At 43.4% G+C, this 63,221-nt stretch overlaps 2 protein-coding genes across 2 annotated transcripts; one reads left to right on the top strand and one right to left on the bottom strand.

The window, feature by feature from the left end:
• The first annotated feature begins 3,547 nt into the window (after window positions 1-3,547).
• NRDE2 (NRDE-2, necessary for RNA interference, domain containing) lies at window positions 3,548-46,954 on the top strand. Its single transcript, XM_039884008.1, has 14 exons — window positions 3,548-3,707; window positions 12,945-13,053; window positions 15,197-15,427; window positions 18,446-18,595; window positions 23,960-24,413; window positions 25,238-25,643; window positions 27,051-27,184; window positions 29,100-29,220; window positions 33,371-33,546; window positions 35,511-35,897; window positions 36,677-37,605; window positions 38,288-38,426; window positions 43,333-43,404; window positions 43,952-46,954. Exons 1-14 carry the CDS (start codon window positions 3,614-3,616, stop codon window positions 44,075-44,077), a joined length of 3,528 nt encoding a protein of 1,175 aa, XP_039739942.1. The 5' UTR covers window positions 3,548-3,613; the 3' UTR covers window positions 44,078-46,954.
• On the bottom strand, window positions 45,088-56,486 carry PSMC1 (proteasome 26S subunit, ATPase 1). Its single transcript, XM_039884009.1, has 11 exons — window positions 56,390-56,486; window positions 53,105-53,158; window positions 52,415-52,511; window positions 50,731-50,855; window positions 50,321-50,506; window positions 50,051-50,179; window positions 49,065-49,161; window positions 47,846-48,035; window positions 47,141-47,292; window positions 46,412-46,566; window positions 45,088-45,386 (listed from the first exon to the last, which is right to left on the bottom strand). The coding sequence occupies exons 1-11, from the start codon at window positions 56,390-56,392 to the stop codon at window positions 45,252-45,254; spliced, it is 1,323 nt and encodes a 440-aa protein (XP_039739943.1). The 5' UTR covers window positions 56,393-56,486; the 3' UTR covers window positions 45,088-45,251.
• Between the last annotated feature and the right edge of the window lie 6,735 nt (window positions 56,487-63,221).

Raw genomic sequence — 63,221 nt, 5'->3', positions numbered from 1 at the left:
CATAATTTATTCTAAGAAATCCCTGCCACAGGCACTGGAAATACCCAAAGTATCTGTATGGTGAAATAATTAATTATAGTTAAAATGAGTTGTTTTCATGCTCTCTGGGGTGGTTTTTCCTATACAGAAAAGATTATTCAAAAGTCTACTTTTAGTTTTGTCTAACAGTAAAAAGTTTGCAGGGGTCCAGCAAACTATGGCCCTGGGTCAAATCGGCCCGCTTCAATTTGTGTGGCCCATGAGTTAAAAATGCTTTTTACATTTATAAATGTTGGAAAAAATAGAGAATAATATTTTGTGACATGTGAAAACTGTATGAAATTCAAATTCCAGTGTAGTTGCCATAGAGACCATATGTCCTACTAAGTCTAAACTCTTTGGTATGTGACCTCAGAAAAAGTTTGCTGACCCCTGGTTTAAAAGATTAGTGTTCAATTTATTAAAACAACAAATTCAAAATCTCAGTGTATTTGTAAGCTTAAAAAGAAACAGGTGGTTACACATCCATGAAACCACCAAAATCAAGATACACATTTATATCACTCCCGAGAGATTCTCCATGCTTCCTGTAGAACATCAACTCTCTGTCCCCAGAGCCAGTAAACCACTGATCTGCTGTCTGTCACTATATATTAATTTGTATTTTCTAGAATTTTATATAAATAGAATCATATAGTAAGTTCTCTGTTGTGTATTTGTTTTTGCCCAGCATAGAGATTTTGTGACTTATTCATGTTCTTATGTGTATCAGTAGTTTGTCTCATTTCAATCATGCCTTTGAAACTGAGGGTCCTTATGGCTTTGATTAAATTTAGTTTTAAACCCTAGCTCTAGAACTCATATCCCTCTCTCTCTCTATATACACCTGTCAGAGACTTGCACTTTGCCCTGGATAATCAGCAACTCCACAATCAGCAGAAGGCAGTAGCCCAGACCTGTTAATGGTCACAGGGTCCAGTGGGCTACAGATAACATCTTGATTTAAGTTATGTTTCAGCTCTTGAGCTGTAAGGTGGAATGGCCCCCTGGCTACTTTCCTGTGAAACAAGACAGAGGGACCCGGAAGACCTCAGAATTTTCCTCAAGACCTGAAGAAATGATTCATGACCCTTACCTCACCTCCAACCAGTCAGCTTCCAGCATGAGTGCTTTGTGGGTTATAATCCGTAACCTACACACTCTCAGGGAATTTGGGATTTTGAGCATTAGCTTCCTCTTCTCCTGGACGGCACCATTCATCAATCTTTTTCTACTGCAATTCTCGGTGTTTAGTGTTGGCTCTGCTAGCACTGGGTGGACAAACTCTGTTCCATAACTCCTTCACCCATTAACTGCCCTCCTGTACTTAAACAAGTCCTGGGCATCACACCAGTGTTAAAGTATGTACTTCTAAAAGATATGGACTCTTTAAAAAACATATAACCACACCACCATTATAATGCCTATAAAAGTTCAACAATAAAAATAAAATTTTAGCAATAAAACTAGTTGTTGAATATAAAAGAAGAAATGTTTTAATTGAAGAACAATGTTCTTAAATGTTCGAGTTCAGTTTACAAATTTTATTTATAAGTCTAGTACATTTTAGCAATAATTTAATGGGGTCTTGAGTACTGTTTGTTTCAATTTATAAAGGTAGCTAATTAAACACCACCCCATGTAATATAGGACCTTTTGGGGCTGGCCATCTATGGCCAGGGGCTTGCCATTTTTTTTTTGGCAAATAAAGTTTTATTAGAATACAGCCATGCCCATTCATTTATAAATTATCTATGGCTGTTTTCCCAACACAATGGCAGAATTGAGTAGTTGTGACAGAGACCCTCCGGCCCTTTATGAAAAAGTTTGGTGACCTCTCCTAGTATTTACACATTTCATATAAATTTATAAATTTAATACATTTTATTTCCTTTTCAGGTACTTCAGTAACCTGACAATATATTAATTTTTTCAAGTGTTATTTTTTATGAAGTTTATTATACTTACAAACATGGTAAACTTTACATTCTCTTACATGTTCTGAAACTCTCCCTAAACTTCGTAAGATTTCAACTCAATCAGGAGTCTATATCAGCTACTTGATTACTTTATTCTTAAAAGGGGGGTCTCTTAAACCAAATTGTTACACATTTGGAGCACAGAAAAATCTAATATGCCCATATTTTTTCATAAACTTTCCATATGAATTATTTTTCTGGAGTGGAAAGATGAAGCACTGGGGAAGACAGTCACCATCCCAGTTACCTGAGGTGATCTGCAAAGGGAGGCAGATGCTGCCCCCATAAATTGAGGTAACTTAGAGCAGAGATTGTGGTAGGATCCGAGTTTTACAGCTGCAGACATGCAGGGATTTACCTCCCCTACTGTCATACTATGTCCCTTTTTTGTAATTTCTACGTAGAGAACCTCAAGCTTGAAGGGGACTCATTCTGGACTCACACAGGACTGTAGCTTTCATAAGAGTCCACCCATCCCCTGATTAGATTTTGCATCTTTTTAGTTCCTAGAGATCTCTGAAATCCCTAGGATCCAAATAAATATATTTTCATTTATTTTCACCTTCAAATACTAGAGTATGCATCTCTAATATACAGCGTGTATCTCTAAAATATAAGAAATTTATAAAGTAAACTTAGTGCCTTTAGTTCATCCAACAGAATTAAGAATTGCTTGATGTCATCTAATACTCTGTTCACTTCTTATTCCTCCATCTGTCCCAAAAAGGTCTTTTTACAACGTATTCAATCAGAATCATGAGGCCATGTACTAAATTTGGTCTCTAAAGTCTTTTCATCTATTGCAATCTTCCATTCCCTTAAAGCCATTGATTTGTTGAAGAAACTTTTTTAAAAAATAATTTCCCATACTCTGGATTTGGCTGATTGCTTCTAGGTCCTATGAATTCTTTAAATTGTTCCTTTATCCCCTATGTTTCTGGTAGGAGGTTCGATTTTATACATACATACATACATACATACATACATACATACACACACACATACATACATACATACATAATTTTTTTTGATCAAGAAGTCAAGAATACTTGATAGGTTGTAAATGTATTTTCTGACTAGCAAAGACCTTTGAACTTGATAAGACCTTGCACTTTGTTATTCCTAAAATATTCAAAGTGGCAAACGAAACTTTAGATATCCCACAGAGCTTTGAGTTCGACCTGCAGTTACAACTCACACAACGTATAACTTTAAGAGCTTTCCACAGACCAGACACAATGTTAACTAAGCACCTACCTATCTGCTCATTTAATTTTTAAACATTTGTAGATGCGAAACTAAAGCTTAGAGAGTTTGATTAATTTGACCCATTTAGTAAGTGATGGTGTGAGTTCAGGAGTGGAAGTGGAATCTCAACTTTCTAGGACTTTCTGTTCTGAACAACTCTACCTCTCAACCTTCGCGTTTCCGGCTTCTCGCAGAAGCCCGCAGGTATCTATTACTGGAAAGTGCTCCTGTCCCGCCCCGCTCCTTTTCGCCCCGCCCCGCCCCGCCGGGTCCTGGGTCAAGCTCGACTGAGCGCCAGAAAAACCACATTTCCCAGAGTGCACCGAGACCACGAAGGCCTCACTACCGGCCGAACGCTGACGCCATTTATGTGTCGGGGAACGGCGGTGCGGCCTGTCATCATGGCCCTGTTCCCGGCCTTTGCGGGCGTTAGCGAGCCTCCCGATAGCGGTTCCCGGAAAGGTAAGCACGCAAAAGGGATGAAGAAGGCACTCGGAGGGTTTAATTCGTAGTTTCTCGGTCCCAGGCCTCGGCCCTTGCCTTGGATTTGTTGATCCACCTGTGTCCCAGAGTTCTCCGCGGCGCTGCAAAGACTTCTGGGAAGGGCTCCTGTCTTAGTCCTGGCTTCTGGTCCCGGCGGCTTCGGGGCTAGAATTTTAGAGTATGGAAGGAGAAAGGCATAGGAGAGACCCTAGAGCTGGGAGTTACATAATATCACTGTCTCTGACCCCATTTTTTCTCTGAACCTCAGTTACTTCACCTATAAAACGAGAATGATGATACTCTATATCTCAAGGAGACTCCTGTTGCAAATGCTGCATATTCTTTTCTCTCTTATTTCTGAAATGCTTATTGGGTTCATATCCTTTGGCAGGCCTAGAGCTAGGGGGTTGGGATCAGAGCCTAGTGAAACAGTTGCTTTCCAGACAGGCACAGCTGCTGGGAATGAGAACTAACATTTATTTATTAAGGGCTTACTGTGCACCAGACATCATATATTTTATTTAAGCCTTAAACATTCTCAGGAGATCTGCGTTGTTAAAAATTGAGGCACATACAGGCATACCTTGTAGACACTGCTGGTCTGGTTCCAGACCACTGCAGTAAAGTGAGATGTCATCTTTTTGCTAGTGGAGGGGCTTCTTTTTGCAAAATCCTCAACCCGCCGTGAAGTGCAGTAAAGTGAAGCTCAGTATGCCTGTAGCGAATTGTAATTTAATTAATCCTAAATCATGCACTTATGTGGCAGGGTCAAGTTGTGTCTGACACCTCTTTTATATCCACTCATGGCTACTATACCTATGTTTTGGTAACATAATTGTGAGTAATTTCACATATAGTGTAATTTTGGTTATCCTTTTACTGTCTAATCTCTGTGGTCAGGGAAAGTGTTTGTCTATTCATCGTAGCATACTTAGCCCTTAGCACAGCCCCCAAATATAGTAGGTGCTCAATAAATATTTGCTGGATGTATATAGACCACTAGTAGGTACTTGGCAAAAAATAGCAGTACGAGGTAGGATGTTATAAATGTCAGGTGAGCTACAGAAACAATGACTTCTGACGAGAGATTCAAATAAGGCTTTATATAGGAGCTAACTTCTGGAGTGGGTCTTCAAGAGGGTAGGATTGGACAAATAGAGTTAGTGGAAAGTCATTCCAGGGCCTGCAAAGGCATGCAAGAAAGGAAGCGTGAGACCTTTGCAGAGAACTACAAATAGTCTAGTTTGGAAATATAGGGTGTAAAGAGCAGCGCTGGGAAATATGATTAGGACTGGTGGTGAGGGAGAATAGTGACTTGAATAACAGGCCAAGGGTTTATCCTTTTATTTTGGGAGGCGACATGGAGAGTTTACAGGGAAGTGTTGCTCTTGTCATTTACCTTAACTAGTGTTTGTCGGATATCTCTGGGTATCCAGGATAATGTTTGTAAAGGGCTTTTTATAAAGTACTTAAGTTTGAAAATTTAAACACATTGTCACTCTCAGTGAAATTAACTATCATTCTTTAATATCACCTAATTGCCAGTTGATGTTCCAATTTCCAAACTTGTCTCAAAAATGGCCTTTTACAGTTGGTTTGTTCAAGTCGGGATCCAAAAAAGATCCAAGGTTGTATGTTGTGGATATGTCCCTCAGGTCTCTTTTTAATATAAAAGTTTCTCTGTCTCCTCCATTTTCCCTTGTGATTTATTTGTTGTGGAAACTGGGTCATTTGTCCTATACACATTTCCCACCAAATTCTCATGATGTCATTTAATGAGCTTCTCTATCCCTGTAAACTGGTAATCAAGAGAGTTAGATTCAGGTATAATTTTTTTTTTAATTGAAAATACCTCACTGGGGGTTCTCTGCACTTGTTATTGAATCAAATCAGGAAGATCTTCCTTCTAGTTTTCTCTTTTATAATATAGTGATATTAATATTGATCAGTGGATTCATGGACAGCCTGATTCATCCATTATGAAGCTGCTTGTCAGCCTTTCATCTAATGATGTTTGCAGCCATTTATGATTATTGCTTAAATCCATTATTTCTGTGGGGTTACAAAATGGTTATTTTCTAATTTTAACATTCCTCCTATATTTATTAGCTTCAGTTATTCTATAAAGAACTTTTTCTCATACCCCGAAATACAATTTAGGCAGAAAAGACATGATGAATGCTTGCTTTGTTCTGTCAGTTTTCAGAATAATGAGTGAGGGTCTCTTTTGGAGGTGACCAATGAAGTGTTTCTTTTTTTTCCCCTTTTCATTATGAACTCATGAATTTTTGACATATTTATACTTCAACCCATTGTAGATATAATTTTTCTAGTGCTCAAATTGTCACATCTTCGGCTAATGGGAGCCTAATAAAGTTGATGCCTATGTCTTTTTGACATGGCCCAGTTGTGTCTAATCACTTCTTTGCTTTCTGGCCTAAAAGAGGCCCAGAGCTTGTTGCTTACGTGTTCTGGAATTGGCTAATCCTCCAAGGAACCTTTTTTTTTTTTTAAGTTGAAAATGGTATGAGTATGTTAAAACCACAATTGGATGTTATAAGTACTCATTGCACTGGGTTGTCATTGCTTCCAGACATTTTTAGTGGTTCTAACCAGGAAGAGAAAACTACATCATGAGTTCATATTGATATTTCCAGTCCAAATTTAAGGTTGTGAGATTTTTACTTAATTTATTTGATTTAATATTTGTATTTCTTTCCTCTTATGCCAAAAATTTTAGTTCCTGGTGCCATTAGTACAATTATGTATGTGTTCAAAATAGCAATAGTAATATGACTGATACTAAATAGTTTAATATTTGTTTATGGCGCCATTTGTCTTTAGGACATATCCCACAATGGTTATGCAGTCAAATTACTGTGTTATAAAATCTCTTGAAATAATTCTCTGTGTGGTTTTGTCACCAATTGATATCTAATTAGGTACATTTGTTTTCAATTTTTAGGAATTGCTTTTATTTTTTTATTTAATCCCTTTCATAATGTGAAAGTTTACATGGTTTCAAAGTTGAAAATATAAACCAGGTATATTCAGAGGAAAAAAGCTTTCTTTTCCGTTCCTCCAACCTGTTAGTTTCCTTCCCAAACAGGTTAGAATTTTTATTAGTGAATGATATCCTTTCATTTTTTTCCCCTTGATATGAGACACCTACATTTCCCTTCTTTTTTTAGATGCGTAGTATTCTGCATTTTGCCTTAAATTCCAGAGATCATTGTACAGTGCGTAGTCTCCTTCTGTCACTACCTAATTTTGCCACCATCATCCCCTGGATTATTACAACCACCTCCTAGTCTCCCCATCTTTAGCCCTCCCTTCACTCCCTGAATCACTCTCCACACCATAGGCAGAATTTTAAAATGTATTTATTTTAAAACACTATGTGCCATTCACTGGTCTAAATACTTTACAAATATGAACTCACTGAATCATAACAACCCTATGAAGTCTATACTAGTATCTGTATTTTTAAGGAGGAGGGAATGGAGGCCCAGAGCCAGCAAGTACCTTGCATAAGGTCACATGGCTAATATGACTCAGAGCCAGGATTTGAGCTCAGAAAACCTAGCTTCAAAACGCCTGCTCTTAAACACTGCTCTTCGCTGCTGATCTTCTGAACACGATGTGATTTTGTCACCCTTGCTCAAAGCTCATACTTAGGGTAAACCCAAACTCGAATGCGTTTTTTAAGGCACCTAACTTCTCCAGATTCATTTCACCTCCCCCCACCCCCACCTGCCTTGCTTCTCACTCACTCCCAGGGGTCTAGGCCTAACAGCTTCCTGTTTCCCAGAGAGTTGTGGCTTTCTCACTTCAGGCCTTTGTATCAGCCATTTCTTCTGCCTAGATGCTTCTAAGGGGCGTATTTAGATCTGAACTGAGCTGTTCTCCCTGGCAGCTTTCTCTGATAGACCTAGTTAGGATTAGGGAACCTATCATGTGCTCTCATTATACCCTGTATATTTTCTTTGTCTTGGCATTTGTCACATTGCATGTGACTGGCAGTATGTCAGCTCCCCGAGGATCATGTTGGGTTTGTCTTGTTCATTGTGTATTCCTAGCACCTAGAACAGTGCCTGGCTTTCAGCAAAGTGCTGAATGAGAGATTATTTTGCTCAAAGTTGCACAACTAATAAACGTTAAAGCCAGTATTTGAACACAGGTTCTTCTGATTCCAGAACTTGTGTTATAAACCACTCTATATTAGAATGGTGGGGTTCTGGTTGTTTATACATTACCTTTGGGACCCCTGAGTCTTTTCAAATTGTGGGTTAACTCTGTGCAAGAGCTGACTTTGCTTAGGTTCTCTATAATCACCATCTTATATGCAGTTCTTAGCCATGTTTGCTGGCACTTTTAGTACGAATGTTTGTGCTCTAAGAGTCTTTGTCAGAAAATAAGGGTTTTGGTCAAAATGAAGAGCTTGGCTTATTCTTTTTAAAAGAACAATGCCTCTCCTAGTACATATGCTCATTCGTTTATACAATCCGCCCTGGAGATGTCCCTGGGGGTGTGGCACTTACTTGAGTTCACTTAAAAAAAACTAGCAATCAGTGCTGTTTTGTTATACTAGAATGGGGAATGGGTGTGATGAAACTTGGCTGTTTTTTCCAATTGTCATTCAAAATATGTTTTTAAAGCTTAAATCTATTCATTGCAATTCCTCCCTCCCTCTAGCTATAGCAGAATTGAATTAAAGCATTTTCACTAGTGATGGAGAAATAGTTACATAATAAATTTATCACAAAAAAACATTTCAGCTTAAAGTATTCATTATATTATTTTCTGTAAAATACGCATGCTGTGGTTCTTCCAGATACCTGCCTGGTTTTTGTTAGGCAGTAGTTCTAAAGTGTCCTTTCTGCCTGATACTTCCACCCTTCTTTCTTTCATAGGTGTGTGTATGTGTATAGCAGAGTGCTAATTTCCAGGTGAGTTTCAACCTGAGATTGATTTACTAACCTGCAGGGACAGATGGTTTGTCAGCCAGTCGGCTTCTCTATCTTAACCCCTAGGTGTGTGGTCTCCTGCCAGTCTTCCCTGTAATGTGTTACATCCTGCCTTGTATTGACATAGTTATCTAAATAAACATTTGATTTCTATCAAGGGCACTTGTATATCATGTAAGGATGTAGGTAAACATAGAAAAGGACTTTGCAATCGGATTACTAAAGCATCTTTTAATTTCAAAGAACTTTCTTGAAGATTCTGTGTAACTAAAACTTAATCGAAATGTTTTATGTGAACAGTTAATGTTATTGAGTATAAGCACTATATGAGCAAGGCCCTGGCCTATCTCGTTTACCACTGGACCCCCCAAAGACTACAGCTGTGCCTAGGCACACAGCAGGTATTCAGTACTCTAGTCTTTAATGATTAAATCTGTATTTACAATGAAGACTAAAAGAATTATAATACCTAGACGATGGCATGCTTTTGACAATCTCAAATTCCTTCATTTTGTTCAGTAAATCAAGCGCTGAGGATACAAAGATGCAAAGATGTTGTTCATATCCTTATTCATTTTATTTATTTGAGAAGTACTTATTTAGCCCCAGTTGCTCTGTCCCAAGGCATTGTGCCAGGAGTTGGGAATACAGGAGTGAGTAGTCATGGCTTCTGCCCTCATGTTGCTTTTAGTTTGGGAAGAAAGGAGTGGAAGGAGGGAGGCGAGCTGGAAACTTGGATGCAAGAGTTGTAAACCAGTTGGCGTCTTTGTTTGGCTGGCAAGATATTTTTGTTTGTCTTTTTTTCTGTTGTCACTCTATAGTGTCACTGTAATCGTTACGAACCAGGTCCCTATGAGGATCTCAATCTCAGTTGTTGACTTTTGGCGTAGAATGTAATGGGAAGACTGACAAGTGTGTAATGAGATTACAGTGTGAAAATTGGCATAGTTGCCCATGTCCTAATTGCGAGTAGATTAAGGAAAACCGACTCCTTAGTCGAGGAAGTGAAGAGCATCGCCATGGTATGGTGGAGGGCTGGGTGGAGAACCGCAGATCCGGGTTCCGACGTGTGCCTTTGGCCACGTGACCCGACTTCTTCGGGCCTCCAACTATTGATCCGTGAATGAGGGAGTGGTGTCCGGGCTGTGCTCCAGAGAACCTTCTCAGAACCTTCTTCCTCTGAACCCCCAGCAGAAGCAGTCTTGCTTTCTCCTTCCTGCATTTTGAATTTCTCTGAAAGGTTTTGGACAGTGTGCTCCTGGATTAAAAGAAAAGTTTTGAAATCTCTGGATTAGATCTCCAAAATTCCTCCAGGACTAACATCCAATGATGAGTACTTCTAATATTCCATGCATGTTCTCTGCTAATCTGCTACCCCCCATCCCCCTCCCCCCAAAAAAACAAGCAGCTTTTTGTCAGCTGAAAATACCTTTTGCCCGGACAGAAGGTCATTAGATTGAGGTGAAGGTCATACAGAGAGTCAGTGATGATTGGAGTTCAAAACCCAAGAGTTTTTAGTTCTTTATAAACCACTTTTTTTTTTTTCACAGTGATCCCATTTGGCAAAGCCTTAATTGCAACCTTAAAAACTCTTTCTTGCACCTTCTAAAGGACTTTGGAGAATCACACGCTTTATGATTTTTTTACATATGTATTTCTTTACTTTTCCTCCAAGCTGTCATCACTATCTAGAATATGTAAAAATATGCCAGAAGTATTTAACAGCATCTCTCCTGGCATATTGTTTATTCTATCTTTTCCCACTTTTCCTTTGTTTATTATGGAATACAATTATTGTGGAAATAATTGTGATCTAGGCAACAGGAAGTATTTTTACTTGCCTCTTGCCAGGAATTAGGCCCAAGGGAAGGTAACCAACCTCAGAAGGAAAAAGGAGACAGTAGAAGAAAGACTGTGTGAACAGTTGCTCAGGGCCCGCTGGGCCTCCCCTTCCCAATTACTTAATCCCGTTGAGCCTTAGTTTCCTCCTCTATAGGGTGGAGATCATAATACCTCCCGCGGAGGGTTTTGAGGAGTAAAAGATAAAAGGTGCTAATCTGGTGCTTGGCCTATAGCAAGCACTTAATAAATTAGAGTCCCTCTCTCTTTTTCTCCTTTTCCTGTGCTTTTTGTTGTACTTTGCCTCCTTAGGAATTGTCCTTCCTCCCACCCCTCTTTTCCACACATGTTTATTAAACTCCTGCCGATGTATACCAGGCATTGATATCAGTGCTGGGGACATAGCGATGGATAAAACAAAGTCCCTGTCATCATATAGCATGCATGCTGAAGTCTCTTCCTCACTAAAATGCATTTATCATTAGGGACTAGAATACAGACTATAGAAAGAACTCTTATGACTCAATAAAAAATCCAATCAAGAAATGAGCAAAGGATTTGAATAGCTATTTCTTTTCAAATATGAATGATCAATAAAATCATGATGCTCTATATCAATAGTCACCAGTGAGACAGAAATCAAAACCGCGATGAGAAAACACATCCCACCCACTAGGATGAGTATAATCTAAAAGACAAGCGGTCACAGTTGGCAAGGGTATGGGGAAATGGGAGTCCTCCTACGTCGTTAATGGGGATGCAGAAATGTGAGATGGTGCAGCCACTGTGAACAGTCTGGCAGATCCTGAAATTGCTAAACATGAGTATCTGTATGACCCAGCAGTTCTCGGTATCTTCCCAAGAGAAATGAAAACATGAGTTCATATAAAGACTTGCACGTGACTATTCATAGCAGCGTTATTCACGGTAGCCCCAAAGTGGAAACAACCCAAGTTTCCATTAACTGATGAACAGATAAAAGGTGGTGTAATGCATAAAATATTATTGGGCAATAAAAAGGATTAAAGGAGTGATACATGCTACAGCATGGATGAACCTTGAAAGCCTTATGCCAAGGGAAAGAAGCCAGTTAGAGAAGACCATAAAATATACTGGCGTTATTTGACATATAAAAATATACAGGAAGTATTTGAATCATCTCTCCTTGCATAGTGTCTGTTCCGTCTTTTCCCATTTTTCTTTTGTTCGTCATAGAATCCAGTTATTGTGGGAATAATTGTGATCTCAGCAGCAGGAACTATTTTCCAGTTGTATGATCTTCTTTATATTAAATGTCAAACATAGGCAGATCTTTAGAGAAAACGATAGATTAGTGGTTGCCTAGGGCTGGGGGTCAGGGTGGGAGAGGGGGCGGCTGAATGGAGAGTGACTGCTAATATGTATGGGGCTTCTTTTTGGGATAATGAAAATGTTCTAAAATTATTTTATGGTAATAGTTGCACAGTTCTAAATATTCTCAAAACCACTGAATTGTACACTTCATGTGGGTGAACCTTATGGTATTATAAATTATATTCCAGTACAGCTGTTGAAAAATGTAATTACCTGTCTTTCTTACAACTCCAACCATGTCATGGGTTTTTTCTCCTTGGCATATGAATGTGCCCTGCCTCTCATCCTGAAACAAAACGGGACCAAATATAAACCCCTCCTTGGGCCCCCTTGCTACTGCTTTCTTTCCTTCATAGCTGAGATTCCTAAAAGTTAGAAAATAAGTAATTTAGAAAGAGTTCATTGTAGAAGAGTTAGAAATTAATGGATAAGCAGAAAAAAAATTTTTAGACATTTAATCTCACCACTCAGATGTAATCATTGTTAACATATAATTTTAGCATTAATTAGAAAAGTTGACACCGTGTATTTTTATTTTCAAAAAGGAGTACTGTTTGTTATAAGGAAAGGCTTATGTTGAGTTACTGTGCTAAGACAGAACATGAGAATATTCTTTTAAAGAAAAATATCTTAATCTTCTGTAATAATATTAAGTATGGTGGGCTTTTAGGCCTGATTTGATTTTTTAACTTTTTGGAATTGTCTAAATCAAATTTGAGGTCATTAAAACCTAATGCTTAGGAATCCTTCATGCTCATTAAGTGTGGATGGAATGCATAAAGCCTTGTTGCCTTTTAGGCCACACTTATTACATGGCTTTTGCTTAAGCCACAGCTTGATATCACAAGAGGATTTCAGTCTTAAATATTTTAGAGTGTATTAAAGCCCCATGCCCTGTGAAATAAAAATTTCATGGATTCCCTTTGGCTTCTGTAGATTGTTCTAAATGCCTGACTGACATTGGCTGTGAATTTGGATGTCAGCTGGTAAGATGGATTTCCTGCTTTAGAAGTGTATTGAGCTAATTTCATTGATTTCTTTTCTTTTGCATGTGCAGAATTAGACTGGCTGAGCAACCCAAGCTTTTGTGTTGGAACCGTAACATCTCTGAGCCAACAAACCGAAGAGACCACAGCTCTTGTTTCTGAAGGTTCACCACCGACAAGGTAGTGTTTGTGGTAGATGTATTTTCAGTCTTTGTCAGTGTGCTGTCTACAGCTTAGCTTGGATGATGCTCCTTAGGAAACTCTGTGATAAAAGAGCTAATAAGTAAAACTCTTAAAGTAATGAGGTGATCTTTGGCTGTTTTCCCTTGCCTCACTCTTACAGATTTTTCCCCTTTGCATTGCAGTGGCCACTATGTGACACCAGTAATTAAGCCATGAGGGAAATGGCATATTGTGATCTGAAGTAACTTTACTAACCTCATTAGTAACCTTGAGAATGTTGATAAATATAGAATTCAGATATTTCTTTAGTTACATTTTCAACACTCTCATAAAATTAGAAGGAGCTCGTATAAGATAATGTGGGGAAGGGGAAGAATTCTTCTTTACCTCCTCTGGTTCTTTTTGGCTGGCAAAATAATCAGTCAACAGGAGGTAGATTGACAAGAGAAAATCAAATTTAATGTCGTGTGCATGGGAACCCCACGAGAGAATCAGAGACCCTGTACACGCGAGCGGTTCAGAGGTAGAAAGGGGGCTCGAGGTATATTAACACCCTGAGCTAGGGCTGAGGTCAGGTGCTTGGGGAACTTCAAATATCAGTGCAAGGTGATAAGAAGAGCAGACCTTTAGGAAATAGAAGTTTGCCCTGCCCTACAGATAGGTCAGAAGAAGTTATCTCTGCTAGGATTTCATTTTTTTTTTTAATGGCTGAGTAATATTCCATTGTATATATGAACCATAATTTCTTATCTAGTCATCTGTTATAGGCATTTAGGTTGCTTTCATATCTTGGCTATTGTAAATTGTGCTGCCATGAATATTGGGGTGCATAGATCTTTACGAATTATTGTTTGCAATGACATGGATGGACCTAGAGGTTATTATGCTGAGTGAAATAAGTCAGACAGAGAAAGATAAACACTATATGACTTCACTTATACGTGGAATATAAGGAACAAAAAGAACAAACTAATCAAAAACAGACTCACAAATATAGTGGACAATTTGGTGATGGACAGAGGGGTGGGGAGTTGGGCTGAGAGAATGGGGTGAAAGGTTAAAGAAGTACAAATTAGTAGTTGATAGATGGTCTCGGGGATGGGGAGCACAGCATAGGGAATGCAGTTAGCATTAATGTTGGCCAGGTGGAGGGTCAGGGGAGGGAGGGAGCACATGGGGGGATCGTTTTATGAATTATATAGATGTCTAACCAATGTACTGTATACTTGAAACTAATTTAAATAAATGAATTTATTAAAAAAAGAAAAAAATGTTATCTCTGATAATCTCTTACAGGCAAGGCCTCTAATTAAAATTCTGGGTGGTTAAAGGGTCAGGGGGAGGGGAAAGAAGTTTCTTTTCTGCCTGAAGCTGAAATGGCCTTTAGCTCAAAGCAATCTGCATACTACTGAGGCACATCTTGGAGTAGCTCATTCTGGACCCCCACGGTAACATAGGCTAAAACTTCATGATAACTTTGGGGAAAACAAAATGGCTACCTAGCCTTGAAGGAACTTTGCTGTGGGTCATTGAACTGAGAAATGAACTCTCTCGCAAATCTAGACTAGATGGTCTTGTTAACATGGTGAACCCTGGGTGCCATGTGCTCGAAAAGTGTAAGAAGCTTTTGGAAATTGGGTACAGCTGATTCATGAGAGGGAGTTGTTTGTAGATATTTCGGTAATGAGTAAGAGCCCATTATAACCTTTAAAAACAAGGGCCAGAATTAAAGTTTGGGTTTTGTTTTGTTTTGTTTTGTTTTGTTTTGTTTTGGCATTAAGGACATGTTGGTATGATATGTAGGACTGCAAATAAACTTTTTATAATGATGCTTTTAAAAATACTATATTCGATAAAATAACTGATAGATTACTTTCATTTTAAGGTGTATGGATATGAAAGTATAGGTTTAGAAGCTATTAAAATTGGAATTTCCTTACCTGGTTTTATCTTAGATCTAACTCATGTCTTGAAGGTGAGTTGTAATCCAGGAAGATACCGTATAATATATGGGCAAATAGTAAGTCTGTGTGAGCATATTTAGAATTTCTCTATACATATTTGTTTATTTGATTACTTATTTACCTATTGCTTGCCCTAATTATCTTCTGAAAGTTCTCATGGTGATTTTCCCAAACAGGAGTCCTCTGAAATCAGAGCCTTCAGATGAAAGTGATGCTAACAAAAAGCTGAAACAAACAAGCAGAAAAAAGAAGAAAGAGAAGAAGAAGAAAAGGAAGCATCAGCACCACAAGAAAACCAGGGGCAAACACGGGCAGTCAGACAGCAGCGGATCTGGGCCAGACACCGATGCCGAAAGGGACGCATCTTCCAGAAGCAGAGACAGTAAAAAAGAATCAGAGAGGCTTAAGTAGGTTTTCTATTCTCCAATACCTATGATGTTTTACATTTTTAATTTTTTTCCCTGGATTACTGCTACAAGTTAGACATTTAAATGATGATTTAACTCATTATTTACTTCTACTCAATCAAAATGAAGTCAATAAATATCTCAAGCTCAGAAAAAATAGAGCTCTACCATTAGGTCAACATAAAAAAAAAAACCCCAAATCGGAAAACTTCCATTAAAAAAATTAGGGCCATGATTTTATTTGAGAAATGTTAATTAGGCACAATAATGATTGAGTCAGAATCTGACTAAGACAAAAAGTCTTTGGGGTTTTTGAAAGATGGCACATGTGCCACACAGTGGGTGTATGGGCTGGTTTACTGCATAGTTAAGGGTTCCGTCCGTGAGGGACCGTTGGCCTCCCCACTTACAAAGAATAGAACTGTCTTCTCTTCATTGATGTATCTTCCTTTCATTCACACCCATTAACCCCCGCTCCCTGTCCCCCACTCTTTGGTTAAGGTTAATACAGCACTTAAAATACTTGTTGTTTTTGTCCTCCTTAGTTCACATTTATTTAGAACCGCCGTGTTGAGGGTATAGAGTAGCTCATGACCACGATATTTCCTTCCCTTGGGGGCTTTATTTCTCACCACCTTTCATGCTGCCGACTGCCTTGAGCATAGTGTTCAGGTCATTCTGTGAAACGGTCAGAGCGTAGGTACTTGTCATGGCTTTGCCCCTCTGCTCAGTCCCATAGTCTCCTACATAGGGACAGTTGGTATGTGGTGAAACTACTTGAATTAGTTCTCATTTAACTTTTTTTTTTCTTTGTTCATACGGTCTATAAGAGAGGAAGTTTAAGTACCCGCCTAATACATACTTAAAAAAAAATTAGCGCTATTAAGAATTCTGCGACTCTTCAGGGTTATTTGCTTAGAAGTCCCATTGATGTCAGGGAGAGCTCTGTGTAGGAGCAGATCTGGAATCTGGCCCGTAGGGTTTCTGTCGGAGAGGCAAACACCGCAGTCTCCCGGGACCCTCTGTCGTCCTGTGGGTGTTGGAGAGCACCACCGGGCCCTGGCACCGAGGGTCCAGGTTCGCTTGGTCCTCCGTGGGTCTCAGGTGCTGTACTGGCAACCCAGACTTGCTCTAGGAAGAAGAAACAAAGGGACTCAAGCAAAAAGGTTCCGAACGGGCCTGAATTTAGGTAGGCAGGAGCCGCGCCCGTGTTGCCTGCCATCGTGTCCCTCTCCAACCCCTGCTGGCCTCAGCACGGGGCCTGACACTCAGCAACATGCACTAAATATGGTTTCGATATGTGGATGAATGTCTCACTGATGTTCTTGCTTCTTTGTAGGTCTTCAGAGGGAAATATATTAATCATTGTATCTTCTGAAAACTTACCTTTAGCTCCTTGTCCTTTTTTATACTTGAGGAAAATGAGCTTTAAAAGATTTCCTGAACCCACATGGAACTTGAAAGATGGTTATTTTCAGCCTGTGCTTAACCACATCAGAGGTGATCTTTGCAGCCTCTTGATAATTTTATGATCCAGACAGCATTTTTAAGTTTGTTGATACCTTGCAGAATATCCCCAGTAAGATCAAAATAGAATGTTCTTGTCCTCTTTTACTTTCTTATTATTAACTTCTGTAGCTTCTTCCTGGGAAGGTGACTTGGAAGAAATGTTTGTTTCCTTATCGACGAGGACTAAGATGTTAGTGACTGTGTCTTTCCGTGATGTCAGGAAAGTGGGTTCATGGGGGTAATACACCACATGAGACTCTACTTCAGAGGGATCGAGGGACAATTCCCCCAGAGGCTGCAGCTTCTAATTAACCTTCATGTCCTAGGATGACCTCTCTTTACCTTCAGGTAGAGGGAGCTCCCTCCTCGCACATAGCCCAGGCCACGTCCTGCTTCCTGGCCTCAGTGCCCAGTAGGGGGAGGATAGGGCTGTTTCCTCCCCAGGGGTGGTCTGCAGCTGGCCCTTCATTTATTTTTATTTTATTTTTTATATCCTCCATTTCTTTCTGGAATGCATCAGTTTTTTCCCCTCCCTTCACTGCTCCTTACTGGTTTTCATTGACAGATACCCTTCCACAGTTGTTCTGAAGGGGAACGTGTTAAAATCGCCATGTATTTTAGCCTGAGACATGCCATTCAACAAATATTTATTGAATAGCTACTTTGTGTCCCTGAAATACCATTGCCTCAGATTCCCAGCCAAGAATGATTTAGAAGCCTCCAGAATCTTTGTTTCTATCTGAGCAGAGCTAAAAAGCAAAGATGGAACAAATCAGTGGCTGTTTTGACCACTCTGGCAGTTCCTTGAGTCAGCAGTGTATTCTGAACTGATTTTCTTTAGAGGAGGAAAGATGTCAGATGCCAGGAAACCCTTCCCTCCTCCTCACTTGATTCCTAGGGGAGTGGTTCCATTCGTATCTGAGATGAAGGTCTGCCAACTCACAAATTTGTTCCAAAGGACGAATAAGGGTCTTGTCTTACAATGGGCTCTCTCTGCCCTTTATGTAGGAGGTTGGTACATACAGGCAAAACACCGTGCACGGAGCCCAGACTAGAAAGACGAGACTTAGGCCAAGCGTGAGTCACGTCTGAGGCCAACCGTTCAGAATCGTGGCTTTTGCTATTGTCGAGTTTTGAGTTGGAGTAAATAATCTGAACATTTCAAATAAGGTGAAGTAAGGGTAGCCCACGTTTTTTAAAAAAAGAAGAAAGTTTGTGAATTTATTTGAAACTCAAGTTACAGTCATTTAAATGGAATATTTAAAAAGAACACCTGTATCCCTCAGGGTAATTTCTGAGAAGACTTCTCTTTTGGTAAAGTGCCGCTTAGTATTGACAATTTTCGCTTTATACTTTAAAACTTTTTTTTAGAGCAGGCGTCCTCTTCAAAATGATGCTGTGCAGAGTTCACAAGGTTTACCTTGCATGTTTCCGCAAGTGTGGACCGTGTAACTGGAAGAGTCCTAAGCGCCTCTCCCTTTTTCTTCTCCACTTTCCTTTGTCTCACAGTCAAGAAAATTCTGCCGCTGCTGATGTTGGACGTCGCTTTGTTTGGCTTGAGGACATTCAGCCTCTGACGGGAGAAACCTTCAGGACAGATAAGAAACCAGATCCGGCCAACTGGGAGTATAAGTCCCTCTACCGGGGAGATATAGCAAGGTACCGCCCCATCATGATGTCTTTCCTGATTCTCACTGGCAGGAAGGAGCTTCTTTCTCCTGCACTCAGTGCTGTCTCTGTCCATCGACCCTCTCCCGAGATTCTGTGGGGTTTTTATCCCCTGCTAAGTTGTTTAGGCCTCTGTCTTATCTCACATTCTAAAATGAAAAGTTTAAACCTTGAGATCAGGATCCAGGTCGGATTAATCTTATTTATCCATAGTGTGCTTGGCACGGTGCCTGGCGTGATAGGTCTTCAATAAATATTTATTGGACAAATGAATCTAAACAGACCTTGAAGTGGTTGTGACAAACTATGCAGAAACCATTTGGTCTATGCTATGTGCCATTTAAAAAAGTTGCGAAAGCCTTTTATTTATCCACTGCCCACGTATGCCATTTAAAAAGTGACATTAAATGGTAATGACTTATTCAAAATGTTTCCAGCATTCATCACCAGATAATCATAAAAATAGGTGGTGATATTTGCTTCACTAATGAGTTTAAACTTTAATCTGTCAATCAAAAAATATTTGAATACTTATTAAACCCATTTGGTACTTCATCATACTTTGTAAGACACTGCTGGGAACATAAAGAACAATAATACGCAATCTCTGTTCCCAAACAGCTTACGGTCAATGAAAAGCGAAGGCAGAGAATCTTGGAATGTAAAGCCAACAGGAGACCTTGAAGATCATTATCATTTTTTATAGACTAATTACTTTTTAAAATAAATTTTGCTTTCCATTCCTTTGCTGCATCTCCAAATTTTAATCATGTTTCTACTCATCATGACATACTTTGCCACATAAGCAATTCCAATAAAAAATTCCTTTTTGATGAGTTTATATCAGTTATTTTTTAATGCATGTTTATATCTACATTATCTACTAAAATCTCATGGCTGAGAGTAAATGACTATCATTTAAAATGTATTCATATATTCTAAAATTATTTTAATACTCCCTAAAATCTTGTTTGGTTTTCCGTGCCACCACAGTGTAGTGCCACAGATGTGCTAGAAACCAGTAAAGGATGGGAGGCCAACAAACACTGGTCTCACTGACGTCGTGTTCACACGGCCGTGCTGTGATGGGGAGAGCACCCCCATTTTACAAATGAGGCACAGGAACCGCAGGGAGCTTCAATGACTTCTCAAGGTCGTGCAGCCAGGAAACAGCGGAGCTGGGGTTTGCAGCCCTGTTTCTCTGAGTTCAAGTGTTCTTTCACTGTCCACAGGTAAAGACGAGCCGGGTTGTATGCTAGAACATTTTCTAGGCTGAGAAACAGAGGGCCTGGTTCTCATTCTGAGTTTGCCATTTGCTGGTAATATAATCGCAGCAAGTCACTCACCGCTGTCTGGGCCTCCATTTCTTCTTTTGTAAATTGGGACTTGTAACTCTTGCTGTGCCTTACACACAAATATCAGAAATATTTGATTTTGAATTAGAAATTGGTGTGCAACTATAAAGGGTTATTAGTAATAGATGAAAAAAGGAAAAAAATATTAGCAATGAGTGGCTCTTAGGTCTCTCCTAATGAATGGCTCAGCCCTTCGAAAGAGTAATTAGTGACAACTTCATTAATCCAAACTGCAAGATGCTGCTATGAAGCGTTTAGGGCATTGACGTAACATCCAGGTAAGTTACTAGAGTTTGCGTGAGGTGAGTTCTCCTGGACTAATACTTGTACAGCTGTTAACGTCAGGTCTCAGAAGGTACTGATCCCATGGCCGTCTGAGCTGGTCAGAGCACAGTGGGAATACTGTGTCAGGTTCTGAATTTTCACCTCTGAAGAGGAGGATGAAGAGATGACTTGGCTAGCACCGTCATCTGGGGACTAAATGGGGAGTAAATGGCCTGCGGCAGGGTATGGTCCTTGTCTGTCTTTGGACTGTCTTTGGGAAGACATAACCGGGGCCAGTGAGCAGAAGTGCCGGGAGGTCCGATTTGGCTCAGTATAAAAGCATCGCAGGAGTGATGTGTGTGTCGTTTGGAGTGTCATGCAAAGCAGAGGTTAGGTACTAAAGTTGGTCTATGACAGAGTTAAAATTACCTTTGGAAAATTCCTTAGGATTAATATACTGTCTCTTAGTGAAGTTCACCTCAGTCTGTTTTTTCACCATTTTTAGAATGGATTGTCGTGTCTGTGGCTACACACCAGATGAAACAGTCAGCGTATGTTTAGGAGCCAAGTTTTATAAAATAATGATAGTTTGCACTTCTCTAGCCCTCTGTATGGATAAGGACTTCACGTATGTGAACTTTTTTGATCATCTCATCAGTTCCCTGACATAGGTGCCCTTATTATCCCCATTTCACAGATGGGGAAACTGGGACACATGTGTTCGTTTATTTTTTAAATACTTGGATCAAGGTCACCCAGTTAGTAAATGTTGAAGTTGATATTTGGGCCCAGGCAGCCTGGCACCATGAGCGGCATGAATTAAAGTCACTGAAGGAAAGGCACATTAATGTGGCCCAGCCCAGCTCACTCTGGGGTTCAGGCCCGCTGAGTGAATTCACGGCAGAATGGACACCTGGACTCTTACCAGTATTTGTGCTCGATTTAAATATATTCTCTTCCATACCCTCTTCCTTGTCGTTTTCTTTTTTCTTTGTTTCCTTTTCTTTTTAAAATTTTGGCGACTGGGTGCCTATGGCTGAATTCATTTAAATTAAACATCCATATTATGTCGTTTACTCAACCTCCAAAGTGGGGTTCCTACTTCTAGAATTATTCAAGTGAAGACTGGCTGTTTATTTGGTAAGGATTTTACAGGAAAAGTGCCAGCATTTGGGAGAATATTGAATTAGATTATCTTCTAGGTCCTGTCCAGTTACTAAGATTCTGTGGTAAGTGATAAATTGGCTACAACTGAAATGCTCAACAATAGGGAAATAGTTAAATAAATTATGGCACACCCCTCCAATGGACCAGTTTGAAGCCAGTAACAATTATATTTTCTAAGACTAGTGGTATAGTGAAACACTTAAAAGTAGGGGGGAAAGCCTGAAGCAGTTGTCAAGTATTTTAATATAGGATGTGTGTATGCGTATACATTTCATATCTGAAAGTAGACACTTGGTAATATAGACCAATAAGGCCAGTCAGAAAACTCAGTAAACATTTTTTAAGAGATGATATGACTATCTAAAATATTGTTCATTTTTAGTAAAAATAAAATAGTAATTAAGGAGAATAAAACTAACTTTTCACTTAAAATTTTTTCCTTAGGCAATGACAGGCGTGTTTAGAGCTCTTGTAGCACTGTTTTGTGTCCTCACTGCTTTGTTAAAGTTGTTTTTGACTCACAAATGGAATAGAGAAAGATTATCCTGAGGCGGATAGGAAGAGTTGGGAGAGAGGATGAAGAGAAAGGGCTTGAGAGGCAACTCTGTGTACATGTGAGTCACTCTCCCCACAAAGTGGGATTCACTGCACTTGGCAGCAAGGGAGGCCCAGGCCAGCAGAGAGCTGCTCAGGTGTCTGTTGACTGTGGGGAAGCAAAGGAGGTGACAGGCTAGGCCACAGGGAGCTGGAGTCAGAGCTTTCTGGGAGTTGACAGACAAAGGCGGTGGCTCTCTCCTGCCTTTTTCTCCCCACAGCATTTTATCATGAAAAATTAAAAAAAATGATACAGCGTAAGTTGAAAGAATTTGAGTGAACACTCACATACCCACCCCCTACATTCTGCCATTAACATTTTGCTATATTTGCCTTATCGTATATCTGTCCATTCATCCATCTGTCCATCTTATTTTTTTGATGCATTTCAAAGTAAATAGCCAATTTATTGCCCCCTAAATCCTTGAGCATGGATGTCATTAACGACAGTCCGAGATTTGTTTAGTTTTGTCTTTCGATTTAAAATTTACATACAGTATAATATATACATCTTCATTTGCCGATATTGACAAAGGCGTACACCTGGATAACCCAGACCTCCATGAGTCTGTAGAACATGACCGCACCCCCAGAAAGTTTCCCCATACCCCTTTGCAGTGAGTCCACACCCCACCTCCCCAGAGGTGATTATCGTTCTCATTTTTTCCCACCATCTATTAGTTTTGTCTGTTATAGAACTTCATATACATGGAATCATATAGTGTTTACTCTTTTGTGTCTGGCTTCTTTCACTTGAAGAAATGTTTTGAGCTTCATCCATGTTGTGGCATTTATCAGCAGTTTGTTCCTTTTCACTGCTGGCAGTATCGATTGTATGGCCATATCACCATCTGTTTATTCATTCTTCCATTGATGGACACCTGGACTCTTACCAGTATTTGGCTCTTATGAATAAAGTTGCTGAGGACTTTTGTGTACAAGTCTGTGTAAATGTGTGGTTTCCTTTTTCTTGGGTAAATACCTGTGAGTAGAATTGCTGGGTCATAAGACACAGCCAGACCTTTTCCCAAAGCGATTGTACTAGTTTATATTCCCATCAACAGCCTATGAGAATCCTGGTTACTCCACATATTACTCACCAACATTTAGTATTGTCAATCTTTTTAATTTTAGCTTTTTGGTGGGTATGTGGTATATCTCTTTGTGGTTTTAATTTGCATTTCCTTGATGACTAATGATGTTGAACACTTTTTCATGTGCTTATTGGCCATTCATGTCATCTTTTGTGAATTTTGTTCAGCTCTTTTGCCTATTTTTTAATTGGGCTGTTTATATAACATACATACAGAAAAGTGCACAGTTTTCCTTAGCTTTTGTTCAGATATTCAGTAGTCATGTGTTTGTAACTCTGAGGACGCCTACATGTTCCATAAAAGCATTTTAAAACCCAGCCTCTTTTCCTCTAGAATAGAAAATAGCCAGATGTAATTTTATTTGACATACTTTGTTTCAGGATTAAAAAAAGCATCTTAGACCTATATGTTATCTTTTTAAGTAGGGACACAGGACAATATTGAGGGAAACGGACTCCTCTAGGACACAGATGACTTAGTGTCCGCTAAGGTCTCAGTGTCCTTATTTAGGAATAGTGTAAAAGAGGGGATGATGATTTTTGCTTTGCCTGTCATATACAATTGTGATGATCAGATGACATAATGTATGTGACAGTACTTTACCTGCAGAGTGCCAGGAAAATATAAATTACTAAGATCTGGAAGACAGGCATGATCTTAAATTCACGAGACATTAACGAAGAGTTGAAGTTTTAGAGGAATAAGCCAAACGGGCAGAAAAAGTTAATTGCTCGTCCTCATATTTCTCTAAATAGAAACGATTTGAAAATAAGGTGAATTTGAATATATGCAGTTAACTTGCATATAAGAAGAATTTTAAGTCTCATTCATGGCTAGTGCATATGGTCCCTCAGTACCCTTTTCTCTCTTTCAAATGTAAGGTACAAGAGGAAAGGAGACTCCTGCCTTGGCATTAACCCTAAGAAGCAGTGCGTATCCTGGGAGGGGCCTTCTGCAGAAAGGAAGCCTCCACGCAGGCACGTCGAGCGCTATTTTACGAAGAAGAATGTGGGGTTGATGAGTGTGGATGGAGTTGCCGTCAGCAACAGACCCGAACCTCTCGCATCTGAGCCAGTGTCGTTTATCCCAGTCAAGGGCTCCGACGATGTGGCGCCGCCTCCCGTTACGACCTGGTTGAACCCTCTGGGGATTTATGATCAGTCCACCACGCAGTGGCTACAGGGACAGGGTCCTGCGGAGCAGGAATCGAAGCAGCCAGACTCACAACCAGATCGAGAGAATGCGCTTCTCAAGGCCAAGGTGGAGGAGTTTAACAGGAAGGTTCGGGAGAATCCTCGAGACATTCAGCTATGGATGGCCTTTGTTGCTTTTCAGGTGAGTGTGGTCATCCCAGTTTTCTTACCTTATTTAGCACAGCAGTGCTCGCTCTGCAGCACTTTTTGAGCTCTTGTGAGGAGCCTTGGCACTGAGCATGTAAAGATTCTTAGAGGATGACCCTTGCCCTGAGCTTGTCCCAAGTGTAATGAGGAAGACTGACGTGTGAAGAATAAATGCAGTCTGGGGTAATAAATGCTTTAATGTGTCATTTGGGGATGGAATGAGGGAGCGACTTGCCATAGAGTAAGAAAGGGTTTCCAAGAGAAGGTGAAATTTGAACAAAATCTTGAAAGAACAGTAGATGTTCACCAGGCCTAGAGAGACATTTGTGAAATACAGACAACATGCAGAATGCATAGAATTGTGAAAGAGCAGGGGCTGCCTAGTTAGAGCTGTGTGCTCCCTTTCTAAAACATATGGATTTGTCTTAGTTCCACTTAATTTTTTGAACCACTTATATACGATTATATTTTGTCCTACTTTCAGCTGTTTTAATGGTAAAGTTGACTCTTCAGAAAAGGTTTTCAAGGTATTGCATGCTCATTGATGCATAAATCCAAGTTGAAAATGACAGGTAGATCAGGTGAAAGAAACACAAGATCAAGATCAAACATACTGGGTGACACGGGCACCCTAAGAACTGAGTTTCCGTTAAAGGAAATTCTGATAAACGAGTGGTTATCAAGAAATCTGAATAGCAGTTCATTTTGAGGGGTGAGAGACCCTTTGGAAGGCTTGCAAGTAACTCTGTGAGCAGTGTTGGAACCCTGAGGGTCCCCCAGTTCCCTTTGCATTTGTAAATTGGTATTTCTATTGTTGAGGACGAGGTCATGAAAAGTCCTGGCCTGTATGCCATCGAGGAAGGAGAGCAGGAGAAGCGGAAGAGGTCCCTGAAGCTCATTCTGGAGAAGAAGCTGGCCATTCTGGAGCGGGCCATTGAAAGCAACCAGAGCAGTGTGGATCTGAAACTCGCCAAGCTGAAGCTCTGCGCAGAGTTCTGGGAGCCCTCCACGCTGGTCAAAGAGTGGCAGAAACTGATCTTTTTACATCCCAATAATACAGCCCTTTGGCAGAAATACCTTTTATTTTGCCAGAGCCAGTTTAGCACCTTTTCAGTGTCGAAAATTCACAGTCTCTATGGAAAATGCCTGAGTACTTTGTCTGCTGTGAGGGACGGCAGCATCTTGTCTCACCCTGAGTTGCCTGGCACCGAGGAGGCCATGTTTGGTAAGGAGATGCTGACCAAGTCCATTTATGTGGGAGGAATCATACTTTTGGCTTTCGTTGAGAGTGAAGATTTATTTTGGTTTATTTTAGAAAAGTCTAAATTGATAAAACTGATAAATCGATAAAATCGATTAATCGAGAAAAACTATGACTGCTTTTGAGCATAACAGATTCTCCCCCCTCCAGCTTCTTAGCGGTGGTACGGGGTGGGGGTGGGGTTGCGGGAGGGGGCATGAAAGCTAGCAGGGTTAGGAAAGTGTCACCGAGCTAGAAGTTTCCGCTTTTCTATTAACCAGGGAAGCAGAGTCAGGTCTCTCTCAACTGCTTTGGCTGTTGATACCGTTATCCATTGAGACGCCTGTGCTGCTCAGCACACCCGGTGCTAAGGTCTCAGACAACTGTGTTTGTGAGGCGCCCTGACCGACTGGCAATCATTGCACAGATATATGCGTTACTGATATTATTACACTGCCAGCATTTTTGGTATGTCCCAAAGGAGCTTAGAATAAAAATGAGATACCGGGGGCAGCGTGTTACACAGGAGCTGGAGAGTATCTCTCTGGACTTGAATCCTGGTTTGCCCTTCGTTGGTTCTGGTCTGACCTTGCATAGTTTCCTTAACCTGTTTGAGCTCCAGTTTCTCCCTCAGGAGCAATAGCACATCAACTGCTCCACAGGGTTTATTGTGCCCATTAACTGAGGTAATGCATGGTGAGTCTAGCTCTGTGTCGAGTACACAGCAAGCATTTATTTGATCAAAACCCTGCTATTACTAATAACTTCTAAAGATAGAAACATACTGCTCTAGAAATAAGCATTCATTCACCACAGTGACATAAAGAGTCTTGTGCTTGATATCATTTGTGATGGGCTCAAAAAGCCTAATATTATTCAGTGGATGGAATGTACCACAGTTAAGACAAACTGAAAATTTCATACATGGAATCTTGATTTGTTTACAGCCGACTCTGAGCATATGATGAAAATTGCCAGTGAATAATGCCATCTAGTGATCAATTAAGCACAGAAATCTTTGCTTTCTGATTAAAAAAAAAAACTACTGCATCCTTTTTCTAGAACTCTTCTCGAAATAATGAATGAGCTTTGAGTGATAACCAATATCCAGAACAACCACTTGCCTTGTGTTAATGTGATGTATATAGTTCTTATTGTTAATATTTGTGTTCTGTGATGGTTTCACATAAAAATCAGTAAATGTGCTTTGAATACAGTACGCTCTGCGTCCCTTTACATCAGCACAGCTCTGAAAGCGTGACGGGAACCGATTGCAGGGAGGCGCCCCCGGGGTCTGGTCTGGCTGTCTGGCTGCGTGTTTTCAGAGGCTGCGTCCCTCCCCTTTAGCGGTGTTAACCCGGGATTCTCGCCCTTTGCTGCCCGTGCTCGCAGCGCTCTTTCTTAAGCAGAGCCACTTCCTGCGCCAGGCCGGTCACTCTGAGAAGGCCGTCGCCTTGTTCCAGGCCATGGTCGACTTCACCTTCTTCAAGCCCAACAGCGTGAAAGACCTGCCTACCAAGGGACAGGTGCGAGCTCCGCCCCCTCCCCGCTCCTCCCCTCGCCGCCTGGGGGTGGGGCATGTGGGAGCTCCGCCCCCTCTGAGGAGGTGGGGCTTGTGGGCGGTGGTCCTAGTGTTTTTAAAATAGCTCACCCTCCTCTGTCTCAGTTCTGCTGAGGATCGTTTCTCAGGAATCTTCTGATGATCTAAGGAAAATTTCAAAACAAAAGTAGTGAAACATGGAGAAATGAAAGAAGATTCTCCTGGCTCCCCCTCCCCCATATGAGGATTACTTATGCCCCTTCTTTTTCTTACTTATAGCCCTTATTTAAATGCGAGTCATCCCCACCAGTCAGGGAAACACTGTCATGTCTTTAAACTGTGTCGCTCTCCCCTGCCGCTGTGCATTCTGACCTCGGTCTTGTGTCACTTCTCCAGTTACTCTTTCCGCTCCCTGAAGTCTTTGCTGGAGTTGGAAATGAAATTACACATTGGCACGTTGTCAGTGTGGATCTTAACTGGGGAGGGGTTAATCATTTAGAAGACAAGTGAACATTGCCAGTGTTTGTAATGTGAAGCAATAAAAAAACATTATATAGAGCTATCCATAAAAGAAAGCCTTTTTCCCCTTTTTCCACTGAAGAAAACTGTTCTTCTGCGAAGAGGGTCTGGTGACAGACGGGTAGGATAGCAGACTTTATGATGACCTTTCAAAGGTCTTTCTCGAGAGGCTAAGGTCTCCATCTTGTAGAATTTTCATGAATTGCCTATGAAGACTATCTTTTTCATTTTTATCTGTTTTTTCTAGACAAAATTAGGTTAAAGAATATTGGTTAATGTTGATATAACTGCTTGTTAGTATGATATGCCAGATAGCAAAGTTATTTTAAGACACGCTTTGCTATCTTAAGGATATGCTGTGCTACGGAAGTGATTCTTAGCCGAGCCTGGGGAGTGTGAGGTGTGTGGTTGGGGGCGAGGATCAGAATCGCCTTCATGCCCATTGCTTTGCTGACAAATGACGAGATGTGTCATGGGAGTGGGGGGCGGGGGCGGGGCACTGCCCAGGATGCTGAAGCATCGAGAGCCACCCCTGATCCATGCTCTCAAGGTTTTAAATACTAACAGCACATGTACTTGTAAAGTATTTATATGACAACTTTGAAATAAAACTTTTTATTTAATGATATTCCATATCTTTATAACTCAGAGACTTGTTACCGTAAATAGTAGTAGAACATAAAACAGGCCAAGTCTGGTATTACTGTTCTGTGTTTCTGTGGTTTAAACTGGTTATAACCATTTATCACACTAAAAAACCTGTTTTTCTTGAGTGCACTTTCTTCCATCCCTCTTCTAAGAGCAGAACCTGTAAAGAGGAGTGTCGTCTTCCCAGTCCCCTTCCTGGGTGGCTGATGTGCACTCGGAGTCCAGGGCCCACGTCAGGATGTTCACCCCCCCGCCCCCCGTCCCCCTGACCTCCTGTGGCTCCGCGACACTGTCCTCTTCCTGGTGTGTGACGCACTCCGCTGCGATGCCACTGTCCCTGTTAGACTGGCCTGCCAGGGCCAGAACTGGGAAACCACTCCATTCCTACCCTTCTCGATGACCCTGGCCAGTCTCGTTTAACCTTATCTTAGGAGTGTCATCCCATCACTTTTTGCAATACTCTGTTTGCCAGAAGTGACTGGCCCAGCCCACCGTGCAGAGTGTGAACACAGGGCCCGGAGAGAGTCACGGAGGGCTATCGTGGAGGCCGCCCCCATACCACATCATTACATTTTCTGTTTTGGGGCATGTATCACGTATCTACTTCAGCCACTGACGACAGGCAGGATTTCAAGAATCACAAGCCCCTCTTAGGCCAGTTGGCACTTATTTGGACCAGTGACTCAGTAGTTTTGTACAAGTGAGGCTCACTCCCATATTTTAAACCTAAACAGGTAGAATTCTTTGAGCCGTTTTGGGACAGTGGAGAGCCCCGGGCTGGGGAGAAGGGCGCCCGAGGCTGGAGAGCGTGGATGCACCAGCAGGAGCGGGGCGGCTGGGTGGTCATCAGTCCAGGTAAGGCCTCGCTCAGCACGTGTACGCTTTTTCTCTTTCAGAGTTTGCTTTTACATCTTCATAATTGTTTGTTTATATATATAAGCCATTTTTTAGTAGCTTAAGAACATTGTACAAACATCGAACTGTCAAAATACGTGAAGTAGACGTCCTGAGGGAATCGACTGACGCTTTCCCTTGGAGCCTTCAGAGCAGTCTACCCCGTTCCTTCAGTACGTAACGCTGTCAGGGTTCGAGGTTTTTTCCAGAGGAAGTATTTGTCATTTTTCTTCTTATAGGCGGCACCTGAAGAAGTAATTTTGTTGCTGATCCCTCCACCCCACGCCCATTTTAGTGTGTAAGACAGTCTTTTTGTTTTCTTGGCAATGTCCAGATCCTTTGAAAAGTATTTGCCTTTTAAGGAATACTATCAGATAATTATTAGCTAGCGTTTACATAACTGTCTTTCTAAATGGCCCCAATGCACTTTCCTGATTAACACTCTAAAACAGCACTGCCCAGTAGAAATACAATTCAAGCCACATACGTAACTTCATGTTTTCTAGTAGCCACGTTAAAAACATATCAAACCACTCACATTTCAACATGTAAGAGGTATTGAAAAACCAGGTGTGTATTTTCCTTGTATAGCACGTCTTGGTTCAGACCAGTCACCTTCCAGCACCTGGTAGCCATGGCTACGGCATTGCACAGCGCAGCTCTTAGTGACCTGGGGATTCCTTCAGCCTTCTTGGAAGAGGCAGGGAATAGCAGAGGGCGGGCGCCCAGGAGACGGCCCCTCGCCCAGGCTTGACAGCCCCTTTGCGCAAGTCATCACCTTCCTGGGCCTGGGTTTCTTCATCTGAGGAATGGGAACCTCGACTGGCTGTGATCAGCATGACCGTGCAGAGCTCCGGGCCAGGGGTCATGTCTGTCACCACTGAGGCAGGGACGAGTCCTTCGGGTATTTGGGGCAAGCTTGCTCCAGACAGCGCCATCAGGTGACAGTTGTGCCTCGCTTGGGCCATTGAAGCCTCAGCTGTTTCGAAGTCCCTTTGAGTGTTTTTCCCACAGAGACCTGGAACTGTCCTTCAGTCTGCCCAGCGGTTTCACACGTGCAGAAGAGCAGCCCGCAGGGCGGAGCAGAGGTGGGGATTGCGGTCTAGCCACCGAGTCTGCAAGGCCACATGAAGAGCCCCAAACGCCAGTCTTTCTGGTACTAACTCTTATCTGAGTGACCCACTCAGTATGGCTTTGTTTCCAGATTGTTTTTGTTTGTTTGTTTTGTTAATGAGCGAGCAAGACTCTGACAATGTGTGGTCTTTATGTTCTAAAGTTTACCATGTTTTGCATTTCTGTGAGGACGAGTTCTCATAGCAGTGTCCGGAGACCATTACTTCTCCGATAAGTGTCCATATGTCTGGTAGTCACTCATAATCAGAAGGAAAGTTGGTTTTCTCAGGATGATAATGCAAGTGTCAAAACCTTGATTTTTTTAATATCAAGTTAGGAATGTGTGTTGGTACGTATGTACCCTGCAAGCTTTCCATCATGGAGAATCTTCTGTTGAATTTAATGAATTTAATGTATTTCTGGCTAATGAATTTAGTGGGAGCTCTCCCCAAAACCAGGATCAGAAGAAAGGTTGCAAGTTTCTTGTTCCAGAACACTAGTTGATGACTTTTTTGCTTTTCTTTTAAGTTCTCTTGTCCTTCCTGACAAAGTTGGCATTTAGAGAGTAGTAGGGATTTATCACGGATTCTGAGGTATTTCTTTTTCAGACATTACAGCTCATTCTCTTGCCCTCACTTCCTGTTCATCTGTAACTATATGTATGTCTGTCTAAAACCGTGTACTCCTTTGAATTCCAAATGTAATAAAATCAGGTATCTCACAAGGGTAATTTCCCTAATGTTAAGAGTTTTTCAGTACGATAAATGGATTATTTTAAATGTAGATCATTAGAAGGAGATATATAATTTTAATTGTTTGAGAAATTCAGAAGAGCGTTGGGATAGAATATTGGATTTAAAATGCTAATACACATATCATGCATTTACATTCTCTGGGGTTGTTTATTTTAGAGTACTTACAGATTCATAAGAAGTTGAAAAAAAAATACACAGGGAGGTTTTGCGGCCTTCATCCAGTCCCCTCCCAGTGGCTGTTGTACAGTATCACAGCCAGAAAATTGACACTGATACAATCCGCAGTTTATTAAGATTTCACGTTTTACATGCACTCACTGCGCATGCGTTTGTGGAATACTGTACAGTTTTAGTGTAGCTTTGTGTAACCACCGCTGCAGTCAAGACAGAACTGTTTCTTCACCCCCAGGCTCCCTCACGGCCCCCCTTTGTGGCTGTGTCCACCTTCCCTTCTCCCCCGTCCCCCCTCCCAGGCAACCACTGGTCTGTCCTCCATCTCTATTATCTCATTAAATATTTCAGTATGCTACATAAGTGAAATCATGTGTCATGAGACTTTTTAAAAACAAATTTTTGTTGTAAAATATACATAAAATTTGCCATTTTAACCATTTTTAAGTGTGCACAGCTCATTGACATTAACTACATTCACACTTTTGTGCGGCCATCACTCCTCCTGTCCATCTCGACGCTTCCGTCTTCCTCACCTGAAACTCTGTACCCGTCAGATGCTAGCCCTCCTCCCAGCCCCGGACAGCCACCCTACTTTCTGTCTCTGTGAATTTGCCTACGTTAAGAACATCACGTAAATGAGATCAGGCAATGTTTGCTGTTTTGCGACTGGCTTATTTCACTTAGCATGGTGTCTTCAGGGTGCATCCAGTGTGTGGCATGTCAATGTCTCCTTCCAAGACTGAAAAATCTTCCATTGTATGTAGATGCCATAGTTTGTTTTTTCATCCATCTGTCGATGGACGCTTGGGTTGCTTCACCTTTTGGCAATTGTGAAGAAGGCTGCTATTGACATGAGTGTGCAAGTATCTGCTTGAGTGAGTCCCTTTCAGTTCTTTTGGGTTTATACCCAGAAGTGGCATTGCCAGGTCATCTGGTGGTGTAGGTTTCATTCTTTGAGGAACTGCTGCTATAGTGTTTTCTATAGTGGCTGCACCATTTTACATGCCCACCACGAATGCACTAGGGTTCAACATCCTTACCAACACTTGTTTTCTGTGTCACTTTTAAGATAGGCTTTTTTTTTCACGTAGCATAATTCCCCTAGGATTCATCCAAATTGTCGCATGTGTCAGCAGTTCGCATTTGTGGCTTAGTAGCGTCCCCTGGCAGAGATACATCACTGCCGTTCTCCTAAGGACATCTGGGTGGTTTCTAGTTCGGGGCTCTCATGAACAAAGCTGCTATGGGCATTAGTGTTTATTTGATCAAAGGTTTTCATTTTTCTGGGATCAGCACCAAAAGTATGATTGCTGGGTCTTATGGTAAGTGCATGTTAGTTTTATAGGAGACTGCCAAACCATTTTCCAGGTGGCTGTATTGTTTTCTATACTCTGTATGTTTGTTTATTTTAAAATATTGAACTTTACAGAAGATTCAGACTTTTTCCTTTTCTAGTCTGCATGTTCAGAATTAGGGAACAAAGTGAAAGCAAGTATAAGATACCTTGAGTTACCTTTTTTTTTTTTTAAAGACTATAGGTCATAATCATAAAGCCATTGACTTAAAAATTCTGATGGCTTAAGAAACTCTAAACGAAAGCTGTCATTATATGTCATTTAGCATTCTAGAAATACGTGGTTCAGTATGGGAGCCAATGGCCACATGTGGCTATTTTAATTAAAATTAATTAAAATGAAATAAATATTCAGGTCCTCTACCAGCTACATTTTAAGTGCCCAGTAAGTCACCATGAGTTACCAGTGGCTGCCATGTTAGCACAGATACAGAACGTTTCATCACCACGAAGGTTCTGGAATACGTGTCGTTCCCGTTTTAGGTGCTGTGATGGTGTAAATCACTTGATTTTACCTGCTAATCTGCGGTTCCTCCTGGGAACGTGCACGTGACTACAGGAGAGTCCCTGACTGCCTGGCATGTCCCAGGCCGGCCCCAGGTCTCACTCATCCTGGCATTCCAGGTGCTTACCACAGTTCCTGGCACACAGGTTGACCGGGTCTTGATGGTTCTGTTTGCTGGTTAAGCAAGCTGGACGTTTTGTTCTTGTCTAGATGATGATGATGATGAACCAGAAGACGATGACCAGGAAATAAGAGATAAGACTCTGCCCCGGTGGCAGATCTGGCTCGCGGCCGAGCGCTCCCGTGACCGGAGGCACTGGCGGCCGTGGCGCCCTGAAAAGACCAAGAAGCAGACGGAGGAGGACTGCGAGGATCCCGAGAGACAGGCAGGTTCCCGCCCCCGAAGAAGGTGGCTGGGCTCCCTGAGCACCTGCCTGGCTCAGGAGATGCCAACCTGCTCCTTCCTGTCTGGAAGCTTCCCTCTTACCGAAAACCAGGGTAGAATTGGTTGGCTGCTGGCGCTGTGGGAGCAGAGAGGCAGTTGACCAGGTAGTCCCTGTCATCAAACAGGAGGGTGGGCTCTCACGGTCACCCTTCTGGAGACTGTCTTCCAGGTGGTTCTGTTACATTTTCACATGGAAGCTTGAGGGCTCAGGGTTTAAAAATGTGGAATTACTGTCCTAGATTCTTTAACTGTGTCCATCTTTCCCACCCCACTCTTACATCCTCAGAAATGTAGCAGCTAGGATTGACTCCAGAGGCACGAGGGACTAGGTGTGGAGGCCATACTGGGACAGTCACCATACAGCTTGTCTTGCTGGGGAAGAGACTGGCATGCATAACCTGTCGTGTGCCAAGTACTGAGCTCACATTAGGTGTCTTATTTACTGTTATTGTGTGACTTGGGACATGCTACTCTGTGTCTAGTGGCCAGAGCTCTGGAAGTCTTACATTAAAATAAAGGAAGAGATTCTGTTTTGGTACCTGGAATTGACCCAGTTTCATGAGATACCAACTGTGTTGCTTGGCATGGGGCATGTGACAGGTATAGACTGAGAGGTGTCTCAGTGGTGAGGCTTGTTAGCTTTGGCATGTGACCCTCCCTACGAGTTACGTGCCTTGAGGGTGGGGAGTTTTGTCTGTTTTCTTTACCGTTGAATCACCAGTGCCTGGACCGTGCTTGTCCTACGGCGAGTATTCAGTTAATAGTCCTAGATGTTGAATGAACAGTTGTTTGATGCCAGAGCTTCTGCTCTAGGCAGAGGGATCAGCATGAGTGAAGCTTCAGTACCTGGAAGGTTTGAGGAGTGGTGAGGCCAGACAGAAATGAGGCACAGAGAGTTGGGAAGAGAGAAGGAGGTGATCTCTGGGCAGGAAGTGGGGGAAAACCTCAGCTCACTGGAGTGCTTGGTGAGGGCACCGCCGTGAGGCTGGTCTGCACGTAGGGGCCCTTACCTGGCCGAAGCTGAGGTTCAGGGAAGAGCGGGGTCTTTCTGTGGGGCTCGAGGGCTTTACAGAGTTCACGCCACCCTTCCAGAAGTTAGTTCTCATAGCTCAGAATTTTGGCTGATTTCCGGAGGAAACTATTACTGTGAGCAGTTTCTTGTCACCTAACTTTTTCTCTACTCAAAGTCTGATGGAGAAGATTTCAGGTTATTTGATGGTTTTGATCAGTTGTATCCCAGGTAGTCAGTCCTTCTTTGATGAGAGCCACGAAGACCGATTAGTTAAGCAGGACCTTGAGAAAAAGGGTAGTCTGCAGGGCCTTACATTTTAAAGTCATTGTGTCCAGTCAACCACGAACGTTTGTGGTCAGTATTAGGCTCTTCTGATTGCTCTTAACGTGGTTCGTTGCTGCTGTAGTCTCTTTCTTACCTTGCTGCTGTTTATCTATTCGAGCATATTTTTCATTTCCTGAAGCAGTTTTGTACAAGGAAAGCACAAAATAGTAAAGTTGCTTCTGTCTTCAAATAAAAATTTTTTACATTTGCAACTTACCGAAGTAACTGTAATAACACTTATGCATGCTTTCAAGGTGAGTATGACTCCAGATTTTCTGTGGCCCCGTTAGAATACTTTGAAAGACCTAGGCCTGCCCATGGTCCTCCCCCCAGAGAGTCCCTGGGAGGTGGGAGAGCGCCAGCAGTGCCGCAGCTCCCTGCGAGGCCTCCAGCTTTTTTTGCGTCTTGCAGAAAACCTAGCTCCTGTCTGTCCGTTTAAAATGTAATCTGAATATGTCGAATCGTGATATATTCATGTAAAAAGAATTGTGGGAAAAATCGTGACAGCTTTTTTGTTTGTCGCAGTAAATAAACTCCCAAATAGGTCACTTTATCCTGTCTTATTGCAGGTGTTGTTTGATGATATTGGACAATCCCTGATCCGACTTTCCAGCCCAGAGCTTCAGTTCGCGCTGATCGCGGCCTTTCTGCAGTTCCTGGGCGTGCCTTCCGGCTTCAGCCCTCCAGCCTCCTGCTTCTATCTGGCCATGGATGAGAACAGCATCTTTGATAACGGACTTTATGATGAGAAGCCACTGACTTCTCTCAGCCTTTCATTTTCCGGCGTTAGCTATGTCGGCCGCATGGACCAGTTGGGCTGCCGGCGCTGGAGCAGGGGTCACGACCGAGAGGGCGAGGATTTCATCCGCAACATCTTCCACCTTGTGATGCCGCTGTTTTCTGTTAAGGAGCGGTCTCAGCTCTGCTTCTCCTGGTTACAGTACGAGATTGCAAAGGTACCTTCACCCTCTTCCCAGGCGGGGACTCCATTTTGTGTCCGTGTGCATAATGGAATCACAGGTTCTTGGTGTTCCTCAGGGTACTGGGCCACAGCACCTCCTTTGGGGACCCTAAAGGCGTCTGGTGTGTGGCTGCCCCTCCAAGGGGCTGCAGTGGAGAGGAGGAACGCAGGAGGAAGGCCAGCACCTTAGGGACCGAAGCTGTTTATTGTGTCGATTCTTGTATTACCAGATGTCTGTGATTATATGAGCAGTTAGTGTTAAGAACCAGGCTTAAGCTTAAGCAGGGTTAGAGGATTTAGGGGGGGGCTTATTAAAATAGATAATAAGCTACTTACCCTGCCCTTTGTAGCTATCTGCTAGAAATTCATCTAGGATTGAGTCTTCTTCCCTCTGCTGGCCACCATTAGTATTGAGTCTTCACACCCAAAGGTCTGATGCTTTAACTGCAGATTGCATACACCAGGCTGTATTATTAAAATAATATCGTCTGATAAAATTTGGAGGCCACCTCTCTTTGGAGAGGAACACTTGGAGTATATAAGCCTTGTTCATAGAGGTTTCAGATGGAAACCTGGATGTGTTCATTTTGGGGCACCTGTCGCCTTAGTAAAACCCTGATTTGTTTCCTGGCTCAGAGATCCTAAGTGTTTACCAAACAGGTGATGAAGGAAGGAAGTGCAGACACCTTGTGTGGCTTTTTCAAGTTGACAGCACAAAGGGATTGCTTTAACATCACAGAGTACTTGGAGTCATTCTTTTCTTTTTACCTCTAGGTCATTTGGTGTCTGCACACTAAAAACAAGAAGAGATTAAAGTCACAAGGAAAGAACTGCAAAAAACTAGCCAAGAATCTCCTTAAGGAGCCAGAAAACCGCAACAATTTTTGCCTCTGGAAGCAGTATGCCCATCTGGAATGGTTGCTTGGCAACACAGAAGATGCCAGGAAGGTTTTTGATACAGCACTTAGCATGGCGGGGAGCAAGGAGCTGAAGGACTACGAACTCTGTGAGCTCAGTCTGCTCTACGCGGAATTGGAGGTGGAGCTGTTGCCGGACGTGAGAGGGGCCGCCACAGCCCGAGCCGTTCACATATTAACCAGACTGACTGAGAATGGTGTGTGTGGGTCCTACACTGGGCAGGTCTTGGCCGTTCACATTTTGAAAGCTCGGAAAGCTTACGAACATGCCCTGCAGGACTGTTTGGGTGACAGCTGTGTCTCCGATCCAGCTGCTCCTGATTCCCTTAACCGCCTAATCAGCTTGGTTAAATGTTTTATGCTCTTCCAGTATTTGACTGTTGGGATCGATGCCACTCTGCGGATATATGAGCAGGTATCTGCAAAACTGAAGGGCTCTGTCTCCCCAGAAGGCCCTGGCCCGGAGGACAGTGTCGGCCCCCGGAGTCTGAGCGGCGTTCTCGAGGCCGTCACCCTGATGCACACAAGCCTGCTCAGGTTCCACATGAAAGTCAGCGTTTACCCTCTGGCTCCTCTGCGGTTGGTGCTCTCAGAGGCTCTGAAGCTGTATCCGGGCAACCAGGTGCTGTGGAGGTCGTATGTCCAGATTCAGAGCAAATCCCACAGTGCCAGTAAGACCAGAAGATTCTTCGATGCCATCACCAGGTCTGCGAAGCCCTTGGAGCCTTGGTTGTTTGCAATTGAAGCTGAGAAAATGAGGAAGAGACTGGTGGAAACTGTTCAGAGGTAATTACAGATCATTTTATTCGTGTGTGCGCATTCTTTATGTGCAGCTTCCCCCACCCTGCCAGGCCGCAGGGAGACGGAAATGAGTACAGGCCAGTGCCTGGTACACTTGCCGCGGGTGTTTTAGGTATTAGGGAATAACACTGAAAGAGGAATGAGAGACTCACAAGTAGAAGCATCTTGTTTTAGAGGCTTTGTCGCCGTCTTGCTAAGTCATACGTTTTGGGATCCTGAATGTTGCTTAAGGTGCGTGGCTGGTGACTGTCAGGCCTTCAGGTATCTGGGAAGCTGTAGAAAAGCACCATGGGTAAGAGCACAGGCTCTGGAGCTGGACTCTGGGTTCAGATCCTAGCTCTTCCACATACTAGCTGTGTGACCTTAAATAAGCCACTTCACCTCTCCAGTGGGTTCCCGAGAAACGAGGAGTTGGCGTGTGATTCTCGGCAGACTCAGCGTGGTATAGAAGCCACAGAACCCTGGACACTACCTTCCTCTGGCCTTGGAGAAGCCATATCACATCGCACTCCACGCCCCCGGCGCCCACAGACCTGAGGGGCAGCCCTGTCTCTGACACGCTGTGACCCAGATATTGCTGACATTCGTTATCACTGATGTTATCTCTTCCTCCTGCGACCCGGGGTGCGAGAACTTGTCTCGGAGTTACACGGCCTTTGTCTTGCAGGGTAGATGGCAGAGAGGTCCATGCCACGATTCCTGAGACTGGCTTGACACATCGGATCAAAGCCCTGTTCGAAAATGCAATGCGGAGTGACAATGGCAGCCAGTGCCCTTTACTATGGAGGATGTATTTGAATTTTTTGGTAAGAAAATATTTAGTTTTTGTTTGCATGCAGAATTGTTTCTTCCTTTCTGAGTGAGAAAGTGCAGGCATCCGGTAGCCACTGCGTGGGAAAGCTGGGTGGTCTGTACCTCCTGCTCCTGCCGCCGTGGCCATGGTGATCCCTTACAGGAGCCGGGGCAGAGCAGGGTCCGGTCTCTGAGAACTTGGTAAGGGTTGCAAGTGGCAGTTTTACTCAAGGTATTTGGTGGAATGACAGGGAGGAGTAATTACTGGGTGTTTTAGTGCCGCAGAACTTCATGTGGGTTTCTCTGAGTTGACTTCGTTGAGTCAACAACTTGGAAATGGTCTAGGACAGCAGTCCCCAACCTTTTTGGCATCAGGGACTCATGCTTCTGTGAGAATCTAATGTCTGATGATCTGAGGCGGAGCTGAGGCGGTGATGCTCGTCCTGGGGAGTGCCTGCAGATGCAGATGAAGCTTCACTTGCTTGCCCACCGCTCACCTCCTGCCACGTGGCCCGATTCCTAACAGGCCACAGACTGGTACCTGTCCTTGGCTTGGGGGTCAGGGACCCCTGGTCTAAGAGGTTTCATTTGAAAGAGACTTAAATCCTTTGCCGTTCTGCTCATGAAAATTTCCAGGTCCTGATCTGTTTGTTATTAACAGATGAGATTGTGTCTAGAATGTGGTTTTTAAATTAGACATTTCCAAAGCAGCTTTGTTTTCACCTAAAAGTACCATAGTGATGGAATATGGTGAGACGCCCATTTCACTTTTTACTGTGCCTGTGCAGGCTGAAAGGTGGGTCTTGGGCTTCACGGAGTCGAGGAAGTGAAGTGGCTTTGCCTTTGGTTAAAGACCTGGCTCGCGGATGGGCGTCATTCCTGTAACATATCTACTGCCAAGTTGCATGCTGTTCTAGAAATAATCTTGTAGGCCACTTGAGTGTTATTTACCTCAAGGCTACTAAGTCATATCCTAGTGACTTCCAATAAATATCGTACCTTTCAGAAGTCAGCAGTGACCTTATATATAAATCTTATGTATAGTTCTGATTATTTCCATAGGATAAGTTCTTAAAAATCAAAGTATTTGAACATTTCCAACTGACGTGTGGGAGTCGGTGTAAAGAGATGGCGAGAGTACGTTAGGGGGTCGGAGAGCTTTGGGCTCTCCTTCTTAGGTTCTGGAACTCATCGGGGCGTGCCTTCCCTGACCTTTGAAAGGCCCGAGTCGTGGGGAAGGGTGCATCGTTTCAGCTGAGCAGCTCTTTGGCACCCCCAGGACAAATGGGCACATCTCTGGGCCGAGGTTGGCATCACAAAAGGTTGTGTGCTTTTTTCAAACATTTTTTCTTCAGACCAAAGCTCAGATTTTATGTCTCAACTGCCTTGTGTGAAATGGGAACCTTCAGGAGCCCACGTGCTGCCGAGGCGTCCGTCGTGCGTCCGTGGCCCAGAAGCAGAGGTGGCTGCTGGGGCGGCAGCCAGAACTGCGTCCGGTCGAGTTTCCCGCCTGTCATGAGGCCGAAAGAGCAGAGGAGACGCCCCCTGACATTCCCAGCGCTCATACTCTGAGTCTTTCGAGGCAAATGAAGGGGAGCTTGGAATTTTGCCCATTGAATGTCTCCAGTCTTTTATAAGTAGAGAGAGATAGGGCGAGGTGCAGACTTCCAGTGTTTTTACAGAGAATCTGCCAGGAGCCAGATTGGGTTGGATTGTAGACAGAAAAGTTCTTGTTGACTTGGGAGAAAAGATTCGGGCCCTGAGGGAAGTTTGATATCTTGAGGAAGGTTAGTATTGGACGAAGATTGATTAGATTGATTAGAGTAGGGACTTCGGCTAGCAGCTCCTGAAGTGTCTGTCTGGGTGGTCTCCTAGAGCGTTGATAACCACAGTGAGAAAATCAGATTGGGCCAAAATGCAAAATCAGATTGGGCCCTTAGCAGTGCCAGGAGAGGGCAGAAGGGAGCCGAGGATGAGGCTCCGTGGAAGAGGGTGTGGTTCTGTGTGCTCGAGCGTTTGTGCCTTCCAGCGTGCATATGCACGCACACACAGCATACATGCAGGTGTATTTGCTTGCTTGCTTTTTTTCTCATGCAAAAGTGAAGGAATTAAAACTTACTGTTGGCCATGGAGAATATGGGGAAAAAAGAGGAATTGGACAAACAAGTTAAAATTTTCTGCTAAGGTTGAAACTTAGTTTAAAGCTCGTTTTTGAGAGGGGACTTTCAAATGTGCTGTTCTGCATACACACGAATACTTTTAGCCAAACTGTTTTTGGTGTTTTGGCTAAAATTATAGTTATTTTCAAGATTCCTAGAGTTCTTTGGTTTGGTCATCTGCCTGCATGATAAAGAGATTTAAGTAAATCAGTTGATTTTGTGGGCCTGATGAAGAAACCTAAATACCTATAAAGGGAACGGTGACATATCTAAGTTGGAATCCTTAGATTTTGTTTTACTGTCCAGTGTCATTTCTCTTTCCACTTTGTTGACAGCCGGCAGAAGTTACAATACATCGAAAGGGCACCGTTTACAGGCGCTGGAGGGAGGGGAGAGTCCTCTTCTGCCCACCTTCCTGGCAGCCGTGACTCAGCAAGCCTCCCGCACTGGTGCCAGCCTCCTCTGCCAGCCTCCTGCCAGCCTCCTGCCAGCCTCCTCGCAGGAGCATGCAGAGAGACACATTGTAGAAATGTGTCTTTGATTTGGGGAGGGTTGGATATCAGTTCTGTCAAATTACTTTTTCAAAGAATTGTTAACAGTCACTCAGGTTCGTTTATACTCAGTTAAGAAAAGAGAATCAAACATTGCAAAAGCCTGAAGACCTTCAGCCTTCTCTCTCAGAGACGGGGGTTGTTGCGCCCCTGTGCAGAGGCGGCACACGTCAGATAAGAAGGTACAAAAATGCCACAGCAAGGGATTACGAAGCACCACCCGGCCCCCCTGATTGGGCAGTGCCAGCACCGGTTCTGTCACTGCGGGTGGGCGGCAGCCACCGGGCCCTTCCAGCCTCACACCCACCCGTGTCAGGAGAGGATTACTCACCCAGCTCTGGTCTGGGCAGCTGGCCCACAGCACCAGGGCCTCCCATAGGCATGTGTCGCCTGTTCATGAGGGTCTTGTTTGCTGAGTCCTCCTGTGGCCTGCATGAGGCGTCGTGCCTGGGCTTAGTCCCGCTGGCGGAGTCAGAGGCTTCCCTGGAGACCGATGCGCCAGCTCTGCCCCTGCCTCGGCTCTGTCCTCCTTCTGCACATGTCCGGTTCGGGGCCTGAGACGGGCCGGTCTGCGTGAGGAGACACGCTTGCACCTGGTCACGACCCCACGGGAGTCACCTGCTGGGTAGACTGCAGCCCTGACTTAGGATTTTACAGGGAGTCGGGGTTTAAGCTGAGGAAAGTCGCCGGGTGAGGAGGGCGGACACGGAGAGCCGGGGTCGCGCCCACGGACTCCTCTCAGGCCACCTGAGGCTCTGCTCCAGTGAGAGGGAAAGGACGAACCCAAGGCCGTGTCTTAGGATATGACATCCCGAACGGAAAAAGCAGCGGCTCGCACTGGCCTTGAGCCCTTCTGCACCGGACACGGCAGAGGTGTCTGGCGGCCGGTCGACAGCCGCACAGGGCATCTCTTACTCGAGGCTGGCCACCTCACGTACCAGGGCTATCTGTGTCTCCCTGATACGGTGGTTGAGAAAGTAACAGTAATACAATCTTTTTTTCTTCTTTCAGAAACGAGGGGGAAAAGTCTTAAGTTGAATCAGTATTTTAGGAGAGGATACGGAAGGAAGAGCAGCTCACATGGCTCCTGGGGTATAAATCCAGGGCTGTAGCCTCAGACCTGCAGAGGCCCAGGCCAGGGAGGGGAGATGGGAGTCCCCGGGTCATGACGCTGGCCACGTGTGGCAGATGCTTGGAGGTGGGGGAGGCCTGAGCCTTGCCTGAAGCCAGGTTATCACAGCTGCTGGTTATAGTCCGAAGTCAGTCTTGGTGACTGTGGGAGTTAACTTGAAATGATGGGAAAGGCAGGCTGACCTTGGTAGATCCAGCTCCTGAGCCATTGATTGGGGTGTCTAGACGCCATTGCCAAGGTTTATGGGAGGCCAGTCAGTAGTCTCGACTGGTTCCATGCTCGATGCTGAGCACCAGCCACCTGGCGGAGACCAGGTGTCCACCAGAAGGTTCTCCTGGGGGCACGGGGAGTCTGCAGGAGGTGGGTGGGTGGAATGTCCAGAAACAGACTTCAGCTCTGTGAGCTCGGCTTGTGCCCACTAACAGCTGCCATTCTGGGGGGCTGTTCAGGTGGGCTGTGAGGGCCTGGAGGAGCTGCCAAGTGACGGGTCCCTTCCTGGGACTTGGGCGAGGCCCCTGTGGGCACCGGCTGCCACAGCGGGCGTGGAAAGAGCACATGTGAGTTGAGACTGAGGGTTTTATTCCTAGAGAGGAGAAAACCTGCTGAATTACATGCTCAGACTTAAATTCCTGACTGAAACTTTACTTTCAGTGTTACAGATTCAGGAGTTCTGATTCTCTCATTTCTCTTAAGGTTTCAGAAGATAGCAAGTGTTAAAGCAAGTGTTTTGTTTCTATAAAGTCATCAGCTGTATTGTACTCACATGGCCTTGGTTCAGGCATTATTAGTTACGAAAGGCGTGAGGGCCCACAGGGAAGGACGTAAAGACAAGTTAGAAGTGTGAAAGGCGTACGCTCTGGGCCTCTCGGTGGAGGGAAATGACCCCATACAGAAGCGGCCCCAAGAACGTCCCATGGTTTAGACACCCAGTAGCCGCTGTGGTGGGCCAGGCTGTCCCCACAGGCAGGCTGACTGCAGCTGACGCGCCTCCGTGTGGGTCAGTGCAGGAGCTTTCTGTACACAGCCTTAGCCTCCCTGTTTCAGTTAATCACTTTTGTATTTGTTCCCCTCACCTCAGGTTTCCTTAGGAAATAAAGAAAGAAGCAAAGGTGTGTTCTACAAAGCACTTCAGAATTGTCCTTGGGCAAAGGTAAGTTCTGAAGACCGTGGTGTCTTCAGATTTCCCAGGACCTTCCTGCTGTAAGCATCAGTCCAGCCAGTGTCTGCCCAGCCCTTACCTGTATCACCAGACAGGGCATGTCCCAGACTTCTCTTACTCAATCTGTCCCCTGTGGAGCCTGAGCCTGCGGGCATGTTCCTTTCCCTGCACTGGAGCCGGTGTTTCCTAAGTGTTGCTGCGAGCAGCTGGCTTCCCAGCATTTGCCCTGAGTTCAGCCCAGATGCTGAAAGCGGTGGCATCTATGTCCCAAGTCTGCCTCGCAGTGCCCAGGTCAGAGGTTCAGAAATCAGTCATAGTGACTGCAAAGTCTGCCAGCAGCTCTGGTCCCCCTTCGGAAAGAGAAGACCTCACTTTGAGTTTGCTTTCACTCTACTTTGGGTTCAGTGTCCTTCCTGAGGTGTGCCCAGGTGCTGCCGAGTTAGGACAGGGAAGGGGAGGGATGATGTAGAGGGGGCACAGGAGGGCTGGCTCGCTAGGACAAGAAGTGGCTGATCAGGGTGGTGGCTCTCCCCCCCAGGTGTTGTACATGGACGCCGTAGAGTACTTCCCTGGCGAGATGCAGGAGATCCTGGACCTGATGACTGAGAAGGAGCTCCGAGTGCGCCTGCCGGTGGAGGAGCTGGAGCTTCTGCTCGAGGACTAGACACCAGGAGGGGATGGGGCCACCCCTCCAGGGCCATGTCGCCTGCCGTGGGAGCCAGGACGAGCAGGAGGAGACGGGTGACACATGCGTGCGAGTGTTAGACTCCTTTTTAAGTTTCTAATTTGTGTCTGGGTTATCAGTCTCTCACCCTTGCACATTTTTTTTGTTGTGCAAATGACACAAAAGCTATCGTTTTACATATCATATATGTGAATCTGTGTATGTATGTGCGGAGATGAGCATCAGGCCAGGTAGTAACTAAGCCTTTGTGGTTGGTGTGTGTGAGCTGTTCTGCTCTTTCTGGCCAGTGCCGGCCCCATGGAGATATACCTGCTCAGCGGGCACCCTTAGTGGTCCTGCCAAGTCTAGCATTGCTGAAGAATTTCTTTGGCACCTCATCTGGAAAAGCTAGTGTTGTAGAATAGAATTTTGGCTAGAAACAGATGGACACTGGTTGGGACAAGGAGGGAAGGCAACATAGCTAGAGAGCACTTTCTAGGGTGGCGGCGTGGAGCACCCGAGGGAGTCGGCCAGGCAAGGGGACGCCTGCTGCCCCACTTGCTGGCTTCAGGACTAACGTGTTCAGAAAGGAAGGAAGGGCAGAAGCTCTGACACATTTTTGGACGCTCTTGAGGACGATGCAGCGTCCCTGACCTGGGTTTTTTAGGAATCCTCTGTCCCTTAGCAGCACCAGTTCTCCCCTCCTGCCCCACGAGTGAGAGAACCCGCAGGCATTCTGGGAGGGAAGGATGTATTTTCTTGTGACGCCAGAGCCATGTGAACTTGGCTCTGTTGCTTGAACAGCAAAGCTCGCTGGCTGTGTGGTTGCGATCCTGTCTTCCCCATTAGCAGCTGCTGAACAGTTCTATCACCAGCACTGGGGGCGTGATGTGGGGCAACAGGGAGTGACGTCTGCACTCTTGTGATGGCCCAGAAGGTTCCCTGACACCTGGATCTACCAATTATTGCTGCCGAGCGGCGGGTGTCAAGGTTCCAGAAACAGGATGAACTGCTTGAGAAAGAGCGCGCTTTATTGGGAAGAGAGCACTGAATGACGGTCCCTCCACACATCATGCTGAGAAAGGGGCACAGGACACAGGACGTTCTGCTAATGAAGACCAACAGGAAACGGGTTCCTCCGGGCAGCTTCCTCGGCCCCACCAGCTGTGGTTCGCTAGAGATAGAGCCCTTCAGGGGTGCCTTCCTGTTTCTTATAAAGAACATTTTCTTTAGATTTTTTGAAGTCTTCATTTGTTACTTTCATTCTACGTTCTCTCAAGGCCATCAGACCAGCTTCTGTACAGATTGCCTGTAAGAGAACAGTATGTTCAGACAGTGCAATACTCGTTTACATGCTAACAATTCAGAGCTATTTTGAAGTAAGGTGTAAGACAGTAAACACGAATTGTTCAAATCTATTTGGGAAAAGATTCGATTTTAAAAATTGTTTTAAGCCTTCTAATTATTTTCTCAGAGAATCTGAGGTAGCTTAGACTAGAGTAACTGAGGAGGAGGATGGGCCAGGAATTGAGGCTTTGGGTTCTGGTATCGGCTCAGGTGCTAACCAGCCATGTGGCTTGGCCGATCAGTGCGTTCTCACAGTCTACTTGCAAGGAAGTAGTATTTTTAGGAAACAGATGCAATTATACTGAGAAACTGAGGCAACAGAGTATATATCCATTTCATTGCTCTAGAGTCATAAGAGAACACATTCTGGTTAAATAGTGTAAGTTTCAACATAGTATTTATTCTAATATATTTCCTCAATATATTACTTGCCAAAGTAAAAGAAGAATATAGGCAACATGTGACAACACAATCCTGCATTGAAGTTTCTATTGGGTTATGGCCATCAGGGTATTTACTTCAAATGGTTCAGCAGAAAAATACATTTGTGCATAAAAAATAAAGCAAACGGGTAAAATGGTACTATTTGGTAAATCGAGGTGATGGGTATGTGAGTGTTTACTATTGTTGCAACTTTTCTGAAGGCTTGAAATTTTTCAAAGTAAAAACGTTGGTACAGAACTAAGTAATTTCCGTTTCAAAAAGAAATTTTCCTTCCTAAGACACGAATCTCATTCTATGTCAACGATACGAATCTCATTCTATGCCAACGATACGTAGTTCTGTGCAGGCAGCGGCGTGGAAAGGCCCCACAGGAGCCATCCCGTCCCTGCCTAATCATGGTATTTATGCCTGATGGAAACCCAAGTCTTCCCATTAAAAAGCAGGATATACCCATATTCAGTCCTCTAAATTCTGGGAAGAAACATCCCAACTCATACATGTACATGGTACAACCAAGAGGTACAGTCCAGCCCAGGTTCTCACCTTGATGTCAGCACCAGAGAGGTCATCTTTAGCCATGATCAAGTCGTCCAGTGTCACGTCATCGGCCAGTGTCATTCTGCTCGTGTGGATCTGGAAGATGCGCTTCTTGGTCTTTTCGTCCGGCAGGGGGAACTCGATCTTCCTGTCAATGCGGCCTGAATGCAGGTAGAAAGGCTTTCACTCACAGCCCTGTGCAGCCCCCGGCTCTGCCCAGCCCAGGAGGAGGTCTTAGCCCATCTCCTCACACGTGCACTTTGTCAGTGTCCTTTGGGAAGGGGTCCAAGTCTTAAAAAGTGAACATTTGTCTTTGTAGTTTGTAAATTTCTACGTTTGAATTCATCCCGTTTAAAAAGTTCTCACTGCTACCTTCAGAAACGAATGAAAGGAACAATTCCTAATGGCACAGTAAGTGCAGAAAAACAGATCAACCCGGTTAAAAAACGTTACTAAAGAGAAAGCCAATTAGCTACTGCTGTTTTGGTGCTACATCAATGTAAAAAATGAACCCGAACTCATATGAATTCTTTCTTCAGGAAAAAAAAAGTTCTTGAGGCTTAAAAGGGAGCATTTGAGAAAGAAAAGATCATAAGGTAAGATTGGAATTCAAAGAGACAAGCTGCAGAGACTACATCCTGCTCTTAACTATAATTTCAAAGGGTCAGAATTTGGGTAAGTTATTCTAAATTTCAGTGCAGCATTGGCCTTACATGTATCATTCTATAATCTGACCTGGTCTGATAAGTGCTGGATCCAAAGTTTCTATTCGGTTTGTGGCCATGATAACTTTGACGTCTCCCCGAGAATCAAATCCATCCAACTGGTTCAGCAGCTCCAACATTGTTCGCTGAATTTCTCTCTCACCACCGGAATTTGAGTCATATCTTTGGAAAAGAAGAAAAAGAGAAGGAATGAAGACCAAACTGATCTGCTAACGGGAAATTACAACAAAATGCCTCAATATTTTTATCTCAACCCTTATATCATACCCTCAATTACTCCATCAAAAAATATCAGCACACCCTCTCAATCACCAAATTACACGTCACATTATTTTCTTTGTAGCTGTTTTCGTGCCCGAAGTTACTTCCTCTGTCCTATCTCCACATCTGGTTTCACCCTGACTGTGAGCTCCTTGAGGGCAGAAACTTATGCTCACGCCTGTGTCCCCAGAGTCCAGGTGATGCCTGGCTCAGAGCAGATGCTCAAGGCCTGGTTACCGACTGACCCATCTCCAGACAGTCACAACTCCTGGGTACCTGGGAGAGCAGTGTCTATTGCAGCCACAGAGGACCAGACCACATACAGTAGGAGCTGTGGCACAGCACTGTGCAGGTCACTCAGGGAGTGCCTGAGATGGTCCGTTCTCAGAGAAGAGCTATGTGGTTTCTACCTCTAAAGGATGCAAAACAGGTTAAAAAAAAAAAAAAAGTCTACCTTTTTGTCCCAATGGCATCAATTTCATCGATAAACACGATGGATGGTGCGTGTTCTTCAGCGACTCGAAACAATTCCCGAACGAGCTTGGGCCCGTCGCCCAGGTACTTCTGAATAAGTTCAGAACCAACCACTCTCAGGAAAGTGGCCGACGTTTGGTTTGCTACTGCTTTGGCTAATAAGGTTTTACCTATTTTAGATTGAAAAACACAAAAGGAAAAAAACTTCAAGCGCCGTTGTAACTTAAAAACTATCAGTACCACCTTAAATGGACATCCAAAATGGACAGATTCTACGATGAAAAGGCATGCCGCCATGCGGATGTCTTGACATTCTGTTCTCCCAGTCCCTCCAGCGTGGGCAGTCCCCAGCACAGACCCTTTGGGAATGTGGTTTCACTCAAATGACCCCTCTTCCTTTTCATTTACATAGCAATGAAATGCTAAGTCCTGGATTGCACAACTTACACAGGTCATTTTATTGCACAGAAAACCATATATATATGTGTATTTTTATTTTCATACTCTTATTCATCTAATATTACATTTAGTACCAATGGACCAGGAGAACGAACCTAATCTGAACAGCACAGGATAGCTTTAGGATCAGTGGTTCTCCACCACGGCTCTGATGCTTGCCCACACTCCAGGTGACTACTTCAGAATCTTCAGGGATGGGAAGAGGCATTCGTATTTTTTAAAGCTCCCAAGATGACCTAGTATACAGCCAAACTTAAGCACCCTGTTTTATTTTTTCTTATAAACTTATTTTTAATAGAATCACATTACTTATAAATATTCAAAAGTTTTGTTTTATAGCACATCCACTAGTATTATCAATTGTTTATAGAAGAGGAGTTCTTGGAAATTATAAATGCATTCACACTGAGCAGGCATTTTTTGGGGGGAGTGCCTACTGGTGTTTTTGTTACAAGCCCTACTCTATTTTTAACACATTAACTCTGCAGCCTGCAATTTCAAGTCTAAGATAGTTCAATTTCTTAATACACCGGTTATACAGATAAATCTACTTTTATGTGAGATATTTTTCCAGAGGAATTGCTTATTCGCAAATTCCCCAGTGTTGCTTAGAGCACCTTGTTTTAAAAAAAGGATTTGTGGCATCCTCATTCAACAGTTAAGTAATTGTAACTAGCTCATTCTGCTGCTCAAGAGATGAGCTGAATGCCTGGAAAGTGTCAAAGGCACAGCACACATACCTGTGCCAGGTGGACCATACAGAATGACCCCTTTAGGGGGCTTTATACCCATCTCTTCATAGTATTCAGGATGAGTGAGCGGAAGCTCCACAGATTCCTACAGAAAACAAACACCCAGTAAAAATAAAAAGCTTTCTTACTGAAATCATCATCATAGTCGTAAATCAGCATTATGAATATATCTTGCTTTCAACAAAAGTAAGCTAAAATTTCAGTTATTCTTGTTGGAGACAATGTGCTTGACTTCGACCAGCAGCAAGGACATACTGAAGAGGACATCTGTCCTACTGGAGCTCCTGGCACCTATTCCCTGTTCCTAACAGCCCCGATCCTCTTTCACGTCCCAGGAGAAGTTAGCCTTGAGAAACAAGCCCTTTCTCAGTAAATGGACTTTAAAAAGTTACAATTCACCCTTTTCAAATTAAACTAGACAGAAGCTGACAAGATTTTCTGATTGCTGTTACCATCTGGGCCATTCTGCAGCTGTCTGTGAGGTCACCAGTGGACATCTGTGACAGCTTGGAATGACTTCCCTACAGATGAAAGAACCTGCAGAGGGCTGGCCCACAGCCATCCTAAATGACCACTTCCTAGCAAACCCAGGACGCGAGCAGGGGCTGGGATTACGTTCTAGACCCCACCAAGTGCGGAAGTGTGTGTCATTCGTCCTACCCCGTACATCACCAGTGGCTTCCAGAGAGCCACAGCAGAAATCAACATGACTGGAAACTATAAGCACACAGCACTAGTAGACATGTAAAAAGTATAAGCTGCAGCTGCCGCAAGAACTGTCATGCATTGTGTTATTTCTATTACCTATGCCTTATTAGCACATACAAAATACAACTGGCAAGCTCTGAATCAGTTACTGGTCTGGACGAAAAAAAAAAAACCCCCAAAACATGCAAAACAAGTCCAAGTACCCTAACCGTAGACATAGTAAGAAACCCACAGTCTAGACACCCAGCGCTGGTTCCTAGACGTACCTTAATTTCCTGGATTTGGTTGTCCAACCCCCCAATGTCAGCATACGTCTCCTGTGGGGCCTTTTCCACTTTCATCACTGTGACCAAGGGATCCGTGTCGTCCATCAGCACCCCTATCACGGCATGCACCTAACAGAGAACATTAAGCTTCAACACAGGAATATGAGGATCACACAATTCATTTACAACAAAGCAGTGCTGATCACCTGTGGAACATCTACGGATGGGTCCAAGAGGAAGGAGAAAGCTGGCTTGAGACACTCGACTTACCTTGTGGTTGAGCAGGACCGAGCAGCCCGGTTCCAGCAGATCCTTGTCTACAAATGAAAGGATGCTGACGTAATGTTCTGAGCCCACAGATGTAGATACAATGGCGTGATTGTCATCAATGATCTCTTCCAAGGTTCCCACTGACATTGGCGTCCCTCGCAGATCATCCACCTTTGACCTTTCTTCCTGTGTAAGAGTACGCCAAGAAGGAAAAGCACGTTAGACCTGTGGGTGATGCTGACAGCTCACAAGGTTTACAAAGAAGTTGGTGCTTTTGAGAGACAGCTAATAATAATTCATAAAAACCTGAAAGGTTCAACTACTTGAATTTCATTTATTCATTGACAGTTTTAGGGATTAAATAGAATTCAGTTTGTAAAATTGAAAGTTACAGTAATTTCTTAATTTACCTCTTGCTTTTCTTCTAAAGGTTTCATTTGTTCCTGATTTCTAATGAATTCTTCTTCCATAAGAAGGTAGTCTTTAATTCTCTCTAACTTCAATAATTTTAACCGGCACTGAGTGTGAGGTGTCACTGTAATTAAAAAAATAAAGTTATATTCTACTTGAAGCTTTAAGTTAGCAATTCAGTTTATTATTGAGAAAAAAAGACTTAAAATAAGCTTATTTTAGTTGGACAGACTCTGAAAAATTAAAAGTTTGGTGACCCTAAGTAAGCAGGTGCCTAATTGCAAAAAAGGGGATTTGGGCAGTTCTAAGAATGTAAAAACGGGGATGAAGTCCATGACCAAACAGCTAACATACAATGAATTATACCTACTGACCTGCCTATACACGTAAGTAATAAAGTCATAGACCCAAAAGGTAGTTTGCTTTGGCTTTTATTGTTCCCGACCGGTGCTAATAAGATGGATACTTGTGCTGTTCAGTCAGCATAACTTGTTGCACACTAGCTATAACACACTCTCCGTTTACAGGAATGTGAAATACTAGAGATATTAACATATGTGACAGACATTTTTCCTACATTCTTTTGTGGGTTTTTTTTTTTTTTTGACTTCTTACGCTATACATGGATTTTAAACATTTATATAGATAAACCTCTTAATCTTTTCTTTTGTAGTTTCTGGGATTCTTGACTTCTTCAAAAGGTTTCTCTTCCTCTAAGGTTAATAAATTTATTCCTGAATTTTCACTTACTTATTTTCATATGTAGATCTAGAATCCATCTGGCAAAAAGGGGTCTAATTTCATTTTCTTTCAATAGCAAATAAAAGATGCCAGCCATTTATATTAAACAACCCATCCTCTTCCCACTAAAATATAGCCTTTACCATACATTATTTATCTATATAACTTGACTGTTTTTGGACTTTGTGATCTTCTAGTGACCTGATGATCTACTCTTTATCAATACCATATTGATGCATTACAGTAGATTAATGGCACATTTTTTACTGACTCCCTTCTCTTAACCAAGCAATATTTTGAAAATTATTTCATCTAAGTAGGAAGGGACTAATTTAGGTAAGGGTATTTGAGGTATTTGAGCTGAAGCCTGAAGGGATGAGAAGCAGGCAGCCATGGGAAGGAATAGGGAAGAACATTTTGAAGCAGAGGGAAGCAGAAGACATGGGCACAGCACTGATGTGAAGAATCAAAGAGCACAAGACAGGGCAGCAAGCAAGACCAGCAAAGCGGTGGTGGGGCTAAGGATGGACACATGGGCTGGGTCAGGTCACCTGGTTTGAGTTTGATTCTAAGTTCATTAGGAAGCCACTGAAAAATTTATTTTAAGTACCACATGATGTGAACTCCAATACATTTATTCATGAAATGATTGCGTTTCTAGGTTACTCAAGCTCAGCCTGAGTTTTCTAATCTAAGACTGTACTTTTAATACGCTAGAAAAACTGGAGTTTCTTAAAGTAAGATAGTCGTACACTGTTAAAAGAAAATATAGCTTTGATTCCAACTTAGAGGAATGCCTTGCACAAGAGTTAGATACAGTCACAGAGCTAGAGCTTCAGCCACGCCCTGTTCCCTGTCTCCACAGTCCCGCCTCTAAGCTCCAGGTACACAGCTGATTCCCCTAGGACTCGGAAAGACAGCAAGGAAGAACCGTGTTGTTACCCAGTGGCAGTTTGCTGGCAGCATCTGGTCCCTTTGTTTTCTTCTTCTTTTTCCCCACTCTAGTTGGTACAGGAGGTTCATATTTCTTTTTCTTGTCCTTGAGTTTTCAGAACAGCAGGGGAAATCAATCACACAGGAATCATATTAAAACATAAACATTCCTTAGGACCATTATCTATTTCCAAGTGATATAATTTTCCTTATCTTTTAGGATGCTATTAAAAACTGTCCTTTAAAAAAAAAATGAGGTTTTACATTCCTGCAATTTTAATATGTGAATGTAACTGATATTATTATATATAATGGTAAGTTGTTCAATAAGGAATATAAAAATCAGAATTCAGAGTTACATGCCAAAAGTCTGAGTTGATATAATGAGACAATTCTTCACATCTCAGGATATTAAACACTACAATTACAAGCAAGTTATTTTAACACGTCTGTAATGTTACTAATTTTACACATTTAAAAATCATTAATTTGTCGATACCTATTTGACAGGTCAATTTTTCTAAAACACGAAAAGGGTACTGTATCTGCAGGCCACACTGGTTAAATAACTATAGGATCATTTGTTTTGCAAATGATCATTTAAATCATTTTAAGCTTCACGAATCCCCAAAGAACTTCCCGAGATCTCTGACATTTCCCACAACCTGCTCACATCACAGACATATCTGGCTTATGTACCTTGTCATCCTTCTTGCCACCTCCGGGACCATGACCACCACTCTGACTTTGACCCTGGGGAAAAAATGTCAGAGCTGTAAATTCAGAATATGGTCACTTCAAAAGAACATCCCTTTAACTTCTTGTGATTTGGGGGTCACCAGCACTTCCTCCCTCATTTCAATATTTCTGAACTCAAGATGTACCTACAGTCACTGTGCACATTTAGCACAGTAGAAATTCTTTTCTGAAAAGCTGTTATTAGCAGAGCAGTGGCGCACCTTATAATTGACTGCACCTTAAATCAAGGACAACTCTTGTCAATAGATAATAACTAATGTATCTTAATGAAGCTAAGATTCTAAGACCCTTCCCTCCTTGAGAGGAAGGTACAGAGTTCGGCATTCTTTAATATAAAACTACCTGAGGCCATCCGAGAGTTTATTTTGTGGAATTAGACCAGGAAAGGGAAATCATTTTACCTATTCAACAATGATTTATTAATCATTTACTCCTTACTAAGATCACACCAAGATCCAAAAGACTTCCCTTGTAACAGCAATTTATACATCCCCATCTCTAAAGCCTGGGGTGCTCTGGGCTGGTCTTTTTTCCTCAATCTGAAAAGCTGAATCACCTTAAGGTATCAAGAACTGATGTGTATTAAAGAATAATCAGCTCAGTGGGATTTCTGATTTTAAAAGACCCTTCGGTTATAGGACAACATGTAACAGAGCAATGTCTCAGAAATGATGGCATTTTAAATGAGTAACAGTGAACTTATTGGGGGGCCCTGTCAGTCCCCTCAAATCACTTCTAGTTACCTCTAATACACTGCCAGCTTCACTATCATGACAAAACTACTATATCTTGGTTACCTAAAAGAGTTAAGGTCAAATATATTTCCCTATGTGCAGGATTCTTAAAACTTTGTGCCTTATAATGAAAAAGGTAATTAAGGTCTCTGAGAAATTTTGAGAAGCAGTTATACTATAATAGGCTGTCCAAATTATAGGTCTTTATCAATTACTTATACCCCCTAAGGCAATCTGCTGTTGGCTGAGGCAGCTGTTTGTGGGGTGCTCGCTACATGCCCAAGTCTGTACTAGACATTTTCCTTCACTGTCTCATTATTCCACACAATCCTTCAAGGCAGGGTTCTTTATTCCCACTTTCTAGAAGAGGAACTGCAACGAGCCTAAGAACATGGGTTATGGAATCGGGCGCATCCAGGTTTGAATTCGGACTCCATTAGAAATAGGCTAGGTGACCTCAGGTAAGCCTTGGTGTCCTTGACTAGGGATACTGGCTCCTAAATATTACTGAAAATGAGGCAACATACGTAAACCGCTTCCTGTTTACTTGACTCCTAGTAACTACTGCCCAACATTGTGTTGTTAGTGAATAAGACATGTCGGGGTCAGGATTTAATTGTTGGTCTGGATACAAATCTGGACTCTGAAACAAAGCCATCTTGGTGTAGCTCACTCTCATCTATCCCCTATCTGTTTTTGTCCAGGGCATCGTATCTTATTAGGACTTGGCCTCCCAACTGAGATCCCCATGTCCAGTTTCTCCTTGTCAATCCAGCTATTCTCCTTTAAAACAAACAGCCGATCCTTTATTCTCCTTAAAAACCTTCATTGCTCCCCAGCATTTATAATGTACTGTCCCATCTCTTTAGCTTAGCATGCCTGGCCCTCACCAAACTGGCTGCAGGCTCATCTACTTTTCAGATGGACTTTCCAGGTTCCTCTACTTTTCTCATGATCCTGTAAGTCTTGTTCCACGGGAGGACGTTCTGAACAGGTCCCGAACTTTATGTCTGGGGCATTTTACATGATGTTTCCTAGTCTCAAATAACAAGTATACCCATTATTGAGCCCTTGCTATATGCCAAGCAGTGTGCTAAACATTCTCAGGGTATCATCTTACTTAATTCTTACAGACGCTGTGAGGTTAGTACTATCATTAGCTCTAATTTACAGATAAAAAACCAAGGCCCAGAGAAGTTAAGTAGTGCCTATTGTCACCAAGCTTGTCAGAGACGTAGCCAGGAATCACACTCAGGACTACTGGACGCCAATATCTGTGCTCCTCTACTGCATGGAAATCTAATGCATCATAGCAGGGGCTCTAGAAAAGACTAACAGGGTTCGTGTTCGAACACAGCCACTTACTGTGTCTCGGTCTCCTCCCTGGTAAGTGAGGATAATACTACTTCAAGGGACTGTTGTGAGGAATACCGAGAAAATGCTGGAAAAGTACCTGGCACATTCTTCTCAAGCTTAGATTATTATCCCAAGACCTATGAGTCTATGTGATTTGGCCTTCTTGCTGTTCACAATACAGGCTAAACAGCCCTATCTCAGGCTCTTTGCACTTGCTGTTCCTTTTCTCTGGACCTGTTTCCCTCAGATATTTGCATAGGCTACTTTCACTTTATTTGGCTCTTTGCTCAAACCTCATATCCTCAGAAGGACCTTCGCTGATACCCTATGTAAAATAGCCACCCCTTCACATTCTATGCTTTCTTAAAAAACAGACATAACAATGGCCACTCCATCCATCTCCATCCCGTTCCCTGACAATATTACATATTTCTTTCTGTATTTTTTGTGCCTTATCTAGAATGTAAGTTCCATGAAAGCAGAGACCGTCAACCACGCTCACCTCCTATATCCTCAGTGCCTAGAAGAGAACCCGCCCCCCTCAAAATGCAGGTGCTCAATACATATTTGCTTATGAGCGAATAAACGCCAGGTGTTATTATTCCTAATGCACCAGGGGACCTTTCCCTCCGAGTTTTACCTGTTATAAAAGCGTCAGTCTTTAAGGATTCCTTCAAAGGCCCCCCGTCTTCCACGACTCGGCTCTCCCCTCCTCAGCTGGAAAGAAACCCTCCCTCTCTCTAGAGACACAGCCCTCCACCTGAGCGGCTCGGAAAGCATTCGTCCCAGTTACTGAAGGAGGCTCCGTTGAAACTCCCGGCACTGCTCAGCGGAGACCCGGTCGGCGGAGAGCAAAGCTGGGCATCCTGACCCGCTCTGCAGCCCCAGTGGCCCTCCTGGGAGACGCTTCGTGCAGAGCCCCGGCCCCAGGTCCCCCGAGCCAGGCCCGCTGGTCGGACCCAGCCCGCGGGGGACCTGAACGCCGTCTCCGGGGGCCTCCGTCCCCCGCGGAGGCCGAGCCGGCGGGCGAGGAAGCGACGGACCCCGTGCCTAGGGCAGCCATCTCGTCCCCTCGTCTCGGGCCACCCCGACACCGTCACACCGCGACCCTTAGCCGAAACCCTTAGTCACTCACCATCTTGATTCGGCTGCTTGAGCCGCCGCTGCCGGAAGTGAATTAGCCACTGCGGTCCGTCAGAGGCGGAAGTTGCCGAGGGTCGCTACGGCGGCCGATAGGAGCCAAATCCCGCACGGACGGAGTCGCGCGCCAAGGCATCGTGCCGGCGGGTTGCGACAACGATATATGATAAGATGTGGACGTTATATTTTACTTGAAAAAAGTTTTGTTTTGCAGTTATTAGGCTTTTGTCGACAACAAGAGAGCCGAGTCATAGAAGATCGCTCCGAGTGGGGCATTTGAAGGAGGCCTTAAAGACTGACGCTTCTATAGCAGGTGGAATTCGGAGGGAAAGGTCCCGTGGAGCATTAGTAGTAATAAAAACAGCTGGCATTTATTCGTTAGTTCACTAAGCAGATAGTTATTGACCACCTGCGTTTTGAGGGGGGCGGGCCTCGACTTGGCAATGACCTCGACTGTCAAAAAACCAAGACAATTGTGAAAATATAAAATGTTTTAAACATGCAAAAATCATAACTGGGAAGAACTTTACTTACTGCTCCAAGAATTGGAATGGCATTTGGAACTGCGAAATTGACATATATTTTTGCATCAACTTCTAACTTATTATTTGGTCTCTAATTAATCTGCTCATCGGAGAGCGTTTGTTTATCTAATAAATTACCTAAATCTTTTTTTTACTCATGACTTGTGATGATGTCAAATGTTGTTTTAAAATCCTCATCTTGCATCTAGTTGTTAAAGTTCATCATTTATTACATCCACCAGGACACTGGAAAAATGGCAAGCATTTCTCTGGCTTCTGGAAACTTCCGTCACAGGTGCTCAAAACACTGTAACTTGCTGAACTGGAGAAATGGATCTCTTTGATCTTATTTTTTCCTGCTCAAGATTAATTTAGGCATTTTAGCTATGAAACACTCAAAATATTTCACTAACACACAACAGGTGCAAAATACAGGAAATTTTTCGTTTTCATCATCACTAAAATTCTGAAAGTCTTTCTACACCAGAAAGTCTTGACACCGTCGACCTCCACTAACAGATCCGGCATGTACGTGATACATGAAATGATATGATGGGTTAGGTGCGACAACTCACCGTGAACGTTGACAGCAGTGCCGGTGATTTGTATGGAAAGTCTAGGCAATCCTTGTGAACCTGAAGGCATCACATTCAAAGAAAAGGCTAATTATCAAAACTTAAAAATATTTAAATTCTGGGGGACATGCTTTAAGAGGTGCCTTCTGAATGCACAGCAAATACGTTTGTCTCTTTTCTCCCTGTGGCTGACTCTCTCAGTATTCTCCACACGTTTGGGAGTCATCTCTGAAACCCTCTCTCTTGCAGCTTCCAACCTCCCCAAGTGCCAAGTGCCCCAGAAGTCTCTAATCCCCTCCCTGCTTTCTCTTAGCTTTCATTATGTGAATAGACTTTGTTTTCTTAGCTACATTTTGCCAGTTTCTTGGATTTCCCTGACAAAAGGGGCACAGACGCTGACCCAGTCATGGAATATCCTTCTGTCTTAGCAGAAGTGGAGCTGGGAAGAGGATGGGAGGCTATGAAGAGTCACATTGATTACTTTTGTCTTGGTTACATGTGGAAACAATACTTTTTTTTTGCAATTTGCCTAGGCTTTGTTGAGTATATCCAAGAATTTAAACACAATATTGACTTTTGCAATAATGTCTACATATGTTTATAAATATGTATAGCTATATATATATTTATACATATGCTTGTGTTTGAGTATGTGTGTATATTCTCTTATCTCTGTGTATGTATCTATATATCTATACACACAGGCAGGGACATCCTACAAGCATCTAAAACTGAACTTAGCATTTCCCCGAGACCTGTTCACCCTCACATGTGTTCTATCCTGTCTAATGATACTATGCAGATTCGTAAGCCAGAATCTTCCCCTCTTCTCTCTCCCATCCCCAACCAGCTCAGTGGTCAAATCTCATCACTTTAACTCCTCCATGTTTCAACATCCCACCTCTCTTTCCATTGCTGCCTAGTTCAGACCTTGTTATCCTATCTCATGATTCATTCATTAAATAATTTCTGAGCACTTACCATTGGCAGGGTCTGAGGATACTGCAGTGAACAAGCAGACAAAAATCCTTTCCCTAATAGATTTTACAATAAACAAGTAAATAAGTAAAATATATAGAATGCCATGGAGAAGATTAAACAGAGAAGGATAGGGATCATGCAGCCATGGTGGTGTTGAGGTGGTTTTGACTTTACATAGGCTGATATCTGAGCAAAAACCTAAGGGAATGCGAGGGCTATTCAGATATCTGGGGGCGGGAGGGTGGGGGACAGTTTTTCAAGCAGGGGGAGCACCAGGGCAAAGGTCCTGAGGTGGGAGCCGTAGGGGACGGAGACTAGAGACACCCCATGTGGCCAGGAAGTCAAAAATAGACATGTAACTCCCATGGAAGCTCAGGGGTTAGAGTCAAAGCAATATAACCCGGCAGTAAAGAAAGTTGCAGATTATGGCATCGAAACCACTGGGTCTGAATCTGGACTCCATCACTTAATAATAGCTGTATTGGTTTCCTATTGATACTATTAGAAAGTACCACAAATTAAGAGTATTCCTTTCTGGAGGCTCTAGAGAGAGCCCATTTCCCTATCTTTTCTAGTTTCTAGAGGCCACCTGTATTCTTTGGCTTGTAGATGCCTTCTTTCTTCCATCCTCAAAGCCAGCAACATTGCATCTTTTTGACTTTGCTTCCAATATCACATCTCTTTCTCTGAGCCTCTTCTGCCTCCCTCTTCCACTTTTAAGGACCCTGACAATTATATTAGGCCCACCGAGACAACCCAGGATAACCTCCCTACCTTAAGGTCAATTATTAGCATCCAGATTTCCATCTGCAACCTTAGGTCCCCATTACCATGCAACCTAACATACTCACAAGTTTCAGAGATTAGAACATAGACATCTTTGTATGGCAGGGGGATCATTATTCTGCCTAATGCACTAGCTATTCAAACGTGGGCATGTTATCTCCCACTTTGTGCCTCTTTTTTTTTAAGTAATGAAGGAACGATCTGGCATTTCCCCAAAAGGTTGAACAGAGTTACCCTTTTGACCCAGAAATTCTATTTCTAGGTATACACCCGGGAGAAATGAAAACGTTTGTCCACACATAACTTGTATGTGGATGTTCAGTGTTATTCATCATATCCAAAAACGTATAAATAATCTAAATGTCCATTGACTGATGAATGAATAAACACAATGTAGTCTATCTATAAAATGGAATATTATTCAGACATAAAAGGAACAAAGAACTGATACATATAACATGAATGAAAATGTTCTAAAATTTACTGTGGTGATGGCTGTACGAATCTGTGAATACAGGTTTCCCCTCCTATATGAAAGTAGAACAGTCCTATGAAAACTTTCGTAAGCCAAAATGGTGTAAAGTGAAGAAGCAATTACCTTAGGACACATGATGCTATTTTCACTTTTCACCCTTTTTTACATAAAAATGAGAATCTTCTTCCGAGTTCTTTTGGTTAGCAAAAACAGGCACTAATGTACGTCTTTTATAAAAGTGAAGCGGCATAAAGCAAACTTTCAGAACGTGGGCATACCCGTAGACTAGAAAACATTGAATTACACACTTTAAATGGGTAAATTGTATGGTTGCGAATTATGTGTCATGAAAGCTGTTACATTAAAAAAAAAAAGTTGGGGCAGTGTAGTCTGATGGTTAAGAGCACAGACTCCGTAGCCAGGCTGCCTGGGTTTGACCCCCAGCTTGCCATTCACACAGCATATGCACGTATGACCCCAGACATCAGTTTTTCCATCTGTAAGCTGGTGCACTAATAGACGCTACTCACAGAACTCCTTGAAATAACAAATGAAGTGACATTTGTTAAATACTTACAACAGTAGCTGGCATGTAGCGTGCACGACATATGTTTGTTAAATAATTTTTTTAATGAAGCATTTGGGTAAAATGACTCGAAGTTTGATCATCTGTAACCAAAAATAACCCCCAGCTTTAGCGCCCAGGCTACTCCTTACTGTCTGTGTGTCTCCTATGCTTGGCGACGAAGTAGGAATGAATGGCAGCCAGTTTTCTGGGTGATTGAAGGGTGCATGCAGTTCAGACATTCACAGGCAGAGGGAGCCACATGACCAAATACTGCACAGTGGCCTGATTAGAAGTCCCTCGTGGAGCAGGTCCTGGCTCCTGGGTTCCTGCAGGGTCCTGGGTGCTCTCCCTGACTCTTCTCATCCCTTTTCTGGGGTTGGCCCACCCTCTTTCTCACCGTGGCCCTCGAGCCCTTTGGCCGAGAAGCCTGGTGTTTGGCCGCTGTCAGTTTCAAACCCTGCCCTCTCAGGCATTGCTTCTGGAATCTTCATTCCGGTGTCACCGAGGCCACCTTTCTTCCCTCTGTCCAGGCTCACCGGGCTGGTCCACCCTTCACGGACACTGCGCGAGCCCCTCTCGGTGCGGGAACCAGACCACTCCATTGTCCCTGGATCCCTGGTCCCCGCTTCCTACCCGCAACCGTTACTTATTTCTGTCCCCCATCCCTCGCCTCGGGGACCTGATCCTCAACGATGAACTAAATCTAAAGACTTTGATTCCACCTACCGAGTGCCCACTACCCACCTTCTTAGATGGGATCAGATGACCCACGACAAAGCTTTGAGTTTAGTGCGTTACCCTCATTTTGCAGATGAGAAATGGGAGATGTTCAGAGGCCTGCTGGAGATTTTACAGCTGAGGGTCTGTCAGGTCTCAGACACTCTGGCTCCCAAACTTTATTTCCATCGCCTCTTTGTCTCAAGAAAATCCAGAATGCTTTCCAACTGGGGTGTACCCTAAAGTTCGCATCCTGCAACTTGGGGGCAACTCCCTACCCGGAGTGCCCCAGCGCCTCAGCAGGCCCTTGGGGAGCCCCGTGACCTCTGCGTGGGGACACTTCTACCCGGCTTCCTTCTGCTTAACCTTCAGGTCTCAGCTTAAAGACTTTGGGGACCGACTTGGAACCCTAGAGTTGGTATGAGGATTATTTTAAGATGAAAAACACTTGAGATTCAACAGATACAGAAGGAAGCCTTCTCGGACCTTCCCTTATGTGACTAAAGGCAGCAGCTTCTGTGAAATGAAGCTGCCATGAATTCCGTCTTCCGAGCGAGTCTATTTCTAGGCGAGAGACCAAGAGTTAACATACCATGAATTCCATCTCTGGGGAGTTTTATGGCCCTGAAGAAGACAGAAAGCCTACTCCTCATCACAGACATCATCACAGACTTTCTCATCTCCTATTTGTTCTGAAAATCCATTTGTCTTTTCTGAAAACACCTATTTGTTCTTCCCTCAGAAGCCTTTTCTCCCTCTTTCCTTTTATCTCTGTATTTACATACAGAGGTATGTAAGCCTCTGACTGGAACCACGATTGAACTATCTATGTCGTTTGTCGGCTCCATATGCACCTGAATAAACGCTTTTTCTCCTGTTAATATGGCATTTGCCCCAATCAATAAACCTCAGAGGGTAGAGAAAAAGCTTTTACTCTCCCAGAACATTCCACCTGGGACATTTTCTCCCTGGCCCTCATAACTGATCCCCGCCTTGGTCACATCTCCTCATTCTTCCCTCTGAGACATTTTAAGAGCAGTAGCAGCTGTGTGACCTTGGACAACTTACTTGACCTCTCTGAGCCTCTCTTTCCTTCTCTGTAGATTTTAAGTGGGATAATGCATAGAACCCCACAGTGCAGACCTTAGCACATAATAAATATTTACTATACATATTCCAGGATTCCAGTTGACTCGTTTACTTCTTCTGCTCTATGTCCAGAGAACTACACTTTTATAGTCTGTCCTCCCCCCTTCCCTTTTTAAAGAAGGCAAAGAAGACATTCGCAGTGTTGCAGAAGTTAGGAGAAACCCTCACACTGAGAACAGCAGACAATGAGTTCTTCCAGCTGCTGAGAAAGGTGCTAAATACACCCCTCCAGGGCTCGCTGCTGTCAACCTCCATCAGGTGCCATGATGGCACCTGTGATGGAGGACCAGACATTGGAGAGAGGAGGGCATACACAGAAGTGGAAGGTGCTTTGGGTTTTTTCTTCTCTCTCCCAAGTCGAAAGAGCAAAACCCAGGCAGAATCGCCCCTAGAGACAGGGAGTTACTGGGAGAAAGGAGGACTAGGGTCTCATTTCTTGGCTGCACGTTTGTTAAGCTGCAGACATGTGGGCACCAGGTAACAGCCTGCAAACGAGTAATTCTGGAGGGAAGTTGACATATATGCCTGGAGTTGGGGGATCAGCATGGGGGCATGACTGGAGCAGCTCACAGTGGTAATTGGAAAGAGAGGGCAGCCACGGGGAGCCCGTGCGCTCATCACAGAAAGGATGGATGTGACGAAAAGTCACTGGCTGGAGCCTTCGATGGATCTGGACCAAGAGGCGGTGAGCTAGGATGAGGGAACCCTGCAGGGAGAGAGTTTGTGGCAGACCCTCTAGAGCAGGAGCTGTGGGGAGGGGTCATGAGAGGTCAGCTGGAGAATGTGAAGCTGATGTCAGGGCACAGGGCAGTGTGGAGGTCCCCACAAGCCTCAACAGACCCCCAGTGTGCTTCATGAAAGAGCTGGCATTTTGAGCAGTGGGTGTCAGCCAAGAACACATGGCAAACAGCCCAGCTAAGACTCAGTTCTCAAAATCAGATAATATTACTCTGTTGGGGGCCATTTGTAAGTGCAAGGGGGTGTGTTTTCTGTTGTCACAGATATTGGAGAGGAGATGCCCTGGCATTTAGTGGGCAGGGACACTGGGCATC

This window comes from Pteropus medius, unplaced genomic scaffold (assembly GCF_902729225.1).
Source record: "Pteropus medius unplaced genomic scaffold, Ma_sr-lr_union100, whole genome shotgun sequence".
NCBI classification, from domain to species: Eukaryota; Metazoa; Chordata; class Mammalia; order Chiroptera; family Pteropodidae; genus Pteropus; species Pteropus medius.
Note: the sequence above shows the minus strand (reverse complement) of the source record. Positions and strands in the feature narration are given on the sequence as shown.

Bases quoted from the DNA above. Each gene is read 5' to 3' on its own strand.
- NRDE2 (XM_039884008.1), top strand. From the start codon at position 3,614: ATGTGTCGGGGAACGGCGGTGCGGCCTGTCATCATGGCCCTGTTCCCG. The intron at 3,708-12,944 runs GTAAGCACGCAA...TTGCATGTGCAG, and splicing joins CGATAGCGGTTCCCGGAAAG to AATTAGACTGGCTGAGCAAC. The intron at 43,405-43,951 runs GTAAGTTCTGAA...TCTCCCCCCCAG, and splicing joins AGAATTGTCCTTGGGCAAAG to GTGTTGTACATGGACGCCGT.
- PSMC1 (XM_039884009.1), bottom strand. The intron at 46,567-47,140 runs GTCAGATTATAG...ACCTGCATTCAG, and splicing joins TCCAGCACTTATCAGACCAG to GCCGCATTGACAGGAAGATC. The intron at 45,387-46,411 runs GTGAGAACCTGG...GTTCTCTTACAG, and splicing joins TCTCTGGTGCTGACATCAAG to GCAATCTGTACAGAAGCTGG.